General features: G+C 38.6%; 4 protein-coding genes across 5 annotated transcripts in view; all 4 read right to left on the bottom strand.

The window, feature by feature from the left end:
• The window catches only part of LOC144661687 (uncharacterized), a 19,787-nt gene extending 7,895 nt beyond the window's left edge, over nucleotides 1-11,892 (bottom strand). Inside the window, exons 1-10 of one of the 2 annotated variants that reach the window (XM_078522491.1) lie at nucleotides 11,705-11,892; nucleotides 9,962-10,020; nucleotides 9,312-9,357; nucleotides 8,626-8,680; nucleotides 7,868-7,969; nucleotides 5,661-5,693; nucleotides 3,909-4,070; nucleotides 2,343-2,395; nucleotides 1,804-2,042; nucleotides 414-583 (exon numbers count right to left, since the gene is read on the bottom strand). In XM_078522491.1, the coding sequence (XP_078378617.1) occupies nucleotides 414-583; nucleotides 1,804-2,042; nucleotides 2,343-2,395; nucleotides 3,909-4,070; nucleotides 5,661-5,693; nucleotides 7,868-7,969; nucleotides 8,626-8,680; nucleotides 9,312-9,357; nucleotides 9,962-10,020; nucleotides 11,705-11,766 (981 nt within the window). In that variant the 5' untranslated portion in view covers nucleotides 11,767-11,892. Of the gene's footprint in view, nucleotides 1-413; nucleotides 584-1,803; nucleotides 2,046-2,342; nucleotides 2,396-3,908; nucleotides 4,071-5,660; nucleotides 5,694-7,867; nucleotides 7,970-8,625; nucleotides 8,681-9,311; nucleotides 9,358-9,961; nucleotides 10,021-11,704 lie in introns of both variants that reach the window. The other variant, XM_078522490.1, reaches the window with a different exon arrangement.
• A 6,141-nt stretch (nucleotides 11,893-18,033) lies between these two features.
• LOC144659650 (uncharacterized) lies at nucleotides 18,034-26,373 on the bottom strand. Its single transcript, XM_078520136.1, has 2 exons — nucleotides 26,290-26,373; nucleotides 18,034-20,271 (listed from the first exon to the last, which is right to left on the bottom strand). Exon 2 carries the CDS (start codon nucleotides 20,260-20,262, stop codon nucleotides 18,895-18,897), a length of 1,368 nt encoding a protein of 455 aa, XP_078376262.1. The 5' UTR covers nucleotides 20,263-20,271; nucleotides 26,290-26,373; the 3' UTR covers nucleotides 18,034-18,894.
• An 8,372-nt stretch (nucleotides 26,374-34,745) lies between these two features.
• On the bottom strand, nucleotides 34,746-45,797 carry LOC144660728 (dnaJ homolog subfamily B member 6-B-like). Its single transcript, XM_078521459.1, has 9 exons — nucleotides 45,609-45,797; nucleotides 44,796-44,905; nucleotides 43,090-43,140; nucleotides 41,633-41,711; nucleotides 41,466-41,506; nucleotides 40,434-40,569; nucleotides 38,848-38,903; nucleotides 36,506-36,569; nucleotides 34,746-36,118 (listed from the first exon to the last, which is right to left on the bottom strand). The coding sequence occupies exons 1-9, from the start codon at nucleotides 45,671-45,673 to the stop codon at nucleotides 36,025-36,027; spliced, it is 696 nt and encodes a 231-aa protein (XP_078377585.1). The 5' UTR covers nucleotides 45,674-45,797; the 3' UTR covers nucleotides 34,746-36,024.
• A 1,598-nt stretch (nucleotides 45,798-47,395) lies between these two features.
• Nucleotides 47,396-52,219, bottom strand: LOC144659923 (uncharacterized). Its single transcript, XM_078520452.1, has 5 exons — nucleotides 51,987-52,219; nucleotides 51,321-51,392; nucleotides 50,804-50,952; nucleotides 49,183-49,357; nucleotides 47,396-48,235 (listed from the first exon to the last, which is right to left on the bottom strand). The coding sequence occupies exons 1-5, from the start codon at nucleotides 52,157-52,159 to the stop codon at nucleotides 47,914-47,916; spliced, it is 891 nt and encodes a 296-aa protein (XP_078376578.1). The 5' UTR covers nucleotides 52,160-52,219; the 3' UTR covers nucleotides 47,396-47,913.
• Between the last annotated feature and the right edge of the window lie 353 nt (nucleotides 52,220-52,572).

Below are 52,572 nucleotides of genomic sequence, written 5' to 3'. Positions count from 1 at the left end.
CTGAAAATAGCATTTTCGGGCCTCTAAATGTCAAAATATTCTGGGGGACATGCCCCCAGAGCCCCCTAAAGGCTCGCGCCTTCGGTGCTCGTATTAAATAATCCCCTTAATAAATGTTCCTGCCAACACGAACACCCTTCCAAAAACCTCAGCTACGCGCCTGTTAGTTGTATGAAAAAATACTGCGTGGTAAAACTCTCAAAACATCAAAATACAAAACACAAAATATACTCTTCAGGAATCCAGTGAACACAAAAAGTCTCTAAAACGTGATATAACAATATATCAAATACAATTACGCCCACAGTAGGAGAGAAATCGCCAGCGATGGAGCTAAATCTCAGGCTAAGCTAAATCAAAATATGGACCCATAGACGAGACATTGTACATTCCTTTTATAAACTTTAACGAACCTCCCTAAATGACTGACGAGTTTTACGGTAAGGTGTAAGCCGTCCGCCTGCCAAAGTCACTCGACCAGTATTTTGAACGCTCATTTGGTTGAATGTTATCCCAGTGTTGCTCAGAATACTTTGTAAAGCCTGGCTATCCGGTTGAAAGTCAAATGCATCTTTTTCTGAAACTGAAAAGACAAAAGATGGTTTAAGATGCAATACAATAACGTCGCATCGTTGTACACGGTAATTGACTTGATATAAACAGAGAATGCCGTTTAGTCATTTGTACGCTGTAAACTTTTACTGTCTAGTTATTAAGTTTTTAGCCTCAAAAATAAGGAATCTTTAGTCGTTGATATGGCAACAAATTTTGACGTCACCGTGACATCAGTTTGTTCATTGGTAAAACCTTTAAAAAGTTGAACTAAAAGTTTAACCCCCATATAACTGGTGTGGCTGCAATAGAATGCCAAACATAGGAAATAATACAACTTTTTAGGCTTTTTGTAGGCTAATCCTCAATCACCGTTCGCCTCCTGTAGTGTCAAAATAACTTTTCGTGCAAAACCATTCATATGAAAATACCGTATTTTAAACAATTATTGGATGAGGTTTTTGTGATATCCGGAATAATCAAGGTCGACGTAAGTGTTATCAGCCGAAGCCGAAGGCTTCGGCTGATAACACTTGCAGAGACCTTGATTATTCCGAATATCACATAAACCGAATCCAATAATTGTTTTATTATACATTGTTTTTCTGGAAAAGGAAGTAAAGACAAACGATTTCAACCTGTTTCAAAACTTGTGCTTATTCCGGCTGGTCGTCCAACTAAATCGTGGAATAGTTCCTTCCCAATTTTTGTTAGTCATTTTGTGTTTTCCGAGACTTTATTGTCAGCAATATTTGAACTTTGATCAAACTATTTCTCAGTTGAAGAAGTGAATCGACGAACTATGAATTTCCTCATCCTTCGCCGCCAGATGCCTGACACATTGCTCTTGGAAATCATGCATTGCGCGCGCAACCTACAGATTAGTGAATAATCTGCTAGCAGATTATTCACTTATCTGTAGGTTGCGCGGATTCCCAACGACAGGTCTCAAAGGTTGGAGTGGTAAGTAAGCCTTTCAGGCATTTATTCGACGTGTGGTATGCTTAAGGGGTGATGGCAAGATACAATTATCTCACAAATGACGATTAAAACCCCACACCATTCAAAACAACACCGGATCCGAGAGCCAATGTTTGAAATAAACACGGGGAATTGAGAAAATACGATAATTTCACCTGCACAATGGATGATTTATTTTCATATTAAAACTATGCACAAGGACTCGTTATGACACAGAGGCAAAAAAATGAGACTCGGAAATGAGACATTTTTAATCTCAAATATGTTTACCTTCGTCTGCCCAGGCTACTTGTTTCTTAGTACAAGAGACAGCCTGGGACCTACAAGCAGGCACCACATCAACATTACGGGGTGTCAGCGGAGACACAGCTGGCTGAGTAGTACTTGGTGTACGCCAAAGCTTAGAGACTGAACTTGACGCCCCCGCAGTATGTTGGGGCGGCGGTCCTGTGTAGTAAATTGAAGTTCTCTTCAGGATCCCCTCAGCAGGCTGAATGGCCAGCTCTGGTCTGCTGTGAAATATATAATTTCCAAGTACACTGTCACTGAAGAATGTGATGTTGATCTATCATCAAAAGTGAATTGTATTCAAAAAAGTTTCTCCTTCGCTTTTGACTTGATACATGTTACTTAAAAATATAAAAGTAATTAAATGTAATTATACTAAAAACCTAATTGTTGATCAGAGTCCAAAAACCATATTTTTGACCAAAACGGCTTGAAAACCACACCTTTTGGCACCACCCAAAGCTACATGTATTAAGTTCATGTAAGGGAGTAGTAATTAAGTAGTAATTAAATGAAAGTACCTTGAAGGAATTGCTGCAATTGTTGCTCGACCGGTGACTCGGAGATCTTCATCCTGAAAAATTAACATTGACAAATGAGCAGAGACCTTCAAGATGTAAAATGACATGCACATGTACAAGAGGAAAAAATAGAAAATTCAAAAATATTTTTATAACCATAGCCGAAAGAGTAATTTTTCAATCATGTGTCGTGAAACAAAAACCAATTGAGAGTTATCACTGGCCAATCACAAAGGACAGGAGACGACCTGATTATAGATTGCATCTACCTGTGAACCCACGTGCTAAAAACATCTTTTCAAATGATGTCAAACGTCAGCGTTTCAGGTGTCAAACTTTGAAGTTTAGCAGACCGTAACAGCTGAACTTTCGCGCCAAAAGTTCAACACATTCCGGTTTCGAAATGGCGGAAAGATTAGATATAGAAACTTCTTCTGAGAAACTGATGCTGATCTGTGTCGATATGCATACACAGGTTCACTTGAATCATTTCTAGTGTAAAGTTTCCCCTGTACGCAGTGTTTATGATGAGTATTTAGAGTGCAAAAGTTCGCGTTACGGTCTGCTAAACTTCAAAGTTTGACACCTGAAACGCAGACGTTTGTCGTCATTTGAAGAAATGTTCTTAGCGCGTACGTTCACAGGTAGATGCAATCGGCAGTAATTTTATACATGAAGAAGGCATGAAATGCAAAAAAATATTGTGTGCAAACAAGTCACAGATGGTTTCGGACATCTATTACCACTTCTGATTGGTCAAGAAACAAATAGCGCAATATGTATTTTTTTGACTAATCACACCTTTTGGTCAAATGCATGTACAAGCAGCAAAGCCCCTTAAATGAGTCAGTGAGCAAAACAAGCCAGCTTTAAATGTACTCTGTAGTTTTTGCCCGTGGGGGGTACTCCCATAAATTTCGGATAGGGGTGTGCCGCCAAGGTTCTTAAACCCTGACCCTACTTAAGGATAAAGAAAGCGAAAATTGATACCCTTTTTAAGGCCCAAAACAGAAAAATGATTCCCTATTCAAGGGGAGGAGAAGCATTCCATGAAGACCCAAATAACGGCTAACCGCGCACGGCAAGACACAAATCTTTATAAAATCGCTTTTCTAATACCTGAACAGAAAATTCAGTTTTAAGATATCTTTTTTTCGTTTAGCTGGGCATTTATTTTTGCTAATAGAATTTAGGTACCCTATCTAAGGATCACACGGGGTACACATTGCCAAAAGGAGCAAAAATGATACCCTATTTAAGGACCGAGAACCTCAAAAACCATACCCTATCGGGCGGCACATACCTATATAGGCCACATATGGGAGCACCCCCCCCCCCCTGGGAGTTTTTGTTTTAATTGATAAGATAATTATTATATCAAATACTCATTAGACAGTGTCTCATCGGCTATCCAAACACCTCAAATTTCATCAAAAATACTCCACTGCGCATCATACTTTAAACTCTCTTCTCGGTGTTTGAATATCCCAATGAAACACTGCCTCTTGTGTTTGATATAATACATCAAACATGTCCATGAATGCATATATGTGAATTTTACTACACCTTAATTCCTGTGTCACTCAAAATTCCTTTTAAGGCTGTGCTGTCTATCTCAAAGTCGTCATCATCTGAAACATTTTCTTCTTCTTCTTCACTGTTGTAAGCGTAAGGTCTTTTAAACTTCTGAGATGGTTTGTTGTTTTCCGCGAGCTTGAAGGGCTCAACCTGAAAATGATGACCAGTGCAAACAATGTTCATGGTACCGCATATGTAAGCTGTAGGATTGCACCTTGCTGTGAGTTACACTGTCCTGAAACTTACATGTATTGCAGGAAATACAGAACAGTCATGGTTTACAAGCATCATTGTAAATTTACAGGCATAAAATAATGATTTATTATTCTGCTTGTAGGCTAGTGGCTCATTACTGACAGCAGAGTCTTTACTTACAAATCTGCGAGGCAGCAAGGCGAGGCAGAAAGGCATGTGAGGCAGAAATCCCTACTCCAAATAAAAAGGCTAAAGGCAAGCTACCTACTAAGTTACATGTAACTGTAGGCTAACCCGGGCACCACTTAGGCTAACCAAAGTACTACAGTGCATGTAGGCTTATCAGAATGGATCACACGCCTCGATGCCTCGCACTTTGTGACGACCCACTACAGCAAGGCCTCTACTTTCTTTCTTCCTTCTTCTGTACATGTACACTTCATTCTCATCCCCAGAGCCGCTTGTCCCTCTTAGCCAGCTGAGCGTGCCTGGGGCACGAGGAACAAGTGGCTCTGGGGACACATGATTTGATTGGCTGAATTTGAACAAAGGGAGTTTAAAATCTAGCCTATCATTACTCAAATCAACCATCTTAAATTCTCGTATAACAAAGGGATTTTAAAACGGTTGATTTGATTTGCTAAATTTAAATCTCTGTTGTTAAGATCTAACCAATCAAATCATGTGTCCCCAGAACCACTTGTTTCTCCTGCCCCGCGCAGGCTTAGCCGGCTAAGAGGGACAAGTGACTCTAGGGACAATAATACAGTCAACTCTCTCTTAGACAGACACCTTCGGGACCGGCCGCAGCTGTCCGTCTTAGAGAGGTGTCCGCTCTGTAGAGAGTCGAAGTAACACGACACCAGTAATTCTGAGATAATAAAGCTAAACCTTTGCACAATCCAACAAACCTTTGCTAACAGCAACAAGACTAAAATAATAAAATGACCGTATTTGCTTGTTAAAGCAGAAGTTGAGAGCTTCTACGCAAACTGTAAAACTGTAAGGAGAAAACGACCTCCCTAGTGCCCATACACGTAAACAAAAAAGTAACGTTTTTGGTTAGTAAGCTTGGTATACACGTATCCTTAGGTTGCTGACTAACTTTGCTTTAGGTCAATACGAAGTTTGGAAGTATTTTCACTAATAAAACATGATAAAAAGCACTTTTCAAGTGTCCGTTGTCCGTCTTAGAGAGATGTCCGTCTTATAGGGAGTTTGGTTATATTAAAATGATTTAAAAACGGCAGGGACCGTCACCAGGTGTCCCTCTTATGGAGGTGTCCGTCTTATAGAGGTGTCCGTTAAGACAGAGTTGACTGTAATAATAAACTTATATTGCGCAAGTATCAATCAAGACGAGAATGATGTGCACTTGTATACATGTCGCCACTGATGAATATTATATATAAATATTGTCCTTCTTTGATGGAATATGCTTAATATGTAAGTCCATCACAGCTGGTTACCCCTGAGTAATTTTGAATGGTAAGCTTTCCAGCAATTTGATATTACAGCAACCATAAACAAAATCATTGCTCTTACCGTTGTGTTTTTCTTTTTGGAAACTGCTTTTCCCTGAAAAAAAATAATGATGAAAATGAATAACAGTTAAGGCTTCATTTTGTTCAACTTCTTACTAACTAACAAATTGTTTTCTATAGTTTTCATACAATTTTAGAATGTACATGTATGTGTGTACATATAACATCAACAGGACATTGTTGTCAAGAGAAACTTGCTGTGTTTCTAATGGTAACTTATATGTATCAGGCATAGGAAAACATCATGTACTGACCGCCATTTACACGAGTAAGGCCTCTTGGGAATAAGAGAAATTTTCTGATTGGCTAATTTCGGCCCAAAATGGTGTCAGTTTCAATTGAGCAACTGTTTGATTGACTAATTTAAATCCAAAATGGCCTCAGCTTTATTTGAAGCACAAAATGTTCTTCAGTTTGTGAGTTATTCTGTTTGCACTTGAGATACATGTTTAATAAATGAGCAGCAGTGTTTTATCAAGTTTAAAATACGAGGCGCAGCCGAGTGTTTTAGACTTGATAAAACACAAACTGCAAATTTATTGAACGGCTTAAAAATCTTCTGATGTAGATCAACTTATTCTTGCACTAATACATACATGCCAAGTTTTTTGGCTGGCATGGAGTGAGAAATTGAATTGCCCCGAAGGAGCATTAGTGAGACCCAGAGGAGGTAACTTCTAGGGGGGTCTGGGGGTATATTCCCCCCAAAAATTTTTTAAAAAGTAAGTTGTAGAAAAGCAATCTCCTTCATTATGGGCAAACATTTGTTGTTTTTAAAGTCTTCCCTCTCGATTAGCGTTCATCTCTACCAAAGTACAGCTAAAAGTATATCTCTTTATTTAAATTAATAAGACTTTTTCCTCAAGTTGTAGTATTTTCAAAAAAGCGTGATATTTTGTCTGAATGGCGTGGTTGCGTGAGATTAGGTCAAAAAGAGTGAGTCTCACGCCAAAAGCGTGAGACTTGCATTTTTGGCATCTATGCTAATAAAAATTTAGATTTGGAGTTATTTTGGCCTAGAAAATTGGACGTAAAGTTTAGCCGTGTCTTTATCAGATAAAAAGACACTCATTAAACATTAATTTCTTTATTTGTATTTTCTTTATGAATTATTAATGAGTTTTTTAAAAAGATATAATTGTCAAAGCTCAAGGTGCCCCACTCAAGCAAAAAATTCAAAACTACAAGTTAAATCAGGAGCCATGATTGAGATTATAAAATCAACAAATATCATTGTAAAATTCATTAACTATTCATGAGGGTGCAAACCAATCCCAGCACAGTATTTAGATCACGTGTACACAAGTATACTGTAAACCCCAATACAAATCAAACAATAGAATTAACTTTTGATACAAACTCCTGCTCAGCTAATTAGTATTCATTAACTTTTGATACAGATCTCTACCAAATTGCGTAACAGTACTTTGCATTCAATTTATTGTTTTCATTTCACAAGTAGAATAAAATATCCGCGTCCGATCTGTATCCATGGCCGTTTACAATGGCACGCCTATTGGCTCGCCATTGTAAACTCCCATACAGATCTCCTGCGCATATTTTATCTACTACTTATTAGTACTTGTCCACTTCTCTTTCATGAAAGCTTTTAAGAGCTGAGCACCCAAGATTTCTCATAGAAGAACCTTCAGGCACCCTGCAATAATTCTAAGAGCACAGCTTTAAACATGCCTAGCCAGGGTACTACATCTCAATTTCACTTGGACGTGCGTTGCGTTAATTTTTTAATCTAAAGGCATGGAGGGGGTGTAGGCTAAGGCCTAGGGAATATTTTGTCAGTCACTCAGTCCAATTTAATGACTTTAAAGGTGCAGAGAAAAAAAATTACCGGTAAGTCAAGTGATTATATTATTAATATCTACAATCATTGACAAAAGTGTTGACACATTGTCAATTTAGGCCCTTTTTTATTGTTATATGGACCAATTTCATCCCTTTGCCCCACCTTTCCAACCCCCTCCCCCCAATCAATGTTGTAGTTTGTTTCTAAGAGTCCTTTGCTACCATTTTACAACATTGGATGGGGGGGGGGTATTTTAGCAGAGAGTCATGAAATTTATAAACTAGTGGTAAATTTGTCATAAAAACCGCAGAGCGAAGTCAATGTGTCAACTACTTTTGTCAAAGATTGTAGCCGTTTAAATTAACAATTATAAAACTTCTCAATGAAACAATTTTTCAACTGACCTTGGAAAGCTGGTCTTCCCATTTTCTATGAAGTTTCCTGAAGTCTGGAGCTTGCTTTACCTTGCTAGACTTGTTGTTGATTTGGGTTAAAGGATCTACCTTCTACAAAACCAAAAAAATTACCATTAATAGCAACTGAGAAAGATACAAGTCACGTATTAATTATTATCTAACTCTGCTTTGTGGACTACAAATAACATGCAAAAGCTAGTATTTTTATCTGACAGGCAAGCACATGTACATGTATAGTGTAGTACATTGAGAACAGAAAAAGTGCATGTTGAACCATACCCTAAACCGAAAGGGTTGCTGGTACAATGTGCAGTTAACATATACATGTAAACATCATTGAGTTGAAAAATGAACTTGAAAGAATGCAATTTAATAACTTTGTTATGCTATGATATTTAAATCAAAATAAGATCACTCCATGCTACAATCATGTGACTTGTAGCATGGCTAGTCATGAGCATACATGTACAGTATATATAATGTTTACATTCACAGAACTTGTATGTGTGCTTATAAATTAAGTACCGGCAAACTGGTTTCTCCTTTGTTCTCTCTTTCCTCCGCAGAGGCTCTTTCAGTTGAGGGGGAAAGGCAAAAAACACAAAAAATGAAAAAAGGGGGAGCGCAGTGACGTGGATGTTGAGAAAGGCAGTGTCCCCTGTGCGCTTTTGTTGCTCCGCGCCAAGGGAACAATTAGCCAAGCGTAAAATAAAACCACAACATAATAAATAATAAGTTCAACCTACTGGATCAGTGTTTTCTTTTCCTTTTGCTCCTTTCTTTTGGAGTACTGGAATAGAACTGGAAATTAAATCAACACCATTATGATTGGATCTACATAAATTATTGAGTGCAATGAAACTTAAGTTTGCAAGGAGGCCTCCAATTACTGAAAGTGGTTTCCAGGAGGGTCCTCTAAAAATGAAAATCTATAAATTGACACTAAAAATTAAAAAATAAAATCAGCAATCTAAAAATGTTAAAAATAATTAAATTGTTAACTAGGATAGAGAAAAATCTTTAAAAACAAAGAAAAAAGCGATTCAGCACAAATTATATTTCTCAAGTTTTACTTAAAAATTAACTTTCAATTGACACTATTGGTTTCTTCATTTCATTAGGCAGTGAGGCCCAATCGTTTATCGTTTATGTCCTGTTTTGTTCTCAGTTTGTTAAGTTTTGGCAAGTATCCGTTTCTGGTGTTATAGCCATGAACTTGATTTACAATTATTGTTATTTGGTTTTAAAAACATAAAAGTGTTCAGGGATGTCCCCCTTAATTGTATTTTGTACTATCCTAATGATACATCTAATTGACCATAACATCTCACATATATATATGTACACTGTAAAGGGGCCCACTGCAATGAGGCTAGGGCATCAGCTGATTAAACAATGTTACAATTTGCCTCTTACAGATTCCCTCTCATACCTCTTTCCTGAGTTTAGCGTAGCATGTGACACTGTCTTCCTTTTTGCTTTAAAGCAAGAAAAACATTTTTATATAGGATTTATTTGTCAACATCAGCAGACCATTTTTGATGTCAAAATCCCTACCCTGGGTGAGCTTCACGATGTCAAATTCCCATGGGTTGCCCCCCCCTGGGGCTTATCACTGACAGATGCATCAAGTAGCTTACAGAACTCTGGTGGTTGCCAGCTTGTTTAAATAAAATCTGGTTTCACAGGGTTGTCATGTAATTTAAGGTGGCTAAACCGTTTCCGCACGCCCTTTGGATTTAATGCTGATGCAAGTCCGATTGCACGTGCTAAAGGTTTTGTTAAAAACAAAATTTAAAATAATGCTGCATGTGTGCAGTCTACCAAAAAAGTTGCAATCAGGCAAGTTTCCGGAAAGGTTGATTTCTAATGAACAATGTACAGTGTAGTACTTGTAAAATTTATTTAAAAAACCCCACCATTGGTAACATTTTATTTTCACCACCAAACAGCTCAACATAACCATTGTAGGGTTTCTAAAATCTTTCTGCCATTTCTCCAGTGCCCACTCCCAATGTTCTTCTAAACCAACTATATTTGAAAAAAATTCTCCATTTGCATGTACAAATGTTTGACACATACCTTCCCTAACTTTGCTTGTGCTGGGCTTGATTGAAGTGGCTTTCCCTTTGAGAGAAGCTCTGATATATATTTTAAAAAAAACACACACACATAAGAAATTATTTTATACAATTTACACCCGTACTATATTATTTAAGTTTCATGATTTGATTGATAGCGTAAGCGTACATGTACAGTGTAAGCACATTGAGGATTTTAAATGCGCAATAAGAGCCTTATTAGTAGCCTGCAAATGAAGACAGATTTCTGCCTGTTCTTCACACTGCTGAAAAATGCCATCAGCCATTAGAAATGAGCACAATGCTTATTTAGGTGATGTTACATGGGACAATTTTTTTCACGACAATCATTGTTGCAGCAACAGTATGTTACAGGAGATTTTTAATGCAACATTGCAGGTACATGTACAATCAGCTACGGCAGCAAATTGCATTAAAAGTCCACAGTGGAGGTGTTACACAAACCAACTCCAACAAATTTTGGGCAACAATGTTTAGACTGGTATTTGAATCACTTTTAAATTCCTGCAACATGTAAATCTTCCGGAACTCTCGCAACTCAAAATCACATGGAATAAAGTGGTTAAATTATGAATATTGGTTATTAATTGAAGTTCTTCACGGGTCACGAAAAACATTTGGATCACGGGTAACGAAGAGTAAATTGTCATCACGTTCCCAGAAAATTAAATCAGTTAATCACACATCACAAGAATACCCCTGTATGACCCTTTACAAAAGAGCCCTTGGGCACCCTGCAATTATTCTAAGAGCACAGCTTTGGTTGCCGTAACAAAGATTAATGCGGCATTTAAAATCGTCCAAAATACCACGTTATACGAAGTTGATTTTTAAAGAATATTGTTGCATTAAAAACCATCTTTAAAAATCATCCCATGTAACATAACCTTTAGAAATTCTGATGAACATTAAATAAAAGGAATGCACGTCAACTGCCAAATCTTGTGCTTGTGCTTTTATATTTCACGCCCATCCCCACTCGTGAAATAAGCACAGGCACAGCCACAGTCACAAGAAAAAGGAACGTTTCTTTGCACTGTGCTTATGCTTGTGCTTATTTCATCGATGACACTAGCCCTGCACTAGCGCTCTTGTGTTTATTCTTGTCATGGTTATCTTACAAGACAGTAAGTGTTTTCCCTTCTTTTTTTCTTTTCAATTAGATGTTTATATGTGCAAACTTATTTGATGAAGAGTTAATTAATTTTCAGTCCAGTGTAAAAGAGAAGAGTGATCAGGGAAAGCTTATTTAACGAATACGTCTAGTCACGAATATACGAATTGATGTACATGAAATTTCATAAATTCAAGTCAATTTCGTCTGCTGATTATATTGTTGTGCGTAATTTACAACCAAACTGAAGACTTTTTTCATCGATCGATGTTTCGGTATGTCAACGGAAAATTAAACAACTGAAATTTACGCTTTGGATTGCCTGGAGCTACTACAAAATTAAACCAAAACAGTAAGTTATAATTATTGTCCGTGCAGAGTAGAGGGAAATCTAAAAAGCTAGTGTCTGCGTTCTTCTAGTATTTCGGAAGAGATCGATTTAGCTTACGAATCGAAACAATTATATCACCTGTTCTGGTATAGATCCTTCTTATGTACGACTAAACCGTTGAACTGCACGTAACAGCATCTTAAATCTAACATAAACAAAACTGTCTCGGAGTAGCCGTTCAAAGCTAGACTTTGAAGTGTCTTTATAAGCTTACTAACCCATCTTTAGACGTCTTCTTGAGCGATTTTGACTTCAGTCTTGCTTCACCAGCCGTTGGCATGATTCTTCAAAACTTTCATGTCCTCGTTTAGTTCCACGTTTCGACAAATCCAACAAGATCTAGGTAGATCAAAACACATGAAACTTCCAAACACGGATCACCACAATATCGAAAGAACGCCATGGCTTTTTTGGTCAGCGTGTTAAATTTCCCGTTCGTTTATTCTTAGCCAATCAGATCGCTCAAAATTTTCAAATCAAAACTGTCCCGGATGTTGAAGCGTCCAAAGTAAGGAACGCCTGTGAGAAACCTGTCTCTCCCCAGATTCCTAAACATACAGGCAAAAACACGGGCAACAGTAGCCTGAATTTCAGACATCCCTCTGTGCTCGCCTGCTTGCCAGAACGGGGGGGGGGGGGGGGGACACTCGAAAAACTTTTATACGGGGAGGCTCCGCCCCAACCTCTTACCTCTTACCCTTTTATATACCATTTTCAAAGAAATTGTACCTCTTTCGTATACCTTTTACTGAAAAAAAGGTACCCCTTTCGTATACCTAAAAGACATGACATAGACTTAGAACAGGACGTTTTCTTGTCATTTTCATGTTGTGCTTTTTAAATTAAAATAATACAGCCATAAAGTGCGTCTGTTCGAAATATTTTAATTCAAGGCCCTTTTAAAAACCTAAATGACGGATTTACATACCCTTTCATATACCTAAACTTGTGAAATCCCTACCCTTTTATACGGAAAATATAGACGGCAAACTGATCCTGACGGCTAAAGCGGTCAAAAATAAACAAAGTGGATAAAAAGAAAAAAACTAGAATATATAGAAAAAACTTTGCCCTATATTTCGGTTTGCAAAACAAACCTTCCTCAGGGGCTGGGCGGAGAAAAAAAAATGATGAGAAAAATAAAAGGATCGTTACAAATAGAAAAATTTAAAATAAAATACTAAACAATGATTGGTTCTAACAAGTGTCAATGACGTGTTTCGTCACGTCTGTTAATTCCCAGAGGATGTAAAGTTTTTGCCTTGTTAATTAAATGGGCTTCACGAGCCTTCCTGACTGAGTCTCGTTTGCTGCGTATACGTTCAAGCGGGATGAGGTGAACGTCGTTTATGGAATGGCCGGGTTGGTTGAAATGAATAGATACTGGTGTTGGGTCATCAAGTTCATGGTGGTTGAGAATGGATCTGTGGTGTTGTCCGAAGCGTTCGTTAAGTTGACGTTTGGTCTCCCCAATGTATTGATGGTGGCATTTTTTGCAATCGATTAGATAGATAAGGTTTTTAGAGCGGCAAGATATGCTGTCAGTTATTTTGCGTGTCTCGTTGGTGTTGAAGAAAGTGTAGTTAGTTTGGCCTTCTTGAAGAAATGAACAAGTGAGACATCGTGGGTGGTTGCATTTATGAACTCCAGCGTCTTGTTGTTTGGAGAACTTCTTATGTGTAAGCTCGGAATGTACAAGGAGATCACGCAGACTTGCGTTACGTCTGTAGGCGATAACTGGTGGATGAGGAAAAGCTTCTTTGCAGTTGGCGGAGGACTGGAGAATATTTAAGTGTTTCTTGATAACAGAAGATATTTTGGGTAGGGCAGGGTTGAATGATATGACAAAAGGTGTTCGGTCTGTCTTTGTGATTTGCTGTCCTTGGGGCTGTAGCGTTGCGTGACGTGGGATGGCGCGAACGCGATTTGCATCTCTCTGTAGGGAAGTGCGGCTGTATCCACGTTTGATTGATTTGATCGCTGTGATATTGCAGTATCTTATTATACCCTGTTATATACCTGAAGCCTGAAAAAGGTACCCCTTTCAGGCGGAGCCTCCCCGTATAGGCCATTATATGGAGTACCCCCCCCCCCCCGGGAAAAGTTTCTGTCGAGGCCATGAAATTGTGAAAGAAAAATCGCTTCAATAAAGGATTACAGGGTATAAAATTGTTTTAATAGTAAACTATTGAAAAGTGAGAACTTGAGACAAATGAATAAGATTTTAATCGACTGCAGCCTATCTTCTTTTACGGAACCGATTTAATCTGAACTGAAGCTTATCTAGCGATCAAAATATAATATGTTACGCAGCGAACAAATACAACACACTCGTGAGTACTTAAATGAATCAATTTAAACGGTTACTGAGGCATCAAGAAACGGAATTCAATACAAAAATATCCTACTTGACTATGGGCACTGAGTTCAGAAATCACTGGCTCATCGAGGCTGCAGGACATAAGCGTCGAGCGGCTTTGTTGACAAAACAAATATTGTTGTTTTGTCAACAAGAATACATATATAAATTTGGCAAAACACTGCATGTCGAAGCGACGAATGCCGCCATCTTAAAACCTACCGATTTCCATTACTATTCTTCATCCGTAGGTAAACTAATAAAGTAATAAACTCAAGGTAAATGACTAATAAATTCATTTCTGGGAAGGTAACTCCTTCGAACTCTTTCCAAACGTTTTCAAATTACAATCCTCGCGCGGTAAAATTCAGTCATAATTTCACATAATTATGCAAATAATTTTAAAATCAACCAATCAAAATCACTACCCGGTTTTCGGGTAGTGACGTCACCGGACGGCATTAGGCTCAAATGTGTTCAGGCGTCCCTTCTGGCAAGCAGGCGAGCACAGAGGGATGTCTGAAATTCAGGCTAGGGCAACAGCCAATCACATCTCACTTGCTCGGGATCGTACTGGGAGAATAATAATCCTTGTACTGGCCTCGCCTTGCTTGGGATCGCAGGCGATGTTCTCCGAGTGTGAGGTGATGTTCTCAAGTAATACGAAGTATATGGTTTTTTTTTTCTCATCTTTACTCAACACCAGTCCCTCACCTTTCGCGCTTTCGGAACAACGATAGCGATGTTATGTATAAAAACTATTTATTTTATTTTATTCACTAGCTTCTCTTGCCGCACTTTACGTTGCAAACGTCCCTCGAATGATCGCCTCCCCCTCCCCCACCCCTTTGGCGAAAATATTTCAAAAAATCGCCCCTATAATCGACCCTCCATCTCTCTCTTCCCCCCCATTCTTTCACCCCCTCCCCGTCAAGTTGAAAATTGACAAATGTTAGATTGGAATAACTCTTGTTCTACGCCCCCCCGGGGGGGGGAGGGAGGGAGGTACTTCCTATAATGGCCTATACGGGAAGGCTCCGCCCGAAAGGGGTACCGTTTACAGGCTTCAGATATATAAAAGGGTTGGAATTTCACAAGTTTAGGTATAAGAAGGGGTAAGGAAATCATTTCTGTCACAATGGTATATAAAAGGGTAAGGGGTAAGAGCTCGGGGCGGAGCCTCTCCGTACAAAACTTTTTTAGGTACCCCTCCCGCGCGTTTTACGCTCAATTGCTATTGAAAATTATACGAAGAAACCAAACTTAAAACACTTCGAAACCCCGTGTTCATTGTGACTAGATGTGGTTATTTAATGATTACATGGGACAACAAATTTAAATATTTATGGTGCGACTTCCAGCGAGCAAAAGTTTAAACAATAACCCCCTCCCTCCCCCCCCCCCCCCCCCCAATTAAAACGATAGAGTGTCTCTGCCTCGGAACTATAATCGGTCCGGATAGTCCTCCGTTGGAAATTTGATATTCTTAAAGCTAGCATATTAGCCCCCCGAAGCTTCGGACCAATATTAGTTTCAAGAACATCAAATTTCCCCAGGGCTACTATCAGCCGATAAAAGCCCTCTATTGTTTAAATATGTTTGAACATTAACTATAAAACTTGCCATGATTCAAAGTAACAAAACTTGCGTTTTTAAAAGTTTCTTGATTCCGTCAGTATTCACATTATTTACGACATGGAACGGGTTCAGGGTCAGTTTATTCAGTTAGCAACGGTCTACATCTACCCGTTAGCTTGGTAATGTCACGGAATAAGATGGAGGTTACAGGCACAGAAAAGACCAGAATAAGCCATTTCAGAATCGATTTCAGAAAAGGCCAGATGTTTGTTCTTGCCTGCTACCTCTACTTTAAAACGAGTCCTGGTGCTACTTTCATCTGAAAATAAGTTTGTTTTGTTATACATCGAACGTGCGAGTAAAATTCATTGAAGAAGGAGGAACTAAGCATTGTCTGCCTCGTCCCCAGGCGTCCTCGTCCTTGGTCGTGCACGGTTCGCTTGGTGTTGTGGGACTGACGTGCACGGTTCGCTTGGCGTTCTGGGCCTGATGCGGACGGGGTTGATGACATTTTGGTCCGCCATATTGAATGCAAGATCTGCCAGGCGCTCCGCGGCTCGCTCCCTAACCATCAATCCCCGCGCTCCCTGTTTTCCCGCCTTACCGCCTCAACGTCCGGCCAATCGGCGCCTGGGGACGAGGCAGAAGCACTGTTAAAAGTCTTGTAAAGTTTTCATGTGGCGGCCATATGCAATGCGACCCAACAGAAGTAGCAATAGGAAGGGCTTCCAAATCCAAAAGTATTCAGTTAACGTTGTCAGATCAAAGCTCAGAGATTACGCTAAAAGATCGAATGGTGGTCTTGGTATATTGGCCTAGAGGAAATGTATCATTTTGCATTTTTGCAAGTGAAGAATTTGTTTTTCCTCTAAAGAAGCCTTTCTGTATCTTTGCTGGCTTTCACTGTCGCATGGCTTTGAGTTTTTAATTTTTTTGAAAATGCAGTGTGACTAAAAGTACATTGTTTCCACATGTCTGAAGACATGCTTATATCTCATTAGTATTCAGCACGTGCAGTAGCTCTCTTTTTCTACCCATACTACTGTCTTGTCGCGTAAGCGTTTTGATCTGACGTTAATTGAAATAACTGTATACCATTTTTATTTTACTTTTCCAACTGTTTCACTAGGTAGGTAAAAATGCACCTGCTTTCGGGGCGTTTACTATTTAACAAATGGTAAACGTCACAGCGTGCACTATTGAGTTACAGATGCACGCGGGAGGTTGCTAAGCACGAAGTAAAGTAAAGCGCGAAGTAAAGTAAAGCGCGCGTTCTGATTGGTTAATTTAGCGTCTACTATTTGCCCATGGGTGCACGCTGACGTATGCCTTCAACCTAAGCGCGCGCACTGATCTGATGCGACATGGCACAATAAATTGCCACTACTTCACGAGTTTTTACTTGTTTTCTCGATTTTCCTGTAAAATTTGAAAAGCTAAACATAAAAAACCATTTCTCCACAATGCTGAAAGACTTTGAGGTATAATGCAAGTTTGAAATAATTCAAAACTTGGTTTTGTTTGTATTTTTCTTTTAGGATTTCGTCAGCGTTTACGCGAGCACTACACGCAATTGTTCAAATAAGCGCGCGCACTTTACCTCAAAGAAACTTTAATAAATCGCCTAAAAGTTGTGCTATAAAACAAATGGTAAACGTCACAGCGTGCACTATTGAGTTACAGATACACCTGGGAGGTTTGCTTAGCACTCAAGAAGCTAGAGTCGCCCTCGGCTATCGCCTCGGGCGACTCTTACGCACCTTTCGTGCATCTGTAACTCAATAGTGCACGCTGTGACGTTTACCATTTGTTAAATAGAAATCAGTGGGAGAACCAATCAGATTTGCGGATTTCCAATAGAACACAGCTGAGTTTCTACTAAAAGCGTTTAGAAACAACCATTGCTGAATGGGAAACGAAAATTAGTTTGAAAAATCAGGTAGTTGGAGAAATCGGGGTTAAATTTGCTGTGCTCGACTGATGGTTAGGAAACGACTTTTGGCTTGACTTATCAGGAGGTTCGAAAACTCGATCGAGGATTCGAGTAAAAGGGATTCCACTTGAGGAAAATCAGGCCCTAATAATCTGGTGACGGGATACCCTCTTCCAGTTTTTTTTCCTGTAGGTTGCTCTGCCACTCGCTCTGGTTGTAGCAGTGGTTTTACGCGTTTAAGGCGGTGGTGAAGCCTTGGAGCGATCATATGAGACAGATGATCTGACTTCGATTCCTTCTGTACATACGCCTAGATTCACATTCCCGTAAGTAACGCTTGGGTAATACTTGTTTGTTAGCTTCCAATTTCAAGTGGAGCTCTACTTCGTATTATAAGGGGCCTCTTTACACGACCACGGGTTGGTTGCTTGATTTGCTTGAATCACTGCAAAGGGTAACTCCATTTTCAGTCTATCTTCTCTTAGTGTTAACAGGGAAAAAACAACCTTCCAACCCGGGTAACCCTCTTGCCGGGTAAGCTTCCACACGACTCAGGTTGACCCGGCTAGAACAGTTAAGGAAGCGTTCGCGAATAGCCAACGCGGTTTGGCATTTTGACACAAATAGCTATGTTTGTATTTTTTTTCTTCTTTCACTCGGGATTTGTATTAAACAAATTTCTGTTCTATTTGCATTGTTTAGTTCCTTATTTACAGTGTCCACAATAAGCGTAACTGTGCTAAAACTGTGCTAAATACTCTGAAGCCGTCAGAAAAGTTGTAACGATGTTTAAGTGCTCTCAGGACACGATCGGGTGGCAGTAAGAAATGTCGATGAGTAGGTATCATCTTACGTGTGGGTCTAGTACTCATTAATTGCTGTGAAGATGACACGCCTATGTTATCAACAATTGGTACACCGCAACCTGTAGCTTCAAAATTCTTCCCGCGTTCCTAGTGCAACTGCTTTACCTTCCTACATTTCCATGCACCTGGGGCAGTGCCACTTGCATCAACACGCTGTCTCTTCCTTATATCACTGAAATTATCAGAAAGAAAGTGATTTGCCGAGTGTTTCTATTAAAAAATAATCACACAGAAATAACTACAATACACACCTAACGGTTTCATAATTGGTCGATTTGGCAAGTTATACCCTGTAAGGCCTTACATTATTTTGTTGTTGTTTCTTTATAGTTTTGTTTATGGTTTTTGTTATTAAAGCATTTTATTTAATTACAGTACATTCGTTACAACACATTACTTTCAATACTTATATACAATGCATTACTTGTATAAAAAATACATGGCTTAATTTAAACTAGCTTTAGAAACCTTCCAAGCCTTTTGGCATTTGCCAACAGTTAATTAAAATAATCGGGAAATGGTGTCATCGCTAAATTACAACAACAATTACCCCCCCCCCCCCCCCCCCAACCCTAAAAATTCCTTTAGGCGTATTCATATTTGTTTATCATGAAATGATGCAGTTGAACTATCTTTTTATAATGAAAATAGCAGAAGATTTAATAAAACATGTTATTTCATATGATTGTCATAGTGTTCGAGAAGTGACGCCTTATTGGGCATTTCTTCCTGGCAAATCCAACAGCTAAATATCTCTGAGAACCTTGGTATTGGGCTTGTGTTTTCCATCTTGTGTGCACAAGTACAACATTTACCACACTGTTTGCAGTCAAAAGGTTTCTCTCTGGTGTGTATTCTTTCGTGCGAACGGAAGTTTGTTCTACTGTTAAATTGCTTTCCACACCATTTGCATTCAAAAGGTTTCTCTCCGGTGTGTATTCTCTCATGAATCCGCAAATCTCCTACTTGGCGAAAACACTTGCCACACTGTTTGCATTCATAAGGTTTTTCTCCTGTGTGAATTCGTTCATGACTCTGCAATGTCCCTCGTGTGCCAAAACACTTGCCACATTGTTTGCATTCATAAGGCTTCTCTCCTGTATGTGTTCTCTCGTGTATTTGCAAAACTGTTTTATGGCCAAAAGATTTAAAACACTGTTTGCATTTGTAAGGCCTTTCTCCTGTGTGTGTCTTGTTATGAGCTCTCAAAGCCCCTGGTTGGCTAAAACACTTGCCACACTGTTTGCATTCGTAAGGTTTCTCACCTGTGTGTACTCTTTCATGAGTCCGCAAAACAAATAGAGAGCGAAAACACTGTTCACACTGGTCGCATTTGTACGGCCTCTCTCCTGAGTGAATTCTTTCATGCACACGCAATTGTGATGCTTGGATAAAACACTTGTTACAGTGTTTGCATTTATAAGGCTTATCTTCGGTATGAGATTTCTCGTGAGACCTTAGATTTCGTGCATTTTTAAAACACTTATCACACTGTTTGCATTGGTAAGGTTTCCCTTCTGTATGTATGGTTTCGTGTCTTTGCAATTGTCCTTTAACTTTAAAAGACTTGTTGCACTGTTTGCATATATAAGGCCTCTCTTCTCTATGTATTCTTTGATGCGTTCTTAGAGTTCCTGCCTCTCTTAAATACTTGTCACACGTTTTACATTGATAAGGCTTCTCTCCTGTATGTATTCTTTCATGATTCCTTAAAGATCCTGCCATACTAAAACACTTTTTACACTCTTTACATTGATACGGTTTCTCTCCTGTGTGTGTTCTTTCATGCTTCCTTAGAGTTCCCAACTCACTAAAACACTTGCCACATTGTTCACAACCATAAGGTCTTTCTCCTGTGTGAGTTCTTCTATGGATTTGCAAGGCACTATTTGTGTTAAACCACTTGCCACACTGCTTGCATTCAAATGGTTTCTCTCCTGTGTGAGTTCTTTCATGGATTAGCAACCTTCCCGCCGGATTAAAACACTTCCCACAGTGTTTACACTTGTGCAGATTCTCTTCTGTGAGTTTTCTTTGCATTCTGAAAGGCTGTAATAAAAAGAGTCTTCATTAGCTGTGATTTATTAATGAGATTTCCCTGTTAAAAATATTAGTTCAAAATGGTAAGTGCATAAACTTTGAAAGTTCTGTTGAATGTCGAAGAACGTGTGGAGGAGATTTCAGTAGGGCAAGGCAGTTTATACAGTAAAAAAACTGCCGGTAAAAACCTGGTAGTTAAGAACCTGCTGGCAAACATTTGCCATTATAATGCCCAAAAATACAAAAAAACCTGTTTAGCCAAGCAAGGTCAAGCAGGTTCTTATACATGGGTTACAGTTACATTATGACACACATTTTAACCAAGGAGTTTGACTTAAACACTAAACAAGTTCTGTTACCAGTTTTTTAGGCTTATCAAAAAACATTTGTTTGTAAATACTAAATAATGTTTTTAAGAAAAACGACATTTTTTTTAAGTTTTAAAGACATGTATCGACAGAGCATTTGTCATCTTCAGTTGAATGGTTTACAACGCACAGAGAGTTGAATAATAAGTAGATAAAAAATGCTAATTAAGACAAGTAGTAACAACAGAACGTGAAAATGTGTGAATTAGAAGGATAATTTTAGATTTACATGGTGTAATTGCTGATTGAGGCAAGGTAGTTCCTTTTGAATATGGATAGCCTCCTTTATCTTAAGTTGAAAGCTGGTAGAGGTGTGATCTAAAATATGAAAGCAATCTATTGAACACAAGGAGCGACAACGTTCAGAATACTGAAGGTGTTTGAAAATGTGCGAGGCCTTATCACTGGCTAAGTGCTCACGCACGCGTGTGGCAAAATTTCGGGTGGTTTCGCCGACATAACAGGCATTACAGCCCGCACATGCAAACTTATAAACCACACGCGAACGGAGACCGCCGGGGATAGGGTCTTTCACCCCAAAAAGATTACCGATCTTGAAAGAAGAAAAAACTAGTTTGATATCTAAATCATTACAATAGCGCTTAATTAAGTGTCTAATCTTTTTCTGAGTGACAACAGAAAAATAGCCTACGTACGGCAGCTTAAAGTAAAATGTGGGCAAAGTAGTAGGGAGGGAGTCCCCGGGACAATGGTTGCTATGGATACCAGTGATGTAACGTTTAACTACTTTTTCAATTAAATGGGCAGGGAAAAGGTTCTTTTTTAAAATTTCAGTAAACTTGGTTATATCCTCGTGTAACCCCAGCCAGGTGTTGTTGATCTTGTACGCCCTGTTATGTCGGCGAAACCACCCGACATTTTGCCACACGCGTGCGTGAGCACTTAGCCAGTGATAAGGCCTCGCACATTTTCAAACACCTTCAGAATTCTGAACGTTGTCGCTCCTTGTGTTCAATATTTTAGATCACACCTCTACCAGCTTTCAACTTAAGATAAAGGAGGCTATCCATATTCAAAAGGAACTACCTTGCCTCAATCAGCAATTACACCATGTAAATCTAAAATTATCCTTCTAATTCACACATTTTCACGTTCTGTTGTTACTACTTGTCTTAATTAGCATTTTTATGTACTTATTATTTAACTCTCTGTGCTTTGTAAACCATTCAACTGAAGATGACAGATGCTCTGTCGATACATGTCTTTAAAACTTTAAAAAATTGTTGTTTTTCTTAAAATCTTTACGTGTCTGCTGTTCTCAAGACTAAATAATATAAATATAAGGACCAAATTCAAGTCAATTTATTTTTCTGGTAATCAACATAGATATTAAGAACCTACCTACCCTAAATTGCCAATAACTACCCCCAACCTATTTTGCCAGACTTAAAAAAATGTAGGTTCTTATACGCGGGTTTTCACTGTAGAGGGCATTGTTGGCTGTTGTTGTCAAAATTCCTCAGACATGGTAAGCCTAAAGTCCCCTAGTCCCATCCCCCTTCCTACCCCCACCCAACCCACCATGAAAAACTAAAGTTAATAGAGATGATGCATACAGCATTCTGGGAGCATATGAACAAAAGTTATGGCTTCAGAAGAAAAAAAAGGGGGAACACCCCACCCCCTGGGCTCCCCTCTAAGTCCACCTCAGTCTATGGCATGACAGTGAAAAAACAGCTATAAAGTGATTTAGATAACAAGTATGTGTTACCACATTTACTACAAACAGTTTTAACTGGTTAGCCTATTTACAGTTAAGAAGACAGGCTAACCAGAGCGTTATTCATCTAACCAGTGTTGTTTACAATAGCAGTGACAGTGTTTACACTGACTGACTAGCAGAGGAACCACCAAGCCTTTAAAATATCCTTTTGAGTTTTTCGTCCTTGAAAAACTATTTTTTTTGAAGTTTTTCTCAATTTGAAAGATTTTTTGTTCATTTTAAGACACAGGTAATATTTCTTCTTGAGAAACTGACAATGTCTGCTCTATGTGACTGACAAACTATCAAGCTATTGAGCCACTGGAAGCCACACCTTGCTGAAGCAAATGAGATATAAATTATGTGACTTATATTCAGGTTGGACTAACAAGCTGTCAAGCCAGCACAAAAAGTAAACAGAAGTGGCCCTGTATTCTGTAGTTTAGCCAAATTATAAAAGAAGCAAGTGCTGACATTAAAATTTTATCGAACACCAAACCAAATTGAAATAGATCAAATGGCATGCGAGACCATAGGAATATAGAAGTAATTAATTTCCATTGAAAAGTTACATAAGCTTAATAATTTACCTTTATTTATTACAGGAAATAAATGATGCATATTGTTAAACACAACGATTGTTTCAGTTTGAACTTGTCATCCAGGCCTTAGGTATGTAATAAAACCCAAACAACGAAATAAGCGAAACAAGCAGAACAAAACCACTGAAACAACCAAAACAAGCAAAAGGAAACAAAATCACCGGAACAAGCAATACCCATTACAGTTATCAAGAGCTAACTGTAAACAGGCTAACCTGAGCATTATTTTGGTTAGCCAGAGTGTTATTCAGGCTAACCGGAGTACAAGGTGAACTCCGGTTAGCCTGAAAAACACTCTAGTTAGCCTAAATAATGCTCAGGTTAGCCTGTTTAAAGTTAGTTCTCAATTAAATTAACTGTAATGAGTTTTGCTTGTTTTGGTGATTTTGTTTTGTTTTGCTCATTTCGGCCGTTTCAGTTGTTTTGGTGGTTTTGCTTGTTTTATTTTGGTAGTTTTGTTTTGTTGTTTCAGGTTTTAGTGCATGCCAGTGCTCCCTCCACAACCCAGGGCTGCTTAAACCCAAACCACATTCCTTTCTGCAGTTCAGCCAATCACAGCATCACTTGCATAATCCTGGGGAAGTCGTACCAAAACCCTGGGGTATCTAATTGAAAGTTCGAAAATCAAACCCAATTGAACACCAATATTGTTCGATTGGTTTTGGTAATCGAACAATATCAGACTTTGCCAATTGAACACATTGAACTTTCGATCACTGAACAGTCAACAATCATACTCAATTGAACGTTTGATTACAGAACTCCTGCCTGTTGAAGACTTTTTAATGTGATTACTCCTGTGTGATTTTCTTATTTTCAGGTACTGTAAATGGTTTGAACCCAGGAGTATCAGTAGTTCGTATAGTGTGATCATCTGGGTGAGAGTAGTTCTGAGAAGAACTGTTGTTGGTGACTGACGTTTCGACAACCTGAGCGGAAGTCATCTTCAGAGTCAAGTGAAAAGTTGTTGTCAAGAGATGCATTCCAGACTAACTAGCCAAGTGGCGCAAGTGGCTAGTGACAGCTTTTATTTCACTAGCCAAAACTGATATTCTACTAGCCACAATTTTTAAGCATAGTTCTCCTTTTAAGGGGGGGGGGGGTGAAAAAAATGTGCGATAATGTTGAAAGCTTTTACCGTAAAATGTTCCTTAAATCTTCACGCTTTTTTTCCCTTAAAAAATTGGGCTTTGTTCTTCACTATAAAAATTGTGCATGTAAATGAGTTTTTGTCAACTAGAATTTTGTTTAAAGCTTCACATAATTCTATAATGTCAACAGTTTACTTGTTAGTTATATTCTCTGAGAGACGATTTTAATAAATGCGGCTTCTTGCCACTAATGCCTGATTTTTTCACTAGCCATTTTGGCTAGTGAAAGGCCAAAACCTACTAGCCAAAAACTGTATTTTTATTAGCCTTGGCTAGTTGGCTACCGTTAGTCTCGAAACCCTGTTGGATTTGTTCGATTTTGTTCGAATACCAAACCCAATCAAACGATTGGTGTTCCATTGAGTTCAATTGAATTTTGGTTCGATTTTGTACAATTACATACCCTGAGCAAAACTCAGCAATTGCACCAATCAAAAGGTTGTGTCTTATCGTGACCCTGGCATCGGTAACGTCAAACGGATGCTAGTACTCCTGCTTTTGAACTTGACCCTGACCAGACATCCAAAAGAAAACATGTCCAATATAAAACCTGATATGTCCAAAAAACTAATTCCTAGTGCAACATGAACCTTATGCACCTATCAATGTTAAGCCGCTGGGAAGGGGAGGTCGGGCACATGCTGGGGATTTGACAGCAATTAGGGACTTTTGACCTTTTCAATGGACTTTCTTACAATATTTTGTTGACGTTTAGTGACTCTTTTAAACATCCACAAATTACTCCGAGGTTCATGGGCATTTGAACAGAAAGTCTCAGCTAAGTTATAAATGCCCGGCCTGTGCCCAGCCTCCCCCCCCCCCTTGCGGCTTAACATTGATAGGTGGATAAGCTTAAAACTTGGAGCAATATCACATCTATATCACATATATCCGGCATACAGCAATTGTCACTTTTTGCCGACAAAGGTAACTTAACTAAGTTCAAAACGGGGTCAAAACAAAACTAAATGCTGCGAAGGACATGTATGTGCACTAGCGACTTGGCGGTTCAACTTGAAAATATAAACAGGACGTAACAAATCGATAATTCCGATACTCGATAAAAATCAATAAACATCGATAAGTAATTAACTAATTAGTATCGAAAATCGATCAAAATCGATGACCCAATTCTTTGTGATTATCGATTTTGATCGATTTCACTAATTAAAGTTCGATTAGTATCGATTGCATTCGAAAAGTATCAATCACGTTCGATTAGTATCGATTTCAAACGATTTGTATCAATTTCGATCGGAGAAGAAAAGCTACTGTTTTTTTGTGTGTGTGTCCAATCAATCCTGAAGTGTGACGTTGAAAGAAATGCAGTCGCTTCGCCTTCAAGTTGTTTTGCTAATGGCCAGTCAGGTCAGTTCGGCAACGCTTATTTTCGAACGAAGAATAAAACATGGTCAATGCAATCCTATAAAACAAAGAATATCAGAATATGTATACGCGACGTAACCAAAGACGTTCTTCAGCGACACAATTTGTAGACGAAACAACCGGTTTAATACCCGAAAGGATTCCATTTTACACTTCATATTAATTACGTTTGTTTGAACAATCTTTTATTTATATGATCAGGTCACAGGAACTGATCAGATCACTTTCAGACTTGACGTTAATTACTATCTTCATTGTAGTTTATGTCTCAATTACAGTAACTTCATATGAAACTGAAAAAACTTATCGTGGAGAGTAGAAAGCCGAGAATTGCACGGAACCTTTTCAAAACACAAAACAACAGTCTTTCACAATCAACATCGATAATCCACTCTTAAATCGTGTGATTATCGATTTTGATCGATTTTCGATACTAATTAGTTAATCATTTATCAAAAAATATCGAATAATATCGATTTATCGATTAGGTTTCCGATGATCGATTTCGATCGATTTGTTACGTCCTGATATAAACCATAAGTGTTATAATTAAAATTCGGAAACTTTAGGATTCATTTAAGGTCATTTCAGACAAATAAGCCAAGAAGGGTTTACTACTAAACTTCCAAAATTCTTCTAAACCGAACTTCTGCAAACTTGAAATCGGCACACTTGCTCAGAAAAATGCAAACAGAACTGTCTGTTGATGGCGTCTCGTTCGGTTGTTACTCTGGAAATTACGTTTGAAATAAAACAACTATGTATTCTGCTAAAAGATTAAGAAACATTTGAGTTACCTTTTGAAGGGTAGAAAATAAAAGCTGTCTTCCTCTGACCGTGCACGTTTGCTGTGAATCCTTGCAAATGGACGATCACTGGACAACCGCAACCAGTGCCCAGTCTACCGCTAACATGGTCCAATTTGTCACGCTGATGTCACGCAAAGCAAGATGTAGAAAACCATGCTTATGACCCGGGGGGACTCGTATATGAAACGGTCGGGGATGCTCGTCGGAAATTTTGAAAAGAGCCCCTAAAAGAGACCAATCTGGGCGTGGCTCAAGCTATTCTTGACCCCTAAAAGATACCAAAAAACTAAGAACGAGGCCCCATTAGGGGTTTTAGGGATACAGGATATTTGGGGAAAAAATTATAGGGATACAGGATCATAGGCGTACGGGCCGGGGGGGCTGGGGGGGCTGCAGCCCCCCCAAATTTTGGGCAACTCAGATTTTTTGGGCAGCAAGAGATATTTGGGCAAAGCCAGTTTTTAAAGTAGTTTTCTTTATTTTCTATTTTAACCTGAAGTCGGCGTGGTTATTATTTTCTTGACAATTATTCTTCGAAAAAATTGCAGACAACTTTTTTGCGATTAGATTTCTGCAAAGAAACTAGAATGTTCATGAAATGCCAACGAGAGCGATTTTTCTGACACATGGCCCCAGACTAAATGTGAGACCAGATTCACTAACAAGATTTACCCAAGATTCCTTATTTCGAGAGGCGCTGATATCTTCGTAACTGTAGGACGTAAATTTCCGGCGGCCACCATTTCAAGGAGAGACGTCAGTGAGAATCGATACATCCAGAAAGAACGTGGAATCTAGTCCCCCAATCTAGTGAGATGTTAAATTTAAAGAACCGGTGAATGGACAGTTTGATGAATGCACCAAAGAAGCGTTGCTTGTACGTGGAACTGAGCCAGCAGTTATTGTGAACTTCCTTTTCTAAACGTTTTATAACAAATAAATTCATATTTCCTTTAATAATGGACACAATGATGGTCACTCGATCAATTTGGGAAATTTATGTCACGGTAAAACACGACCCTGATAAAGAAAGCTTCTCCCGCGTTGCTAAATTTTACAAAATCGACGGCGAGATTCTGAAAGCCGAGCAGAAAATGTACGCGAGTTTTCGTCGTTTGCGCGGATTAGGCTACATGACTGTTTCAGAAATGCTGAAGACAATGCACGAGAATGTTCTTTTTGATATGTCTCCAAAGTTTTCTTATGTGGTACATATCCTCGCAGTGCATGATACTTGCTACATCGTGTTCTGCAGAAAGATCATTGTGTGCATTGCGCAGATTGAAAACTTACTTTAAATAGCTTAGATATATAATAATGTAAATAGTGTCCACAATTAGTTTTTTTTAAGCTAAATACTTCAGACACTTTAATAAAGTATTTCATTCATTCATTCAGCACCATGGGGCAACGTGTCAGTAACATCGCACTTATTAACATTGAAAGGGCATACGGTATGCCAAATCTGTAGTCAACAATGAAAAGATCGTATCATTGAAATCTTCGGCCGTCTAAATGGCAGATAGCTATTTCTTTTAAGGTGATTTATGAGCTCATATATATGATAAATTCATATGCAAGAACTGCACGAGAATATTTTCTCTTCATATGTAGACCTATGGTAGCTTATATTACCTTATTGTTACTTATTTTCGCGGGCACTTAATTTCGCGAAAATGGAACAGGAATATTTCGCGAGTCTTAATTTTCGCGATTTGGCCAAAAATACGTAATTAGCATAAAAAATACAATAGAAATCGATTAGAATTAATTTTCGCGGGTCTTTAATTTCTCGATTTTTTGAAAATCGCGAAAATTAAGTCCCGCGAAAATAAGTAACAATAAGGTAGTGCATCGCAGGACCCTCGTTTCTTCTCGACTTTTTCGTAAAAATTTGGGCAACTTGCGATAATTTTTTAGGCAAATGGTTCACCGCCCCCCCTGGCAAAAAATTGCCCGTACGCCTATGTACAGGATACTTCAGGAAAAAATTATAGGGATACGGCATATTAATAAAAGAGATTGTGGGATATCGAACTTCAAAGTTTTTCAGGAATTAATGGGATATGGGATATTGAGGCCAAAAATCCTATTAAAATAGGATAGGGGATACTCGGAACCTCCCTAATGGGGCCTCAAGAATAGAATTTATATTTGTATATTTCTTCGTATGTAACCCTAAACGAGACCATTATGGCTAAAAATATTGGTGTTTTACCCAGAGCACCCTAAGCGAGACCAAAAATCTGAAGTTTACACCCAAAGCGAGACAGCGAGCATCCCTGTCACTTTCATATGTGAGTCCCCCCAGGGGCTAATAAGAGACAGCAAATCGAATCTGGAAAGATCTACAATCCCAGAATATAGTGATACAATGAGCGAGTCATCGTGGCGTGCATTTAAGCCAAGCTCATATTCGTTTCCTTTAGTAATGTGATATCATGTCTAATCCACAGCAGAGGTAGACATTTTTACTATAAGGGCAACACACTCTAACAATTGAACTATGAGTGAGTCATATGTGAGCTGCAGATTGAATAAAAAAAAATTTACATTTACAATAATAAATGACCTGGGGTGGATTACATGTAGAATGGCTAAAAGTAGTCCCCAACAAGATAAGAAAATCCTATATACTCTCATAATACACTGCATCACACGAGTAAAAAGATAACAAATTTATTTTATTTTTTTTTTAATTTTAATTCATTTATTCAAACAATGTAATACAAAATGAAAAGAAGGTTACATGCAAGAGGGAAAACAGAAAAAAATTAAACTAATAATAACACACTGTTTATAACTAGTGGGGATACAAATTTATATTTATTTCAAAACAATACCCCACGGATTGTTTGAGGTATTAACAAAGTGCAAGGCAGCAAGGCATGTTAGCCTAAAACGCACTTTGGTTAGCCTAAATGGCACCCTATTTAGCCTAATAACACTCCAGTTAGCCTACAACTAGCGTAGGTAGCTTGTGGTTAGCCTCCTTATCCCGGGGGGGGGGGTACTTGACCTAAGTTTAGGTATAGGGGTGCCGCTGGAGGTTTGAAACCCTGACCCTGTTTAGGACAATGAAAACTTAAAATGCCTACCCTGTGTAGGACAACACCCCCTATTCTAAGACCCTATTTAGGACAAAGGACAACATCAACAATCATTTATGCTTTATTGTGATTGCATCTCATACGCGATGTTTGAAGCATTGAAATGCAAAAACACCTATCCCACCGAATAAAATAATGCTTTTTATTGAAACGAAAGGGAAAACAATGTAAATACATGGACGACAGTCTTGCAGCAATACCCTGTCTAGGACAGCTTCAGGCCCTGTTTAGGACAGAGGAGCTTGAAATTATATACCCTGTTCAGGACCGGAGGAGTCAAAAACCATACCCTATCCAGCGGCACGTCCCCGTATAGACCATATAGGGGAGTACCCCCCCCCCGGGCTCCTTATTTGGAGTACAGATTTCTACCTCACATGCTCCCGGGGGGGCTACTCAAAAAGATTTGTACGGGGAGGCTCCGCCCCGAGCTCTAACCCCTTACCCTTTTATATACTATTTTGATAGAAATTGTTCCCCTTTTTGTATACCTTTTGCTGAAAAAAGGTACCCCTTTCATATACCTAAGAGACATGGCGTGGACTTAAAATAGCACGTTTTCTTGTCATTTTTATGTAACGCTTAATAAATTAAAATAATACAGCCATAAATTGCGTCTGTTCAAAATATTTTAATTTAATGCCCTTTTAAATAGCCAAATGACAGATTTCCATACCCTTTCATATACTTAAACTCGTGAAATACCTACCCTTTTATATACCTGAAGCCTGAAAAAGGTACCCCTTTCGGGCGGAGCCTCCCCGTATAGGCCGTTATATGGAGTACCCCCCCCCCCGGGCCACTTTTATGCGAAGATGCGAGACATCAACATCAGGACCCTGGGATAGGGCTTTCCACAAGTTGCTCGGCAACTTTTTGGCAACTTTTCATGTTTCGAGCAACTTTTTCCCCTTCGAGCAACTTTTTCTCTCTCGAGCAACTTTTTGCGTTTTAAGCAATTTCCAGACCGAAGATCTCCGAGGATAATCCGAGTGTTGTTCAAAGGCAATACGAACGTTTCCGAAAATTTACGAAGTTTGCCGAAGATTTTCGAGGAACATCTGAAGACGTTCCACCTTTCGGCTCTTCTGCATATTAAAACATTACAAAATTCGTCACAAACATGACGTCATCGATATCATCACGATTTTTCTCAGTTAAAGAATTCAGTTAAAGAATTTCTTCTTTTGCTGTAAAAGTGCATAAAACTGCTTAGAAATCTTACTCTCAAAGGGAAATAAGCATATATTTAGAGAAATTCTCTTGATTAGAAGCAACGTTTTGGTTTTTTTGGAGCAACTTTCGAGCAACTTTTATTATCAGAAGCAACTTTTTTGTATTTTTGGAGCAACTTTTGAGCAACTTTTTGAGAAATTACGGGCAACTTTTTTGGAAATCTCGAGCAACTTGTGGAAAGCCCTACCCTGGGAACGAGGTAGTGTTAAACTAGATACCAGTCTCTTGGTGTCAATTCCTTGCAACAAAAAATGACAATGGAGAAGGAATGGATGAGGAATGGATGCACGGAATTGCACATCAGAATGAACTAGCATTCAACTTAGTCTGACGTTCGGAAATTCGTAAGGATTAATAGAGATTTAGATCATATTTTTCAAAAAAAGGAGTCAATATACATGTAGGCTAGGAGATGCTGTGAGCAAAGAGTGGGATTTGCTTCCCAGGTTTACCCCGGACTACTCTTTAGCGGCCAAGAAAACGAGTAAAATTTCGCAACATTTCGATTTCATTTCACAATGGTTATGGAAATCAAAAGCCCTCTGGGCTTAGTGTCTCGTGTCACTTTTTAGAGTTTATTTAAAAAAGAGATCGCTTTTCACGTCTATTTATTGCTTGTAAAGTTGATCAGTTATATAACTCCAATAACAGCAGAAAAAGATGACAGACATTGCACTGTATTGCACTTTGGTTCACTAAGCATACATTCAACTGTATACTTATACTATGACTTCCATGTGCTTTCTTCACGCTATATGAGATATCGCTTTGGGTGTTTATTCGTGAACGCTTAGCCTGTTAAGTGATAATGACATGCGAGTGGTGATGATTTTGTTAATTCTTATAACCTCTTCTCCTGATTTAGTATTGATATTGTGAGGAGAAATTTGGTTTTGGTCACTCTTGAGCCGGTCTTAATGTTTTTGTAACGCCAAAGCTACGACGCAGCGGCTGAAGAACGTGTAAATTACAGTCATTTTCTTCGCTATTTAAATCTACTGAATGAAATATTCTGCTAGGTTCTGCTTAATAGAAAACATTCGATCTTGCTTGACACGTGGTTCCGCGCGAACGTACGCAATAAACTATGTAGTAGTGTTTAACTCGCACAAATCTCACTTTTAAAGAGAGACTTTAACTTCTACACAGAGCTTACTATGCTGTACCATAACTGGTCATAACTTTAAAATGGTTGGGTATTCAATCGACTAACGATTCAAACGATTCAAACCTTTTGTTCAAACGACATGTGTTATGTGTGCAAGATTAGCTTTGACATTCAATCCCGACCAACTAATTGCTTAGATTACAACCCCGATACAATCTGTTGCCGCGGCTAAATTTAAAAAAAGTTGTCGACACAAAGATAAGAACAATGCTTACCGATCGAACAACTGATATTTACATCGTCCTCTCTTTCAGCAACATTTTTACCATTAGCCGATACTAGTTACGTTGATATAAAAGCTATATCTGCTATATTCCACGACTGTAATCTCTATAAATACAGTTGTTACAGTAAATATCTTGTTGAAACATCCACCATTTTCCTACGCTTGGTAAACAGAAATGATTTTCAACTACTTTCCAAAACTCTCAAGATAAAATAATAGATATCAAATGAAAGCACGCTATTCTTTAAATTGGCAACGTGAAGCTGTTATTCTGATACATCTCACAATTGCACAAATTAAAACTTTACAAGCGACCACAAGACAAGACACTCCAAAGAGATTTTAGACTAAGAGCTTCATGTTAAAAACTGCTTTTCTCGCTCAATTTAAGTTGCGGTATACGTATTTTCTCGAATAAACGCCGGACCCCGATTAAACGCCGGCTTCAAATAAACGCCGGGTCCCTGAGGCCAAGTTTTAAATAAACGCCCCCGGCGTTTATTCGGGGTCCCGGCGTTTAATCGAGGTCCCGGCGTTTATTTGCGTCGATCCAATAAGTGAAGATATTCACTAGAAAAGCACTGCTATGACACGTACTATCTGGTATACGGCTTTTGTTATTTTAATAAATGCTTTACGAACAACTCTGGCGTAACATTAACTGCGGTTTATGACGTACAACAACACAAAATTGAAAATATAGCAATGTTAGTCAATGTTCTGACATGCTCTTTTTGTTATGACTGACGCACTCTCTTTCTTTTGTTGTAGTGCTCGCTGTCGCTAAAATCGCTAGGATCCCTCCAGCGTTTGTTAATCAGTTGTTTTAGCCTTAACTTAAAAATGATTGAAAATTTTACTTCATAAATAAACGCCGGACCCCGATTAAACGCCGGCTTCAAATAAACGCCGGGTCTCTGAGGCCAAGTTTTAAATAAACGCCCCCGGCGTTTATTCGAGAAAATACGGTACTAGCGTTATAAGCACAACAACGACAACGAAAAATTTACAGGCAGGTCCATCTAATGACATCTTGTTGATTATTAGACACTTCTGCTTTTCAGATCCGTTCTAAAACTCATCAATATAATTTCTCTCTTTCGGTAAGTACATTGTATTATGCGTTTGTAATAACCTGGTGTATTTCATTCTTCTTCTACGCGTTTTCTGCTTGAGTTACAATTAATTTCATTGATTTTCAGTACAATCTTGTCGGCAAAGGTTAGAATGTTATTTTAAGAACGTAAAACTTGTCTGTATTTTTCTTGATAACTGCTGGCTGCAGCTCAAACATATCCAAAATTGAAAAGCGTACAGCTAATTTAAAGAAAAAAATGCGTCACATCTACGTGTATTCCTCTTAAGAGCTTCATTCATGCACTGAAAAGGCTGTTGTTGTCTATAAAAGTTGTGTCCATTGTAGCGTGGAATTCACAGCAGGATATATGAAGCTACATGTAGTGCCTCTTGACTCAGGTCAATCTTCGGGTCAAAAAAATAAAAAAGCAATGTATGTTTTGCGCCTTAGATTGACATTTCTGCTCTTCAATCCTAAGAAAACTCATCAAATATAATTTCCCTCTTTCGGTCATACATTGAGTTCTACCTTTACCTCAGAGCCGAGTGTAAACGAGGCTTTGCAAATCGAAAGTGTAAATGTTTCTCTCGATGAATCAGGCGCCTGAAAAAAGAAAGGCAAAAAAGTACGACTCCAGACTGGCAGAGTTCTTTTATTGAAATGTGGGAAAAAGTATGGAACAGCACAACGCTAGTTTAGAACATGGATAGTAAAAGTTTTTACTATCCATGATTTGAACAAACAAACGCCACAGTTGACATTTTTAAAGATTTGGCATCAAAATAATTGTCTTTATCTTATCGTTTATCTTCTGTTATTAAATTGTTGTTATTCATGCCACAAAGGTCACCCCTTTCAATACAAAGTTGTGCAAAAGTCACGTAGCAATCATAGTCTTTTAAAAAATGCTCGTTTTTTGTTCAACCTTTTTCAACGCAATTCTCCAACGAACTTTCAACATGCCAAATGCTCGTTCCACTACAGATCGTAGCGCACCGAACTTTAGGTTTTAAACTTTCGCTGCTCCTGAGTCAGGCGTCCTCTGTCCGGGTAGGGTTTCACTAGCCAGTTCGTTAGCGGATAGGCACTGTTGCCAGCTAAAAGGGGCCTTATTTATGTTCCATTTTTATTGCCTGTTAGACCACTTAAAATTTGCTCGTTTGCTGCAAGTTCAGAAAAAAACGTCATCTCTTTTTTATAGCGTGCCTGTATTTTTACATAATAAGCCCTTTACAATAAATACTCCTAACTTACTGTTTGATAAACCAGCGCTTTAGTTGCGACCTTTGTAAAGAAACAATTATTCTTTGATAACATTTGTTTTGTGATCGGATGCCGCCGGAATTTCATAACATGGCGGGAAAATTCCGCGGCCTCACAAAGCAAATGTTGACATGGCGGGAAAATATCCCCCTGTACAATTATCTCGTGTCGTCATGACGACACGAGACAAAAAGAGGAGAGAACAGCTTCGGAAAAAGGGAGAAGGTGGGAGTAAAAAATACGGGAAGCGGGAGTAAAAGGAACGGGAGGCGGGAGGCTCAGACCCCCTGTCCTCCTCCACACCAGAGACTTGAGAGATTTAATTACTGGTGTTCACATTACACTAAGAGGCAGTTCAGGCAATTGTTTACTGTACAACAGCACCAACCTTTATTAGAAGCCAGTAACATAACCATTATAAAACACAATTATCAGCTCAACATTCTTGCTACTGGTAATCGTAACATCAGTTGTTTATTTGCCCAAGTTGACCACAAATTGTTCATAATTCACTGCATTGCATGTCCATATTCTACACAACATACACTGCTCCATAAATAATTTGAGAAATTTTAACTAGTCTATACATGTCTATGGAAACAGAAACTCACTAGGGTGGGGAGAGGAAGGTTCAATTGTGTAACATAAAAATCCAAACATTAACTTCACTTGGCATAATTTTGAATATGTGACGTCATCTTCTTGCAACATGTGACATTCTTGCAACATATGTTACTACCCGCCCTTATTAGCTGTTGCTATTTTGCGGGTAGTAATAAATTAATATATAATTATGTACTCAAAACATGTGTGAATAAAAGTGAAGTGAAGTGTGACTTAATTCATAAGCAAAAATGACAGTAAAGGGTATTTTTATGAGCTGTGAATTAACATATTCCATATCTTTTCCTCAAACGTAAATTATCTGCTAAATAGCTGCTGGGGGGGGGGGTTTGCCATGATATTAGTATTCTATTATCCATCAAACGAAAATTAAGTTGTGTGTTGCAACTTTTGTAGCATGTCCACATAATTACATAAAAACTGTGACTAGGTAAAACGTGAAAAGACTGTTTCATTTCACAGGAACGTGATCTGGACACAATGAACTCAATGAAAACTTTTACGTTTTGTTGTTCAAATTTTGTTGCAACAGCTAGCAGACCTCTGACGGTGCATTAAAATCATTGTAAATCTCAAAGGTGATGTCACCAATTCACACACAATACTAATTCCAGAGTTCAACTGAAGAAAGACAACGAGTAATTACACATTTGAACCATGTTTGAACTCAGTACCCCTTTCACTCCCAGAAGCCCTACTTTAGTACAAATGCTGGCTCATACATGAGATACTGCTTGCTAACTGCCACTTAAATGGTCACATGCTTGTGTCTTGTCTACAGAGTTAATAGTTAGAACCATGCATAAATTCAAATGTGGTTTGTTTAGCTCCATATGTTAACAAACTAGTTAGAAAATGCTCATTCTATTGATATTTGACATATCTGCCATCCTGAACTACATTCAATATTTGTATAAAAATATTTTAAACCAATAACTTAAAACAAGCTTTGAGTTTGCTTTTCTTTCCTGTGACATTCTTATCTTAGCTACACTTTCCTTTGCAAGACATGCATTGCCTAGTTTGTAAGTTGCGGTGTGCCGTCAACAAATCTTCTCTTCAAGATATTGTCTTCCCATTCTTCTACTGTTTCTGTTCCATTCTCAACAATCCTGTCAAAATCAAGAAAATATCTAAGTAAATTCCAAAACCATAAAAGCTGTATCGGACCCCCCTCTCCCTCTTTCAAGCCCCTGAACTTTAATTACCTCCAGGGCTGCTATTACATGTATAAGCCCCCAGCCAAGAATTCAATGGCTTTTTTTTTTTTCATGTCGCATTTGTCCTGAAAAGGATCTTGACACTCGATACTAAGTATTCCACCTATATTTCTATCTTGTTTGTTTTTGTGTGATTGTCCTGAATAAGGAATATGGGCAGATACTACCAAAATATTGATACCATGCAAAACAATTTTGTAAGAGTACATCATCCAATGCCAGAATCCACAGTTATTGATCTCAACAAGTTTACGTTATTTTCAATAAGTCAGCTCTTACTTTTTCGTAGTTATTTTCTTTCCATTAACAACTTTAGTTGACGTAGATGTTGATTTAAAATTCCCTGAACGGAGAAATAGAAGCAAATTAATTAAAACACGTCAGACTTTCCATGGATTTCAACTATTTGGAAAACTTGAAAACTATATTCCAAGTGCTGCTTATAGTACTTTCTCAAAATTTATTAAACATTACTTATGGAGCATTACAAGTATGCAAGGTAATTGACAAATACATTATATGGAACACACTACAGCCAACTCTTGCCTTGCGGACACCCTGCTATTGCGGACACGCTATAACAGACTCTCGCTATAGCGGTGACTAAACGACGTCCCAAGCATGTCTGCTATGACGAGAGCTGACTGTACTTATATTATGAATTGCTTTAATAGTTACAATTGGACTATTATGCTGTCAGTTTTAAATGACCAGACAAGAGAAAAGCTTACAAAGGCTCAGCTGAGAAGGCTTCAGTGTGAGTTCAATAATACCAAGAAATTTTTATTTTTGGATTAAACCAGGCATGAACTTTAAACATGAAATGCCAAAACACACTAAACAGGGTTACCGTAGTTATTCGGTTATAAGGCGCACGGTTTTTTCGAGAAAAGTCTGTTTTTCTGTGGGAAGTTCATGCCAAAATTGGGGTGCGTCTTATAGCCGCGTATTTTCGCCCAACAAAATCTTATGACCGCCATTTTACCGGGACTTACAGTTAAAACAAGAGAAATGAAAACACTTAATGCTGTTTATTGACTTTTACAGTATTAAAGATATAAGAAACATTAAACGCAAAGTTTATTATTGCGGATATAAAACGAGTTTAAGTAACACCTGTATATGCCAGCATTTTGTTGAAATTAGACAAAGAAAACCAAGCATACTCATTTGAAACAAACCTTTCTAAGCGTGGAAAGTGGAAAATGACTTTAGAAGACAAGGAAAACATCAAAAAAGCTTGAGAATCTTTGAAAAGCACTCGATAAACAAAGTTCGTAGCGATGCGAAGCATGCTTGAGGACTTGGTAACCAAGCTACAAACTCAGTGGTCACTGGTAACTACACATCTGCCAGGTTACTAAGCAGCCAAGATCGAAGCATGAACGATGGAAAGATGTTTTGCTCAAGTGGATTTACGTCTTTTTTTAGCAGGAAATGTGCCAAGGAGTATGAACAACATTCAAACATTCAAATTTTGTAAGAAAAAACTGTCCTTAAATTGATCACTACATCTTTTTAACTCTCCAACTCATGGTGCGTCTTATAACCGAGTGTTTTTGGAGAATTTTCAGTTTGTTAACTTAGCATAACAATGTTACCAAGTTTGGGGTGCGTCTTATAACCGAGTGCGCCTTATAGCCGAATAACTACGGTAGTTTGGGTTAAGGATAACACTATATCATTAATGGTCAGAGTGTTAAACAAGTTTTCCAAAGGTGCCATGGGTTGTACATGAAGGTTAAGTCTGTGTTTGAGACTAGTGGTCCATCTAATTTTCATAGTATGAAGAAACTAGTGAGTATTTCTACTCCCCCCTGAATGGGATGCTAGTCCATCGCAGGGTTACCCCCCTGGCATTAAATTCACTGGTACCCATTTATACACCTGGGTGGAGAGAGGCACTATGAGAGTAAAATGTCTTGCCCAAGAACACAAAACAATGACACTGGCCAGGGCTCGAACCTGGACAGCTCGATCTGGAGTCCAGCACACTAAACATTAGGCCAATGTGCCTCCCATAGCTGAACATGTAGAATGTATTGGTCTTGATACTAGCCGTGCTTTTGTCTTTATGCTAGCTTTAAGTAAATTGTGGTATACACCAAGAATAATGCCTCACAGTGGAAAATTTTAGTCATTCTGCATAACAGTGAAAAGAACACTTCTTTCTCACATTGATCACATCTGGTTGGTCAGGCTAGATTGCAGTCGGATATTATTTTGGGTTGTCGCACAACATTTAAAGTGCCTATGAAATGAAAACCAAGTTGACCTCATATGAAAGGCCTTTCAAAATGAAGAAAGATGGTGTTTTCTTTTTCCTGATATCTTTTCTCTTTCTAGAGATATAAACGATTTTGTATTATGCAAATTAGATAACTGATGACGTCACAAGTTTGACAGTAATTGGTGTAAAAACACAAAATCAGTAGTACCTCTGTAAATGCTAAAGCAAAGTAATTGAAACTTGGCACCAGTTTTTAATTAAAGGAAAGAAAGGAAAAGATTTGTGTGGGGAGGCAAATAATTGTTGCAAAGGAGATTACTGGTAAGTGTACTGCAAGAAAATCTCAATTACAGGCTGTACATCCAAATAATCATTAAACACATGTACATACTTCCTCCGCCTCCACCTCCACCTCCACTGCCACCAAAACTTTGGAATGATGAAAAGCTTCAAGAGAAAAGACAATGATTTAGATAGATTAATAAGTGGTTTGCAGTGACACAATAATTTTTAACAAATATAATAGGGACTGTAGGATAGGTCTTGAGGTATATACAAGAATTTCACAAAGGTGTTACACATGAACTCTTCTAGGTACAACACAGAATGATAAAGAATTTGGCATGTTAGCAGTGGCTTTCTATACAATGTAACAAGAACAAAAACTCCTATGCTGCCAATGCTAAAACCTAATTTAAGCTGTATAGATGAAAATTCTACTTTTTGCTTTATGAGACACACTCCACAAATACCACAACAAACGCTTACCAGGGACAGATCCAAATAATTAAGAAAGAGGGGGCTGAGGACATTGTGGCGAAAGCAGAAGCACCACCCCCATCCCCCCAGTTTTAAGTCTGTGGAAACATTGCTAACAGCATTCTGGGAGTGTTTACGACCAAAAGTTTAGGCTTTGGAAGAAGCCCCCCTAGGCCCCCTCAAAATGCGCCCCTATCTACACCATGGACCCAAACTTAACATCAACACCAACTATACATTATTTTCCTAACAAATAAAGTTAATCAACTCTGGGACACTATATCATTCTCCAATAAGCAACAAATACACAAGACATAAAGGTGGATTAAAGTGCATTCTTATCAATCATTCTTATCTTATCACAGTGTTGTTGATGCTGTAGGTCATGTTTGTTTTCAGGTTAAATCTATTTCCAACCTAGGTTAACCTATTTCACGCTGAATATGACACTCTCTTAATCACTAAACAATTAATATTAATATTTTATTGGGATTTCTTTTTAAGAAATTCAAATTGTTTTATGTCAGTGTAAAAGTGATATCTTCAGTTAAAACAAAATAACTTAGGTTGAAAACAAATTTAACCTGAAAGCCAATTTGACCTACAACATATACACTACCATTTGATTACAGGGTTTGTACCTTAACCTTTTTCACAAACAATTTTCCAGTACTTTTCCAGTACTTTTCAAGGACTCAGATTTATTTTTCCAGGACTCCAAATTCATGTACAGGGACGGCAGAACGGCTGGGGGGCTTTAGCCCCCCCCCCCCCAGAATTTCCGAAAAAATAAAGACTTATTAAGAGAATGGTCTTTTAAGCCCCCCCACTTCAAGTCACTAGTCACTTGGAAAATTGCTCCGCCGTCCCTACCTTTTCGCTCCCAAGATCTCAACATTATTTCTCCTTACTGTCTTCCATACATTTCTTATAATGTTAGTTCTGAGAATTCAGTTGTTACTTGAGTTTAACAGATTTCCAGAACTTTCCAGGACCAGTAGTCTTTTTTAGGTCTTTCTAGTCCTGGAAAATGCCACAGTAAAATTCCAGGACTTTCCAGGTTTTCCAGGACCCATAGGAACCCACTTATTAGCATTCACAAGGACACCAGAAAGGATTACAAGCATAACGCTTGGTTCTACTGGCCAGTACCCCTCCAAACGAGGACACCCAACTACATGTAACATTTAACCACACAAAGCTCTGCCATGGTCCTACCTGTTTCCTCCAAAAGGATCACTGCCGAATCCATCACTGAATCCAAAACTAGACGTGAAACCAAAACTGGGAAAGCCAGCAAAAGGGTCATGTGGCCTCATCCTGTTCTGATGTCTGCCAGTGCCTCTGCTGTTACCTAGTGTTCAATAAGATGGGTGAGTTTATAAGTTTAAGAACTGAGCCTTGGCAGCAAGGAGGCCTCTTGACAGACACCTGTCAACACAACACTGAGAAACCAGTGTGCAGAAGGAATACAAGTATTTATTTACCAGTCAATAATTAGCACATGGTAAAGAGAGGGAAAAACAATCAAGGGTTAGGGTGTTTGCCAAGAATAAAAAAACACTGTCGTTCCATGTTGATAGTCTGGACCAATTATGGATGAAAAACGCTCTCTTTTGGGTCCAAAAAGGTAAAGCTATGCCCAGATTAGTCTCTTTTAGGGGTTTATTCAAATTTCCAGATGAGCATCATCCCTGTCTCTTTCATATGAGAGTCCCCACTGTGTACATAAGCCAATGAATTTTGATTCAAATAAATAAATCAACTTTGTTCAACGAGGCTTGCATGTAACAAGCTTGCAACTGACAAATCTGTGGCCCTCGGATTCCCGATCGAATTGGAATTTAGCAGTGTTGGTTTTTGTGGAGGGAGGAAAACTGGAGAACTCGGAGAAAAACTCTCGGAGCAAAGACAAGAACAAACACTGAACAAACTGAACCCATATATGACGCCGGGTCAGGGAATCAAATCTGAGCCACATCGGTGGGAGGCGAGTGCTCTCACCACTCTTCTATTCTTGCTCGCCAAACTATCCTTGCTTTTCATTCAGCTTATGAGATTGAATATTACTATTAATAACAAAGATCCATATATGTCTGCTTCTGTTGTGAGTGTGGTTATATGTAGACTTGAAATTTTACAAAGCTATTGGTCAGCTTTTGACCAAGACAAAAAGATGCACCTTCATAAGTTGTATGAAAACCTGTGCTGCAGTACATGTTACAATTTAAATACCGTAATAAAACATACCAAAAAAGTCCTCAAACATTGAATCGTGTTGGAAAAATTCTCTGTAAAATAAAACAAATAATGACACAGTGTTAAATTCAGTTCTCAGAAAAACAAATTTTGCTCATAAATCTAAAGTCCAATTTTCTAACCAGAAGGCCACACCCCAAAAACCATGACCGACTTACCTAAATATCTCATCAGGGTCACGGAAATGGAAATTAAAATCTCCAAAGCCTCCAGCGCCTGGACCACCACCACCACCCCCTGAGGAGAAGAAAATAAATCTGTTACATGTACATGTACATCACTTATAATGGGATGTCTTTTTTTGTCTACAGGTAAACAGGCCTATATTCAGGGGGTAAAAACTGAGTTTTACAGTATACTGTGGCTTAAATATTAATCTTTTGGTTGAGAATTTTTCAATCCGTTTTTTTTTTTACATAATACAGTAAACACCCGAATGTAAGAACCTACAATTTTCTAAGTTTGGCAAAATAGGTTCTTGTATTTGGGGGTATAGTTATTGGTAATTTAGGCTAAGTAGGTTCTTAATAAGGTTCTTAATTTCTAAGGAGGAGCCATAATTTTTGATTGTACGAGAAGAAAAAAAAAATGGGTTTGGTCCTTCATTATGCAGCATTTATTCATAACTGTATTGCTTCAAACCTCATGCAAGGTCCAAAGAAGACAATTACAGTCTATGTGAATCTGTCTTTTCTTTATTTGTAAATACAGTTTGGGATGTTCTGTTAAAAATGTTCATAAAAAATTTTCTATAACCCACATACATGTATAAGAACCTGCTGAAATTTGCTTGGCTAAACAGGTTCTTATATTTTGGGGTATTAAAATGGCAAATTTCTGCCAGCAGGTTCTAAAACCACTAGGTTCTTACACGCGGGTGTTTACTGTATTCGCTAAAAGGGTAAAAATGGTAAACACAAGGCTAAAAATGGATAAAAACAATTAAAATGAACCAAACGTTTTCAACATGTTTGTCATCACCCCTGTCATCAACCCTGATGATGGCAAACATGTCTAAAACCTTCGGTTCATTTAAATTGTTTTTATCCATTTTTAGCCCAGTTTTTTTGTTGTTTTCAGATTACAATAGTCTATTTGGTAAAAGATTACCTTTTGTGAGCAGAGAATAAATATCACAGACAATATCATGCAGTGTAAATATTTTTTTACACTGATGATGCCGTAGATCAGTGAAAGCTTGGATCTTAAAACTTTTTAACACAGTAGTGTAAGGCCTCAGGTGAACTTTTAATATTTTTATTGAACATGCTACTGAAGGACAACATCCAAAGATTATTTTATTATTTAGTTTGTCAATGACCTGCTTCCAATACAATAGCATCCTCGTTTCTTGAACCTCCAAGGAAAACTAAAATTGCTTTGAAAAATCAGGAGTTTTGAGAAACCGAGGGTTCCACAGTACCTTGATAGCTCAGTTAGTATAAAATATTTGTCCCTGTAGAAATGCGCATTTGCAAAGATTTTAGGCTTGATTCCTGTCGAAGCCTCTTCCTAAGCTTTACTAAAATTCAATCTGCTTCACAAATGCAAACATTCTCATTTCATTTGCATGTTACACAAGTTAACATTTGACAAGTTTTTCTAAAGCACTAACCTCCTGTTAAACCTTCTTTACCATATCTGTCATAGATTTTTCTTTTATCCTCTGTTATGAGAACAACGAAGGAAAGACGTGGTTAGTGTAGGACCTTAAAAATTAAAATACAGTCGAAGCTCTCATAAGCGGACACCCTCGGGACGCGAAAAAAGTGTCCGCAACTGGAGCTGGCCGCTTACGAGAATGGTTCTTGTAAGCGGCCACTAGAGGTGTAGGGGATAGATGGCCGCTTACGGGAGCTTGTCCAGCTAACATAATGGTAATATGCATGTTAGTGGTGTTTCGAAATGTAACCGGACGTGGATGACGACAAAACAAACACTAAAATATGGTACGGTAATTACAGTAAATCATTGTGACGAACGGCGATGTGAAGTTGATTGATTAATACAAGATACAGAGGTTTTTTATATGATTTTCTTTGCGGTGTCCGCTTACGGGAGCTTAAAAACAAAGAAAAAGTCTAAGTCGTAATCTCGGAAAGTGTCCGCGGCCGCTTACGGGAATGTCCGCTTACGAGAATGTAAAAATACAGAGTTTGTATGGGAGTAAAAACGGGGTTTCTCACAAGGTGGCCGTAAGTAGAGCTGTCCGCTTACGAGAGTGTCCGTTAAGAGAGCTTCGACTGTATACAGTTAAGCCCGGGCCAAACGAGGATGAGAGTTGATGAGAGTTGACTGTCATGAGAGTTTTCATCAACTCTCATCGACTATCATCAGCGCTGGCCAAACAAGAACAAGAGTCTGTCAAACTCTCATTGACTCACTCTCATGAAAAGTTTGAGCATGTTCAAAGTCGATGAGAGAGCATGAGAGTCAATGAGAGTACAGAGAGTTTCAGGCCAAAAGAGAGCGAGGGTTTGAACTCTCATCAACTCACATCCTCATTTGGCCCGGGCTTTACATATATGAAGGGCTTTCAATAGGATTTTAAGGTTTTATTTTATAAGGAACTGCCCTTGTGTGGTACCTGTCAGAGAGAAATGTATTAAGATGTTTGTGTCGTGTTATACTGTTAGCACCCTGGAAAAATTAATTTGTTTCAGAGCCAGCCTATGTAGTGTAGTGTGTGTCCTATTACAACAAAGTCTTTAGTATAAGGAACTACCGTATATTTTTTTCCCCATTAACAGTAAAATGCTTTGCTCCAGAAAATATCCAAACTCCTCCTATAGAAGATTTTTTCATTTGAGTCCCCTTACCCTTCTGCAAAATTCCAGTTAATTAAGTCCCATACTTTCCTTAAAACAATTTTGGCTTTTAAGACCCCTCACCTCCTCAGAATTTCCATTGGCCTTCCATGGGGTGTGTATGGATAATTTCTGGAACTGCACAATATATGGCAAACAGACCCAAAATAACAAAACCTTGTCGTAGCAAACACATTTTGCCAGTCACTTGCACTTCAGAAGAGATTCTAACCCTCCCATTTTGGCAGGAAACCTCCCGTTTTGACGATCGTTTCCAGCCTCTTGTGTTTGCTCAATATTCTTCCATTTTTGTAACTTTCCCATGGCAGAGTAAGATGCTTTCCCTGCTTTACTAGCGTTTTTAGCAAGATCCTTTGTTGTTGTTGGGTTTTTTTTATGGTATCTCAGCCTTCATTCACGTTTATTGTCATTATTATTATAAATGTTTGCATTTGTTCTGTTTTGTATGGTGAATCTTCATTGATTATGATCTTGCAAGAACTATGTAACTTACTGTCAGATAGGACGTCATAAGCTTCTGATATCAGTTTAAAGTTTTCCTCGGCTTCCTCTTTGTTATCTGGGTTTTTGTCTGGATGCCATTTAAGAGCTAGTTTTCGATATCTACAACAAAAGATGGAAATTTGTGCCATTCATTAAAATGCGTAGCAACAAAAAATACTGTTCTGCCCACAGTCCATAATACATAATATCTCATTGATCTTGATCAATGTTTATCATGTTTAAAAGCTATTTTTAGAAGGATTAGCTCATTCTGTGCTGATTTGATGAAACAATTAATAAACTCAGCGTTCTAGAATATTCTAGAATGTTAGAATGCTCCATTTCAAGGAAGAGAATCACTGCAGATAATTTTTGGTACACTTAATCTAGAGAAACATGAAATCAAACTTTAGTTCAATTAATCTCGGGTACAAGAAAAGAATAGAAAGTACTTATAAGTAAAACAGCCGATATTTGTGCCTAAATACATACACACAAACACTGAGGATGCTATCGAAAAATAAGAATAAGCCCAATGTATAATAAACAAAAACATTCAAATAAATTCCAACATTTCCGACGGCAGTTTCTGTGTAATGCAGACTTAACACAGCAGTCTGCTTACATGAATTAGCCTTCAAAATAACCGTTTTATTTAATCTAAGAGTTTTGGTTCTTCGAAGACTTACAAACAATACGAAATCTGGTTGTTTCATTGACACCGCAGAACGAATTATAATAGAAATGTAGCTTCCTTTTATTTTGATGACGTACTGAGGCAATCCGATCAATGCATAATTTTGCAACGCAATAGAAAACTTACGCTTTTTTGATGTCTTGTTCGCTTGCACTCTTTGGGACTTCCAGAATCTTATAGTAATCGGACATTTTTAACGACAAAAACCAAGCTCGGTTAGTACCGGAGTCACGGCAGGCAAGTGTTTGTAAGTTTCGTTCAGGAACATTTCCGGAGCCTCTCTTTGGTGCCCGAATTAATTACGAAAATGTCCGCCTATGTCGTCACCTAATTTCAAGTTGGACTTACTAAATTCCTCGCATTCCTCTATTTTAGGCGACATTAAAATGGCGTCTTTTTCCTTCCTTCTTTCGTGTTTCTGTTTTTACCAAGAGAATTATTGAATTCCTTATGACACAACGTTTGTTAAAATATTTGCACAAGCTGACTGCTTACCCGACTAGCAGTCACTCGTGTCCAGTCATCCGTCTACGACAAGAAAACACTTCCGCGTTTCGACTGGGGACGAGTCGGAGAGAGATCGTCGGAGAGGGGTGGGTGAAGTTGGGGTGAAGTGAACAGAATTAAATTGGAATGAAATGGAAACTTAATACAGAGACAATATCCGAAGAAAAAAATAACAGAAAGTTTTTTTTCAGTCATTTAATATTTGAAGGCTTTTCAGTTTTGTATTACGCTATTCAGTCATTACAAAACCCTTCAAATCGCTCAAATAAAAATTCGCCTTTTGAGCCGTAGTGAATAGTGACGACGCTAGATCATAACTGTGCGACAGTAAGATTTTTTTCCATATTCTCATTCATATCCTTATTAGGGGGCTGGGGGACTTAGCCCTCCCAATATGTCCGAAAACATTAAGACTTTCTAAGAGGAGTCTCTACTAAAGCCACCCACTTTAAGTCACTAGTCCCTCAATAAAAAAAAATGCTCCGCCGCCCCTGTAAACCTAGTACACCTGTTGATTACCACGTGGTGAAATAGAGATAGACATCATTTACACCAAGAGTAACCAGGAGGGAAAATGGTACGAAAAGCAAGGGTGCCGGCATGCTGCCCGTGCAGCACCTAAAGCTCCCGTCCGGCTAAACGATCAAACATTTTCGTCCAACATCGAGTTTGTCGCAACAACATGGAGTGTCTAAACTTGCAAACAATGCTTGTTCAAACATCTACCAATGGCACGAGGTCACATAGATTCGGTTTCTGATTGGTTACTTTTTCCCGCTTAGGCTTGCATTGTTTGCAGAGGTGGCTAAACGATCGAACATTTGTGCGGGAACCAAAATGATGGATGAAAATGTTTGATCTAGATCAAACATGGGAAACCATTTAATTGCAATGTTGAGAGAGGCGGCTGAACGGTCAAACACGCTTTTTTAACATGACTGATGTTGGACGAAAATGTTTCATCGTTTAGCCGGGGCTTAAAAGATAATTAGGCAGCCCAGTCGTCCTCGTCGCGTTTTGACGTCACCGCCAAGCTTGTCGGGAAGGTTCGCGCTCGGTTTCAAGCCTCTTCCACTCACTTGCATAGCGCAAATTGGCCTGGGGACGAGCCTGAGAGTATCGTGGGGCTCGTCAGTAAATGATGTTGATGATGAAATCTACTAATTTAGTTGATATTATTCAAGACACCTGAGTCGTGTGTTCTTAAGAGCCATTCAAAATTTGCTCTCGGTGATTTTTCTTTTATTGTAAAAATAACAATGAAAACAAAATTTTTTTCATTGGGTAAAACAAAAACTAAGACAGTTAATAAAGAAGGTTTTTTTCTGATAAATACTCTATACATTTCCAGCTTTTGTCCAGAAAAGAAACATTACATGAACACTTTACACAGTTCCACACAGATCAACATTTTTTTCTCATTTTTCATTAAACATTACCAAAAACAATAAAACATGATCTTCTTCTCAAGTAAAGACCTTATGTTAACGAAGAAATAAATACTGTTTTCAAAGATGTAAAAGTTTCGTTTTCAAGAACATTTTGCTGTTGAGAAGGAATACAGAATAAAGGCAATATCTCAATTCATTTTTTTTTGGTTTTGTTTTGTTTTTTGTTTTTTTTGTTTGTTTCTTTGTTTGTTTGTTTTTTTTTTGCTTTTTATTTTTTCTTACAATACAAAATAAAAATAGCTTTTTTTCAACGCTGGTACAAAAATTCAAAGCATCAACGAATAAACATCTGTACACTGGTTTTCACGATTCTTAAAGTTAAAGTTATTGTATATTTAATCATTGCATTTCAATGCTGGCTTATCCAGTTATCAGATAAAAGGTTTGTACTTTGAACGAAATAAAGGAATAATCAAAACAAAAATCCGATTGAAGAAACATTTTCTAACGTTTTCCAGAAAGTAGAAATGGACTTATTTTCGGGAAGAGTAGAGATCTTCATTCAAGTTGATCTCCACCATAGTCGAGTCTTCGTCGCTTGAGCCCGACTCGGCAGCATATCCTTGAGAGAGGCGCCTCTGTTTCCTCATTTTTTCCTTGAGATAATCTTCCTGTTCTATTACATCGTCGTCGTCCGAGTCCACAATAGCGTTTTTAGGGTATCCCTGCGTGCCTCTTCGCTGTTTCTTCAGGGCTTCTATTAATGCGTGTTCATTCGTGTCTGGTTCGTTTCCATGTCCTTCTTCCATTTTGCTGACGGGATCGCCAGCTTTAGAGCCGCCCTTGTCAGAAGCACTGCAATAAATAAATAGTAGAAATCAATACACTTGCTACAAGTAATGGAACGGGATAACATTATGCTGGCTATTTGCGGCGGGTGGGAACTCCATAAAGAACGTAGCCTTTTCCAGGCTCACGGTCGTTGGGCGAGAGCGAAAAACGCGGGCAAGAGAGGAAAAAAACGAGGGAGCGAGCGTCACCCCTCGTTTTTTTCCTCGCTCGCCCGCGTTTTCCGCTCTCGCCCAACTACCGAGACCCTGGAACGGGTTATAAAGAACGGAGTCGAAAAGTTGGTTTTAAAGTTCGAATAGTAAAAGAACAATTGTAGTATACCTCCGAAATTTCCTTTCTAAGGCTAATGCTCAGAAGAAATTCCTTTTTTCCTATCCTGTTTTAAACAGAACCTCTATTGCGCCAAAGATAATGACAAATTTAAAATTGGGCCTTGATAAACGAGAGGAATAACACCAGTACCATTAACGCGAGATTTTAAATAAAGTTATCTTATCGAACCTTAACACGTGAAAATACACCCCTGCCCAACCTACGCGTGCGCCACCCTTTCTACGCTCTCTGAATAATTGTGGAGGATAAATTCAAAGCCAAACCTACAGTCCAATCATTTCACACACTTGTTACCAAAATTTTATTCCCTCTTTTTTATTCTGAGCGGTCTTCAATTGAGTTGTAAAACCAAAGTAATCACTCAGGCCAATCACAAAGGACACAGACAATCCAGTGAACCAATCAAAACTTGAAGTAAATACTGCCGGCACGAAGCCCGTGAAACGTGCGCGAAGTACTGCGAACGAGCCACGATTGGTATGGTTCTACTTCTGATTGGATGGAAATGTCGTGCGAGATGTTTAACCAATCACTAAGCGAAGTAATGCAAAACCAAAGCAAACGCAATTTACTTTCGACACTCAAGTGAAAACCGCTCTAAAGAAAACAACATTTACCTGAGCAATTTGTCTCTGTAGCGTACTATGACCCAAAAAACACCCACCACAGCCAGTGAAGCAAATATAGTGAACACAATCGCAGCAGCCACCATTAATGGAGAATAACAGCGAGTATTTCCTTGATAAAGATGAATGTGATGTTCTGGTAGGTTGTAACGGTGGTGACTCTTCCCTATGAAAGAAAAAACACATGGAAATAGACTTAAGGGGTCACGTTACACGAGGCAATTTTTCCTGCAGCTTGCAAGTTGCGAAAAAAAAATGTTCGTGTAACACCCCATTTCTGCAACCTGCAATGCAATAAAATGTTGCGTTGCAAGTTGCAGAAAAAGTAGAACTTTCCTCTATTTTTCGCAACGTCGTGAGACAAGTTGCTCGGTGTATCATGTCAAACGCAACTTGCAATGCAATTTTGTTGCAATCAGCCAATCAGCGCGCGTCTTTTTGCTCGCGGAAGATTTTAAGATTATAATTTTTATGGGGGGGGGCCCGAAAAAAAAAAAAAAAAAAAAAAAAAAAAAAAAAAAACCCAAAAAACATATGGATGCGTTGCAAGTTACGAACAAAAATTGCGCGCGTGTGACACCTTCTCTGCAACTTGCAATGTTTTACAGTCGCCATTGTTGCGTTGCAAGTTGCAAAGAAAATTGCCACTTGTAACATGGCCTTTAGTTGTGTGCAAAGCATAAAAAGTCTGCGTTCGAGCGTAGCAGGCATAAGCTTATCTCCGGTATTCGCAGCAGTAAGTGACTAGGAGTATTTTTACTTTCCCCTGGATCAGATGGTAAACCATTGCAAGGCTACCCCCCCCCCCCCCCCGCATTATATTCTCCGGTGTCCATTTCAACACCTGGGTGGAGAGAGACACTGTGAAACCTTTTTGATTAACAATAAAACACAATGATCCCAGCCAGGGTTAGTCCAGTCCCTGAACTCTCTCTTCCGCACGCTCAGTCTTTATAGGGGTTGACCCAGGCGTGCGAAGAGAGAGGGATGACTTGCATGCACACGCGCCAGTTTTTCCGCTAAAATTAAGGACGCACATATGACGAGTTCAAATACGCGAACATGTACTAAAGCAGGATCGCCGGAATAACTTTAAAAAAGCCTAGCTTTCCAGTCAGTGTCTACTAAAAGCAAACGGCCACTGAAACACAAATCGCTGTCCGTCAACTATCCCTAGTATTTTGTAGCTGTTCATTAAATTGGTTTTGGATGCAATTGAGCACAGTTTTTTCTTGCATTTATTCGCGCGCTTGGTTGTGTGTTGAATTTGTCATTTAAGCGAGTATTTTTTTTAACCTACAGCCTAGCGCGCGCGTCCCAAGCAAGTAACGCCATACTTCTCGCTTCTGATTGGTTCGTTCTGAGCATGCGAATGCAAGTTATCCTGGACTCTCTCTTTTCGTGCCTGAGGAGGGACTAGGGACTGGAATAAGCCAGGGTTCAAACTAGGACTGCAGGAGTCCAGCGCACTAACCATTATCAGGTCACCGCCCCCACTTTTCTAACTCATGATTACAGATAAAATACTCCCAACCTGCACTATGAAAAGTATAACGTCTCTTAAAGAGAATTTGTATTTTGACATCAGGTTTGCACGTGTTTAATAACTTACCATGAGTTTCCTTGTTCATTAACGGCATCATCCGTTGGCATTTAATCTTGTGTCCATCAAATGACTTCAGTCCAGCGGTCTCTCTCAGCACATGTTTCAAGGTGTAAGTAGTCGCATGGTCGCAGTCCAAAGGGTTGTGACTGATAAACCTGCGGACAAACAAAGCTATCATTGTTAGTCGTTCACATAACTAGAATATTTCTCTTGCTGAGATCCATTTTATTAAGGGCTATACAACCTCGTTCCCAGGGTCTCTCTTTTTCCTGGGAACGAGGTTCAGAGCTATATCGTCACGAGCAATGCACAATAGAGTCGTACTTTAATTTGTTCATTTGCGCACGCACTTTTTTGTAGCCAATTGGATGCAAAGCTTGCAAACGAGGCTTCCTGCGGTTTGACTACCATATCTCTTTTCCTTTCATTTGAGTAGTTCATTCTGTGATAACATTGGTTTAAACCTCAAGGCAGCCATTAGAAATCGATTCTTATAGCAACTCTCGAAGTATACTTCACTTACAAGTTTTCCAGATTCGTGTAAGCGTTCACGTCTTTCTCGTGAATATGCTTGATATTTCCGTAAGTCACATCCCTGAAAAATAAGATAAAATTAAACGTTATTTCCAATACAGTTGGGGGAAACAGGAGGAACTGAAATTCCCATTTCCGGTTCCTCTACTTTTCACTTCTGTTCCCGCACTTTCCTTAGTGCCTCCCGTCCTTTTTTGTGCTTGTCCTATATTGCCAAATATTGCCCAAGGTTTCAAATTCTTTTCCTTTTCAACTTGTTCCCACCACTATAAGAAGCTCTCTTTCCTTCCTTTTCTCTCCCGTACGCTTACTATTTCCTAGGGTTGTAGCCCCCTCCCCCAAAATCCGCACCCCCTCCCCCCACCACCACCACCACGCGAAAGATGCCTCAACCCTAACATAATATTCAGTGAATACTTCTTCTTTTTCTCACTGCAGTATGTTTTTCAAAATTTAAAGAATCCTTGTTTCTTTTTGATAAAATTAAAGTTAAGTGATAGTTGCTTTTCTTTTCTTAACAACGAAACAACGGCCGCACAAAAAAAATTAATTTCCGCTGTCTGTGATTTAACTAAAAAGTGTTTCTATTGGTTGCTGAAGACTTTAAAACCATTCGAATGCAAAACATGTGTGACGTTTTTGAACGATTACTTACAAAGTTTTGACTTTTGATGCAAAGCCAAACACGGGAAATTTTTCCATTCCCCGACATCTCACCACGGAGAAATCATCACTGCAATCACACTGCAGTGGACAGTCGTCCTTCGCTTGAGCGAAAGAAAACAAAACAATCAAGATAAGCACAATGCTTAGCTTTCTCGAAATCATCTCGAAGCAGTTCAAACAACGCGCATCAACAGCTACCGAAGTTGAACTGAGTAAACTCGACTCGTGATTAACGCTTTGTGACGTCACACTTAATGAGGCAATTACGCGCGCGCAAGTTAATTAAAACATGACGTCATTACACGACGGGAAAGGAAGCCATAGCCGAATAACCTGAATTTCAGCCACTCTTATGCCGATATTAAGTGAATTCTGTGAAAAAACAACAACAATAATCTGACGCGTTTTTTGTAGGAATGGGGTGTACTGTGCCAGCCTCACAGGCTGCCCAAGTGTTATGGTAATTAAGCAATTAATAATGTTCTAATGGTTCCGGAGTGTGGCTGGGATATTTTGGGCTAAAACAGACAGCACCTTTTAACAATACTTGGGCCACGAGTCTTTTACATTTTTAA

The sequence above is a fragment of the Oculina patagonica genome, chromosome 7 (assembly GCF_052425735.1).
Source record: "Oculina patagonica isolate OP01 chromosome 7, crgOcupat, whole genome shotgun sequence".
Lineage (NCBI taxonomy): Eukaryota > Metazoa > Cnidaria > Anthozoa > Scleractinia > Oculinidae > Oculina > Oculina patagonica.
The sequence above is the reverse complement of the archived record's forward strand: the minus strand, read 5'-3'. Positions and strand labels throughout refer to the sequence as shown.

Bases quoted from the DNA above. Each gene is read 5' to 3' on its own strand.
- LOC144659923 (XM_078520452.1), bottom strand. From the start codon at position 52,159: ATGATTTCGAGAAAGCTAAGCATTGTGCTTATCTTGATTGTTTTGTTT. The intron at 51,393-51,986 runs GTAAGTAATCGT...CTTATTTTTCAG, and splicing joins GCATCAAAAGTCAAAACTTT to GGATGTGACTTACGGAAATA. The intron at 48,236-49,182 runs GTAAATGTTGTT...TATTTATTGCAG, and splicing joins TACAGAGACAAATTGCTCAG to TGCTTCTGACAAGGGCGGCT.
- LOC144659650 (XM_078520136.1), bottom strand. From the start codon at position 20,262: ATGCAAAGAAAACTCACAGAAGAGAATCTGCACAAGTGTAAACACTGT.
- LOC144660728 (XM_078521459.1), bottom strand. From the start codon at position 45,673: ATGTCCGATTACTATAAGATTCTGGAAGTCCCAAAGAGTGCAAGCGAA. The intron at 41,507-41,632 runs GTAAGTCGGTCA...TTTATTTTACAG, and splicing joins GACCCTGATGAGATATTTAG to AGAATTTTTCCAACACGATT. The intron at 36,570-38,847 runs GTATGTACATGT...TTCTCCGTTCAG, and splicing joins TGGAGGTGGAGGCGGAGGAA to GGAATTTTAAATCAACATCT.